Here is a 72089-nt window from a genome sequence, read left to right on the forward strand (position 1 = left end):
CTATCTGGATAGACATTGGTCACCGGAATAGTAAAATATGCGGATCCCTTTTCCAAGCAACATCACAGTTAAGTTTTAAAACACCTAGAGGGGGCAGACACCATGATGGGGGGTTCGCGTTGCGGTCTCCAGTAGCTCTCAAGGTGTTGCTATTGAGCTCCAGCAAATTAAGGTCAGTCAAAGCTCTAGTTATTCTGTAACAAGAAGCTTCAGGGTCTGGGGGTTGAGATTCAAAGATAGCTTTATTTCTTTCCTTCCAAATATGCCAACCCGTGTAAGTAGCAGCTATAATAAGATCCTCCTGAAAATTGCCATCTATAAGTTCCTGGATTAGTTTCCTCCACCAGGCCGCAAAAGAGGAGAACCCGTAGGGGTCAAGTCTGTAATTGCAGGGGTTCAAAAGCCAAGTTGCTCTGGCATGGTGACACCAAAAGAGGGCATGTTCTACTGTCTCATCGCCCTGATTACAGATTGGACAAGTGGCATAAAGAGGGACTCCTCTTTTTTTAAGGTTTTGACAAACTGGAATAGCGTTATGAATCACCTTCCAAATAAAAACTTTAACCTTTTGTAGTAGAGGTAGCTTCCATGTTGATTTCCAGATTTGAGTAGAGAGAAGGAAGGACGTTTGATTGTTTTGTGCTCGGCTTTCAATGTAATTCTTCGATAGAACCCTGTACCTTGACCGAACTTTGTACCTACCATTAGACTCAAAGTGCCATACTATGAAATCTCCAACCCCTCGTGGGGCTACAGGAATAGCTAGAATGGCCCTGGATATATCTGGACCAAAAAGGTTTGTTACCAGATTAGATTTCCAATTCCATTGGTCATGGTCTATCAGATCAGATACTAGATTCACATCTAAAGAGCAGTTTTGAGGCCTTTGTACTCTGAAATTTCTTACTAAAGGAATCCATGGATCTTCCCAAATAAGTGTATTAGTTCCATCTCCAATATTATACCGAATTCCTTCCTTTAGGACTTTTCTGCCTACTGCTAAGCTATTCCAGACCTAAGAACTCCTCCAAGATTTTTTCGCTTGCCATATGGAGGAGTATGGAAAATATAAACCCTTTATAATTTTCACCCACAAACTAGAAGGGTTGGTAATAAGCCTCCACACTTGTTTTGCTAAGCAGGCCAAGTTGAATTTCTCAAAATCTCTAAATCCCATGCCTCCAAGAAATTTAGGGCAAGAAGCTTGCTTCCACCCAATCCAACACATCTTCCTCTCCTTATCTTTCCTGCCCCACTAGAAGCTTGAAACCTTGCGGTTTAAATCCTAACAAAAACTTTTTGGATATTTTAGGATAGCCATGGAGTATGAGGGAATGGCACACAACACTCACTTGATTAGAGTTTCACGTCCAACTTGAGACAAAAGTTGTTATTTCCAAGACTGCGTCTTTGCTTCAATTCTTTCCTTAATGAATTGTAGAGTTTGAGTCATGGATCTTCACCACATAGCTAGAAGTCCAAGGTATTTGTCAGTTGGCAACATCTCAATCATCCCCAGTGTGGAGAGAATATCTCGCTTCAATTTAAGAGGGGTATATTTGCTGAATTGAATGCTGGATTTATGGAAATTAATCCTTTAACCTAGCAAAGCTGTTCGAGGGTGTGAATGAATATCACAGGACAGGCGAGAGAGCAATGTAGCGTGAGGAACCAAAGACAGGGAACTGTGAAATGTCGTCGTTTTGAGGCATAGCCAAGGGCAAGAAATTAACGGGAAGGTGGGGCAGAACGCAAGGGGAAAGTGGAAAAGGGCAGGGACTGGAGGAAAAGACCAAAAAATCCCAGAAAAGAAGAAGTCCTCAACATGTTCTTGATAAAACTGTAAATCAATTTCACCGCAATCAATTGCAGATGTACTGTTCCTAAGAGAACTCAGTTTTAATGTATAAGATGTATATAGCATATTTTGATTACCAAATCAACTAATTATAGATCAAAGAGACTGCTTCATAAGCCAATAGGATTAGCACATTTAATATGGATGGATTTTTTTTTAACAATGAGGATTGAATTCGGATAAAAATTATTCTAGAAGCAAAAAATTCTTAAAATTTTTTAAAAGAAGAAATAATAATTTTATACATTTAAATTAGCTTAAAAATATCTCTAAGTATCAATTAGAGAAAATATTTTGTACGAGTTGGAAGAGACTTTGCCATATGAGTCTAAGTCAAGTGTATGTAAGATAAATTATTAGGTTTTAGGCCTATTTGGTTTAACTATTAAATAAAATTGATAATGAATAGCTGATAGATATTGCTGATAATTAATGGCTTACAGTAACTTATTTATATTAAGTATTTCGTAAATACATGTTTAGTTATTAATATTATATATAAATAAAGTAATGGTGTAATAACATGCAAAATGGAAATAGTTGCAATCGGTGAATTTAACAGAGATAAATATCATACGTGATCACTTAACTTTATGAATATTTTTATAAAAATTATTGAATTTTAATTTCTTATAAAACTCACTAAATTTTAATTTAATTTCATAAAAGTCACTATTATAAAAAATTAAAGGTTTCAGATTCACCTACTGACATGTTAACTATTTTACAAATAAAATTATCTTATTTTATTAGTTTCATAAAAAAAAAATAAGAAAATAAGATATATAAAATACATCCAACTACTCCATCCCTTCCCTTTTTCTATTTCTTCTCCACCATTTAGTTAGGTAAACAGGTTAACTTGAAAACTTTTAATTTTCAGTCACAATAATTTTTATTTATAAAATTAAATTGAAATTCAATAAATTTTATAAAAAAAAGTTAAAATTTAATAATTGTTACGAAAATACTTATAAAGTTAAATGGTTGTGTGTTATAATTACTCAATTTAGCAGAATTCAACTTTTTTATTCTTCACTTCACTTTATTTAAATAATTATATAAATAATAAATTATGATATTGAAAAGTTTGGTTTCATATCGAGATAACATATAAAACAACCAAAACAGCGTAAAGAACCAACAAATAGAGTAAGGATATTATTGTTAAAAATTCAAAAAAATATTCAACCATTATGAAAAGCTCGTATTTTAAAGTTGATAGAAATTATAACTGATAAATTTTTTAAAGATTTATTAAATAATTTAGTTCAACAACTTAAACGCTCATCATTATCAAGTGCCTCAAACGCATGAATCAAACACTTCCTTAGTCCATAAAAAGAGAAAGGGCATAATTCAAACCCAAGAACAAAGATCATTATCTCTCTCTCTCTCTCTCTATATATATATATATATGGTAAATTTAATTATAACAAAATTGAATAATTAAAAAGAGAGGAAGAGATCAAATTGAAGATTAATTATATGCTATTGAGGTATCGCCATTATTCTCCTCTTTTACACATCAAAGAAATGTTTGGAACTTATTAGTAATTACAAAGATCCACCATTTATCTCTCAAATCAGATTTTTTTTTTTGTTGTAACTTATTTTTTGCCCTCTTTTATCTTCAATTAATTAAAAAAAAAAAAAGAGCTAATTACTCCAAAGTTTTCAAAGCTTAGCTCTCTGCAATTCCAACTTGGCAATGGTACCCAAGTGGACTTCGTCAGGACCATCTGCAATTCTCAAAGTTCTAGCTGTAGCCCAAAGATGTGACAAAACGGTGTCAGATGATAGACCAGCTGCACCATGCACTTGCATTGCCATGTCAAGCACCATGAGTGCCATGTTTGGAGCTGCTACCTATTCCACATGACCAAAACTCATTTTAATTACCTGTTACAAGGTAAAAACAAACCATATGCTGAATTCAAATTTAACAAGCCAAAAGTACCTTGGCCATTGCAATAGTCCCACGGGCCTTCTTATTCCCAAGTCGATCAAGCTGGTCCGCTGCCTCCAAAACCAACAATCTCGTTTTCTCTAACTCCACTCGACACTGCACAGAACAGCAAATTATATAAGATTTCAAATTCTTAATCATTATATAACTCCAGTGGAACAGCTACGGAGGCAAGATTAAAATATAAGAAACGCAGATTGTTGGTTAACATCAGGATGTGGACAAATTTCTAAGCTAATAAGTAACAACGCAACTCTACTCTGTAGCTCAATAATAAATCTCTGTAGCTCAATAATAAATGAACTTTCCATAAATTTAGATCGAAACTATCGTAACTGCTCTTCCAAATAAAAAATTGAAAAAAGAAGAAATCGTTGAAAGGAAATATTCCAAGAAAAAGCCAAATCAAATACCTTGGCAATGTCTGAACGAAATGAACCATGTTCAGAAATCAATTTTCCAAATGCTCTTCTACTGAGAGCCCTTTCAACCATCAATTGCATTCCACGCTCAGCAGCACCTATCAATCTCATGCAATGATGCAATCTTCCCGGGCCCAGTCTACCCTGAAAGCATGTAGAGTAAACAGAGATGTAATATTCACTTGAAAGTGGGAACTAAAACTACTAGAGACCCTAGAGGTTAGCAGTCAGCCAGTAACCCGACTCACCAGGTTATCCAGCAAAGGATACTTTGTATATTCATTACATGGTAATTGTATATTTTGTTCTCGCCAAGTGATCCAAAAGAAGCCCACCCCTGCCATACCACATTTCTAGACAAGGATTTCTGGTCTACTATGTACTAGAGCAATCCACACTATAGGTAAACTAGGTCCTAATAAGCATGTGTAGCCGCAATGTGAAACTGGTAGAAAAATTGCAAAGTAGGTAAACATTGCTTCAAATCACGGTAGTAGGAAAAAAGAATTTACAAAATCAAGGTGAAGAAAAAAAAAAAATTCGATATCAAGGTTTTCAACCCCTCGTTCGCCGGTCATAGTAGCGAACTACAGTTCGCTAGTTATAGTTCACTATAATTGGCGAACAATCTTGTTCATGAATTTTTTTTTTTTTTTTGTACCTACAAAACTTATTTAAAATATTTTTAGACATCAAAAAATTGTGAAAAAACTATTTTTTGACTCATTATAAAATTCTTAATTTTGTAACATGAAATTTTAATTTTTAATGCAGAAATAAAATGCACATTAAAAAAATATTATTTTATTATATTTTACTTCTAAAGTCATGAAAATATATATTTACACATCAGAAAATAATGAAAAAATAGTACAGTTTTTTTTTTATACAGGAATAATTTGCGCATTATTTTTTTTTTTTTACATGCAAAAAATTTTTACTTCAAGAAAGTCAATATTATAAGATGCTCAAAAATAATTTTTTCATAATTTTCTTATGCGTAAACATATTTTTTTTTGTGACTTTAGAAGTACAACACAATAAAATAATATTTTTAATGCCCGGTTTATTTTTGCATTAAAAATAAAAACTTTCACATTAGAAAGATTAAGAATATTGTAAGAGTCCAAAAATATACTTTTTTTCATAATTTTCTGATGTGTAAAAATATTTTTAATGAATTTTGCATGTAAAAAATAATAAAAAAAATAAAAAAATTGCATGAACATCATTGTTCGCCAGTCAAAATGGCGAACTATCTCTCGTACATTGTTCGCCACTATAATTGACGAACAATGAGTTGAAAACCATGATTTTGAAATTACTTTTTCCCTCACCCTATTTTTGTAACTCCTTAATTTGAAAAATTTCTCAGTAAAACTCAAGAATACTATCCATTCAAGTTCACAGAAATTCAATGAAGCACCTCAACTCAGGCATAAGTTGAATGCCTTGCAAATTGAATTAAAATTTTATTCAAAGATCAACAAAATATGGAAACCAACATCTAATTTGTTACATTACTTCAAAGGTAAGGAAACAACTTTACCTGAGCAATCTCAAATCCACGTCCTTCTCCCAGGAGGATATTTTTTGCAGGCACGCGTACATTTTCAAATGAAATTTCAGCATGACCATGAGGTGCATCATCAAAGCCAAAGACCATGAGTGGTCTCTCTATGTGTATGCCTGGAGTCTGAATATCCACCAAGATCATGGATTGCTGCTTATGCTTAGCAGTGGTGAAGTCAGTTTTTCCCTGCATATTGTTCCAATGAGCTTCTTTAAATACAAGAACAGCTAATAGAACCATCCTGTCTAACCTTACTGGAAGAACTTACCATTACTATAAGAAGTCTACACCTTGGATCCATAGCTCCACTTGTCCACCACTTGTTCCCATTGATGATATAGGAATCCCCTTGCCTATACAAGCAAAGCAAATATGGCTATAGATGATTAGAGTAGAAGTCCAAAAATAATTTGCATGCATCACATAATTATCACAAAATAATTAACACCCCAAGGAGCAAACACTAAAATATCATTTCTATATGATTAAAAACAGGCACCCCTTTAATAAGATTACCTTCTAATAGAACACTCAATATTTGTAGCATCAGATGATGCAACTTGTGGTTCTGTCATTGCAAATCCAGAACGAATCTTCCCTTCAAGAATGGGTACAAGCCATTCAAGCAGTTGTTCTTTGTTCCCATATCTTAGCAATACCTATAATATGAAGCGAAATCACCTAATTATGAATGCTTCAAGATGGTAAATGTGCAACAAAACAAAAGCAAGCCACATCATTCTACATGCAGATATCAAGAAGCTGCTTGGATGCATATTCTTTCAACTATTACCTTGAAGAAGTTCAGCAATGTAAGATTTATGTGGCTCAGGCATCCCACTATACTGCATGATAAAGTATCTCTGAATATGTTTATTCATGCAACTCAGTTTCTCTCTTTAACTTTCAATTTTATTATTTGGGGAGGTGCCATAATATGGAAACAGTGTTTACAAATTTTGACGGTCAAAGGGGAAGACCCTGTGGTAATCAAATTAATAAATTGTTTCCAAACCTTAAAGAGTATGAAAATAATTTTTACCTCCATATTTCCAGTGTCAGGTGCACCACAATTGAACACCTGTGGAGCCCAAACAGAACGACCCATGATCTCACAAAGGTATCCATATTCAAGGTTTGAGAGGCCTGCACCAAGTAATTGATCATGGGCATCATTGGAGACAGCATAACTTCTTCCATCAATGATCAGTTTTCTTGCTCTTTCAGCACTATCAAACTGCAGAAAAATGCACGTTCACGAGAAGTTTGTGATTTTTCTTACTATTAGAAATCGTAATAACAGTAGAAAGACAAACACAGCCTGGTAAGATGTGAAAAAATAAAATACAGGTATCCATAAGTTCCATAGCCCTTCTTTCTTTGCCAGTTCCTTCAGCCTCTCCTCCCCTGGGTGCACTGTCCAACGTGATGAAGACTGGGCAAGCTTGTAGAACTCATTTTCCATCGGGTAAATGTGATCTTCCATAAACTTGATTAATTTTTTCCTCAATTCAACCACCTTTTTGCTGGGAACAAACCTCCCATTAACTTCTGACAGGCCTTGAACTTCATTCTCCCCACCAAATCGTTTTATGTTATCCTGTGCTATTGGATCTACATAATAAAAAGAAGGAAGCAGCTTAGGCAATAGGTTTGAGTAATAACAAACATTAAAAAAACGAAATGAGGATGAAGTAAATTTCTCATTTGACCAACATTGAGACTAACACCTTTCTATAGCATTTCCAACAGGGAATCTCTTTGGTGCAACTAGGAAGACAGGTCCTTAAGACAATTCTAAAGCTCGTTTACAAAATTTGACTTCAGATAAAAAGTCTCTCCTCTCCCCTTACGCAAAGTACAATATGAACATTGTATGCAGATGTAGCTTCATTTTCAAAAGCCCACTCAAACATTCATTCCTCTCTCTGTCACTTAGGTTCCATGTGCTAGGCATGAATTATGTAACTTGAGACCAAAATAATGTTCTTAAAATTTATCCAGGATTGGTAGATTGATAAAATTACGCAATTTTAGAGCTACCTGATGGAGGTTGAAGAGGCAGCACAGATTTTCTCGCAATAAAATCCCATGCAGAGTCTATAAGACCATTAGCAAGATTTCCTGCATTTCGGGCACGCTCACCTCCTGTAGCATTACCCTGCAGTCGGTTACAGAATTTTACGTTAACATATTTACCTTCCATGACAAAGGCTTTTAACACAACATTAGCAATAAAAATATCAAATTTTCTCTTCAAGAGATTACCACAATCCATCGACTATGTATCCCAGCATAGATAGATGCCCCTCGGAACATAGCAAATGCAACATAGAACTTCCATACGTTGGCTGGCCATAGTGTTCCCTAGATTGCAATATTTCAACAGTAAAGAAAAAATCTTCCAAATCAGTTCAGCCAAATTGCCTGGTCATATGCACCAGTAGCTCCATTGTTATGGGAGAGTAAAGATTTGCTGAACCCAATCCTCACCAACATTTGTAAGTTTTACTTGAATTTAGAGGCCAGTTTCCCCTAGTTTTTTAAACACTACAATTACATTGAGAAAGTTGTGGAGAAATCAATAAAAAGAGAATTTAGAACATATAGTCTGCAAACCTAATTGATTGATACTTGTAGCCTATCAGTATTGCAACAACTAGATCTTACTGCATACGTCTTCTAGATACTTTGATTCGCTCAGAAGAATTGAAATTTGAAAGATATTTGCAGCCAGCACAATTAAATCAAAGCTTCAGAATGGATCTTACAGATGCACAGCAGTATTCCGCCAGATACTCTGCCTGTGAAGGAATCCCTTCCGGAACTCCAGTAAGTTCAAAGCCTTTTTCCAATTGTTGATTATCAAGGTTAACATCGACAATATAAGCCTGCCAAACAGAAAAAAGAAATGAACTTAGATATGCCACTAAATAAAAAGTAAACCTATGGAATTCATCAAAAGTGGAGCTTAAGCAGAGTATTACAGCATCTGCATCCCAGGGTAGAAAAGAAATATAGAAAGAATGAAGAAAAGAAGGCTTGATACCAAACAGCTGTATGCAACATCACTCATCTGGTTACCAAGAGTGGACAATTCCCAGTCAAGAACACCAATCACCCTATCCTGCAACATAAAGAGTTTCTCTTTTAGATAAATGACTCCAATAAATTAAGTTGTTCCAAATTATTTATAAAAGTAAGCCTTGACCACAATACAAGTAACAATAGCCTAAATGGTACTGCATACACATCTCTTTCTCCACCATAGACCTAATAGAGATACTTAAATCAAACATCTAAGCACCCATACAACTTCGTCAAAGATAAAACATATGCATTCAAATTAAAAGGAACCCTTAAAGCAACAAACCTCAGTGGGATGAAATACAACATTATCAATGCGAAAGTCTCCATGAACAAGGCCTGCTGATGCTCCTGAAGAATCTTCAGAGGGAATATGTTGCAGCAACCAATCAGAGAGCTCCAACATCTTTGGATTCCTCGGAGACTTACCCTCACCAGTTGATGCAATGTATTGTCTAGTCCATCTCTCTACCTAGAAAAGAGTAAAATAAGATAAAACAAATCATAAGCATCAACACCAAGTTGCAACACTTCAAGCCCCAGAACCTTTGGCAGTACTTGCCCTCCAAACAATTCCTTTCCTTTTGCTCCCACCATACACATTACACTAACTCAACTTATTAAAAACCTTTTTCAATGTAGCGTGCCCCTTCTTAGTACAAATGAACATACAAGCAACAGCACCAGATAAGCTAACATCTAAAGTTAGAATCCCAAATACCTGTCGTTTACAATAGTTATATCGCCGCCCATATTTCCCAAGTCCAATAGCATCCACATCAACGGAATGTAAAGCAGCCAACGCTCTGGCAGTTTCTCGATATATTGCCCCCCTCCTCTCAGGTGCCACGCCCTTATCAAACAAAACTATTGCCTCAATTCCCCTCAAACTTATTTCACAAAAATCACAAAGAAATTCAAAGTATTGCGTTCCTCATTAGAAAACAAAACTAGACATAAAGCCATACCGGTAGCTTGGGGTCTATAAAAACGCGTCCTTCCAAATATTCCATAATGTAAAATGCAGTTCCAATCACTTTTGGATCCGTACACAAACAGAATACTTTAGGAACCGGAACTTGTGTGTGTTCACCCAGCGCCCGCAGAACCTGGAGCATTGAAGAAGAAAAAAACAACAGGAGGGAAAATAACAATGAATTAAGCTTAGTTTACTTGCTTTCTTTTTTTCTCAGGAAACTGAAGCAAAAGAAAAGAAAACGTTCAGCAAACAAGGAAAAAAAATCAATTAACCGATAGTACCAGATACTCTCTGTCCACGGCATGGGCAGACTGGAGCAATTTGCCAGGAGGCTTCTTCCTCAAAACGTACCGTTTTACAGAAACTCCGGTTGCCGCTTCTAAAAGAAACGTGGGGTTCGATTGTCCATGCCCAAACTAAATTGATACCAATAGAAATTTTTTTTTAAATGGAATTTAAAAATAAAAAAGAAGTAAAAAAAATTCAGAAGAGGATTAAAATCCAGATAAAATAAATGACCTGTTTGACAATGAAAGTGGAGGGAGAGGCAGGGAAACCAGCGACATTAGCAGAGGCGTAGCGAAACAAAGCGTCACGGTCAAACTCTTGAGCTTCCTGCACTTGCCTTAACAGGTGAGATGTAGAGATCGCCATCTTCAATTCTCAGTAATTTAATAACAAAAACTCGGAGAAAATAGGGCGTTTGCAAGACAAGAACCCCCAAACAATAACCAAAGAGAACACTGTAATGGATCTTGAAAAGGATGTAGAACTTTGCAAAAATCGAGCAGCTGCGTATAAGATAAAATTATACAGTAATGACGTGGAAGCAAGTGGCTTAGTCATACGCTCGAGTAAGATGGGCATAAAAGTTACGCGCGGAGATTATTGGGAATAGTTCTGGCTCAGGACACGTGTTCAAGCAACGAGGGAAGTGAATTTTAGTTCTGGCTCAGGACACGTGTTCAAGCAACGAGGGAAGTGAATTTTATGCAGGCGTAGAGGACAAGTGAAGTGGCCAACGACAGCCATTGACGGCTGAGGTATGGGGACAGCGATGCAGATACGGATATGCTTTAGAAGGTTATTTCAATATTTTCACTTTGTCTATGTTTCCTTCAATTCAATTTCATAAAATTTTAAAAATTTTAATTAAATTTTATATATCATCTATTTAATTTAAAAAATAAAATCAATTTCAAAATTTAATTTTATAAAATTGAGTATAACTAAAACTAATCCTACACATGACAATAATTTTTTTAAAATAAAATTATAACATTCCTAATTTTTAAATAATTATTTTATATATATATATTTATTTTAATCCTAGTATTGTGGATTTCGAGTATGTACTTTCATTTCGTAAAAATTCGATCGTCGCCCGGATCTGCAATTTCGAGTCGAACAGATAAGTTGCTGGAACCATTTCAGAACCGGGTCAAGATTATAGGCTACTCCACCATTTTCAGACGTTCTGGACGAGTTTCAGTTGTCAGATTTGGCATAGGTAAACTCGAACTCTACATTATTTAATTTTTGTCTTGTACTGGGTTAGAATAAAATTTATAAAATATTCATGGATGATAAGAAAATTAGGATTCCTATTGCAATAGCCTTATAATATTGTTAAGGACTGCGGAGCAGGTTTATATAATTTTTAAAGTTAGTTTGGATAGTTTTTAAAAAATATTAGTTTTGAATTCTTATAATTGAGTTGTCTAATGTTGTGATTATTGCTTAGTTTGGAGGGCGCAGGAGGGGCCATATAATGATGATGAGATATGTATTGAGTTTAGAAGTGTTATTTGAACCATTTTGCTGGTTGGGTAGGTAATAGATATAGGGGAGACTCTGTCGGATTTTTAGCATAATTTAAGGTGTCTTTGATCTTTTCTAAACTTGTATTGAGTCAAATATATTAAATAATTACAATGAAATTGTTAGGTGAGCCGGGATAGCCTTCCTCCTCCGCCCAGCCGCTGCTGTGACCTCGGTTCAAGTTGGTGAGTAAAATATTAATTTTAATTGTAATTTCAATATTATTATATGTTCAAGGATGTCCATGCATCACTTATAAATATGTATCTATGTAGTTAAACACTAGGCACGTTTTATATTGCATTCATAATTGTTGAAGTGCCATGGATATTGTTTGTGGTAATTTGGAGCAGTGTGTGTGTGTGGCGTGCGTGTGGTATGGTATTGGATATGAACAAGACGGATAGACACGGCTTGAGAGACACTCGCTGGGACCCGGTCTTTCGGAGTAGACACGACTTGAGAGACACTCGCTGGGACCCCGCATTTGATTTATTAAGCGAAAGTCAGGCTTGAGAGACACTCGCTGACAGAGGTTGGATTAAGGGGGCTGTATAGGGGATCAACTCCCATATATGTATTGCTTGACAGTGTTGGCTGTGTGAGTACTCCAAATTGCCTTTTTGCTGTTATGATATGAAAATTATGACGATGTTGCATTTCACTCCACAGGGTGCATTAGCTTTAGATAGTTATAGAGATTATGATTAAAATTGGTATTTTACTCTCTAAGTTGAACACTCACTCCTGTTCATCTATTTTGTGAGTGCTCCAAATTGTATTTTTGGTGTTATGATATGAAAATTATGACGATGTTACATTTCACTCCACATGGTGCATTAGCTTTAGATAGTTATAGAGATTATGATTAAAATTGGTATTTTACTCTATAAGTTGAACGCTCACTCATGTTCATCTATTTTTTCAGGCTACAGGAGGATTATTTATTATGGTTAATCTGCTCTTCTTCTTCGTAGGTCCATAAATAGTATTTAATGTATTTTATACAATTGAGTTAAATTTTAGACTCCGCATGTGTTAGAAGTACTTATTTTTATTTTGGGCCTGTATTATAAAAATTATGTTGAACCTGTAAAATTATTAACTATATGCATGATGGGATTGGATGAGGGAGCTGAGCTCCCATTTGAGTTATGACATTTTGATTATGTGGAGGGTGAGCTGACCTCCCCAATTTATTATATATTGTGTTTACAGGTTGGGCGAGTCAAAAACTCACCGTTAAATGGTCCATTTTATGGCCAGACTCTGTCCGGTTGAATTCTTGAAATTGGGCCCAAATGGGTCTTAGAGTTGGGTTGAGGAATAGTTAGGCTTACTACGAGCCTCGGGGGCTTTAGGCTGGCCCAGGTCCTAGTGCCGGTCTGACCCATAGGTTGGGTCGTGACAAAAGTGGTATCATAGCTTAGGCTCTAGATTCATGGGAAGTACATGTCTAAAGCTTTAAGAAGAGTCCAATTAGGAGTTGACATGCGGAGTATAGGATTTTGTTTCGTTTTCTTATATAAATCCTTGTTTCTAGATTTTACGTTATTCCTCGATTAGTATAAGAGTGCTTCAGTTTAGCACTTCGATTTTGTGAAGTACATGGTGACGTGAAATAGATTTAGCAGATGTATTGAGGTCTACCATGAAAACATGTACTCCAATAAATACTATATTTTTGTCAGTTTGGTTTTAAGTGGTGTGCCCATTTCATGCAAGGCACGAGTACATAAAGGTGAGTCTTGAAACTACAGTTGCCCTAGATAAGGATGAGGATACCACTGCTGGCAGTCATCAGTGGATGACCCAGTCAGAATAAGTTTATGATAATAGTAGATTCGAGAGAGATAAGAAATTAGGAGACCTAGTCTGTCATAACGTACCGTAGTAACTATGCAATGTTCTCGATATTTGTGCTATAAACTGCAGATTACAGTACAGATATGGGATTATTGTGTAGAGCTACGTGCATCCCCATGGTGCTCCATAGTGAGGATATTTGCGAATGGCCTCTATTTTGGTACAGTTATGCCAGAACAGAGTTCTATATCTGTAGAAGAGTTGGGAACTCCTGGTTAGGGGTCTAGAGTTAGAATATTAAAAGGTCATAGTTAGGTAGAATATTAAAAGGTCATAGTTAGGTGATAACTAGAGTCAGTGACTCGGTTACCCTAGCATGAGCTAGAGTTACATCAAGAGTTGCCATTAGACCAGAGATTGCAGATTAGTTGCAAAGTAAGGGTTACATCTATAGAGTGAGACCATCTGGTCTTCGGTAAGGAATTTTGGATGGTTTTTGCAGTATGATAGACGTTTTGCTTAGAGCTTAGTAAGAATAGTATACCTTGTGTGTGTCAGTAAGGTGTAAAATATAACCCTACTACCTAGAGAAGGTTGAAACTATGAATTGATGATTTATAGAGCTATGAAATGATAAGAGAGTCATTAATTTGACATGGTTTTGGCAAGGTGAAAGATATAGTACCTTTTTCATAGTCAATTATGATGTAAAGTAGTCTTATTCTTTCAAGAGGGATAGGGGTTTATTACTAATAATGGTGACCAACAAAATAGTGCCTCAGATGGGACTGTAGAGTGTGGTAGAGAGTAGTTGGCTAAGGTATCCTGGAGAGGATATAAGTTCCATTATAGGAATCATATATAATCAGATCATGATGGATGTAAATCCTTTGAATTGGATGACGAGTTTGGGTGCCTGCTATCTTAAGTTTTGGCTAATTGAGTAAACATAGAAAAAAAAATAATAATAACAAATAAATAAAATTGCTGCAAAATCAGTTCCCGAAGTAGTAAGGGTATTATGTAAGCTAAAGGATAAGAATAGAGATCATACAATAAAAGTATGACTATAACTCCTGGAGTTCCTTTCTAACTTCATATTGTTCAAAACAATAGTATAATCTAATTATAATAGTATTAAGAGTAATAAATTAGTGAAGATAAATCACAGAAGGCCAATGGATAGAGAAAGTACAGAATGAAAGTTTGGACAATTGATTGCAGATGCAATATAATCTAAATGCCAGTGGAAGTACTAGCTAGAGTGGTCAAAGAACCAAATCTGAGTAGCATAGATATGTGATAATGCGGTAGAGACTCTGAAAGATATAGTTAGCAAGTACAGCTGTCATGTTAGGAAGAAGAATGGAACCAGGGATAGAATAGTCAAGTTCTATTTTGGGTAAGACAAAGGAAATAAATGAAAGGATAACCTAAAGGGCGCATAATAAAAGGAACAAAGTTAAGATATAGGGTAGGCTAAGTGTTATTCTTGGCAAAGTGAATGATAAGGATGGAGAACCCAAAATGGGATCACATTAGTGAGAATAGTAATGGAGGTATGGAATCTAGTAATGTGATACTCATAGCATGATGTAGTTGAGGTAGTGCCAGGGGCTAAAATATAGTGATTGGAGTTGCATGATTGGATCATACTCTATCTATTCGCTATTCATAAAGTGAAGTGGATAGCAATGGGGCAAGATTCTTTTAACTTGTTAACAGTATCAAGAAGATTAGGTGAGGAATACAATAATAATGAGCAAAAGCTATAAGGTGTGCGATGGTATTGCGGACTATCTAATTAGGTAGAGAAAAAAGAAGTTAGTAAGTAGTAAGTTGAATAAAAGTCAATCTAAGGGATCAAATAGGTATGATGAGGGGAAAAGAATGATAGATAATGACACATAGGCTTTAGGTTAGACTTTTGAGATAGTGAAAAGGTAGTTAGAGGTTCGTTATAAATGTCAGGCAAACATTTTTAGTGTGATCAACAGAATCACCTTACAGTGAAGCAATAACGATAGAATAACAATAGGGGTAGAATGAAAAGTGACAAGTATGGGTGGTTATAAATTACTAGAAAGTTCAAGGATCAAATTAATGACCATAGATAAGGGTGGAATTAGTGCTGGAAGAATCTATTAGTGAGAAAAATCTTTCACGATTCAACAAAAGTTAAGGGCACAATATAAACGATGATAGATATGAATCATAGGTCGAGTATAAGTAAAGTTAATAAATTATAAAATATTATGTCATGAAGGACAATGATACGGTAAAGGGTTCATGCAGATGATACCTTATAGATAGAGCAAAATTATGCTAGGAGATGATGAAATTTGAAGAGAAAGACCAAGAAACATAGGTTAAGCATTATTATATGGACAATCGGGCGTAGTTGAATATAAGAGGATATTTTTCTTTCTTTTAAAGTTTAGCTCATGCTTTTGGTTATAGAGGGTTATATAAGGAAAAGAGACTGAGTCAAGGAGACCTAGTTATTTGAGAGTTTGGTAGGCACCAATTCATACACAATTTCCTAATATGAGAATGACAGTAAGTGCATACCTAGTGTTAAGTATGAAAGGATGATCAGAGTAATGACAGGAGTTAAATTGAGTTAGCTACTAAGGCTTGCAACTGTCTTAAACTATGAGCTGGAGGAAATACTAATTATGGATAAGTTTCAATAGATGAAATTGTTGCTAAAGGGAAAAGTTGAGGCTGAAGTTTTGAAAGCTATGGGCTGTATATGTGATTATATTAAGGAGAATGAACACGTGAAGTATCTTGTTTAGAATTAAGGCATGGCACACATTTTCCACGGCCGTGTTAGTTCAGATGAAACTTATAGTTTCTGGGGCTCCTATCCATCCAGGATGAGCAATTTCCTACTAAGGCTGGTAGGGAATGATAATGTTCTGATATACAAAAAGAATTTTCTATGGTTAATTACAAGTGTTACATAAGGTAAAGAATGTGCTGGTAGGAGTAAATTGTAAGGTTAGAATTCCCGAAGTAATGGAACTAGTAATCAAGATAAGACTAAGAAACAAAATGAAAGTTAAAGTTGATGATGGGATGGACATCCTTGAAGGAAAAAAGTGTAAGGGTGAAATAGGACTAAGATTAAGGAATAAGTGCAGCAGGTTGAAAAGACATCAACAATAGTAGAAACAGGAAAAGAAAATGGATAAGATCCAAAGGACAGGAAGAAAGCTCGGTAGAGCTAGTTATAATGATGAGGATAAGAAGGAATAGGTATGCTAGAAACACACTGAGAGATGTTTGAAATAAGTTATTATAAGGTGATAGATTAAAGGAGTAGTAGAGCCTCGATCTAAGTGCCAATGTGTCAAGAGTAGGCCACATACTAAGAAACTTTAGGAAGAAGTCTAGATATTTCCATTCCAGAGAAGGAGTGGGAAATGATAAAGTTGCATTAACTGGGTTGTCAGGGAATACAAATATATTTGTCCTATAAGAGAAGAGACCCAGTTTACTTTCCAATATTGATAAGTGGTGTAGGGTATGCTTGACACTTGGATGGAGCTCTACATAACTAGTTACATAAGATGGAGTGAGAAGATTTATAGGTATTGACCATTGAGGTCATAAGATAAGTAAAGGTTTCCAACGAGATGTATATGATAGGTGCTACAGGAAAGCATTTCATAGGATACTATAAGGTAAGGAACATAAGTCATATTTTTGGGGAACAAAGATTATTGAAATAAAGGAATGAGGACTGAAGTAACCAAGAGACATGTTAGGGCGTAACAAAAGTGAGGTAAGCGCCAAAATTGATTAAAGTTATCAGATATCAAGTCGAGAGTAGTAGAGTTATAATGAGTACTAAAGATGACAAAAAAAAAAGAGGGGTAAACGAGTAGTCAAATGTGATGGTTTAGACTTAGAAGGAGGATGGTAGCTGGCATACTACGACAGGGGCAGATAGACATAAAATTTTTTAACCATCCATGCAGATCCAAGGTGAAAAAATGTAAAATTTGCAATGGGTGACCGTGTTCTTGAAGGTTTCTCCTATGAAAAGGGTTATAAGATTTGGAAAGAAAAGGCAAATTGGCACTCCGTTATATAGGACTTTTTAAGATCATAGACAGAGTGGGAGCAATTGCCTATCAGTTGGAGTTGCCACTAAACTTTTCTCATGTCCACCTAGTATTCCACATTTTCATGCTTAGAAAGTATGTTCCCGATCCTTCTCATGTGCTGCGACCAGACACAATGGAGTTAAATGAAAATTTGATCTTTGAGGAGCACTAGTAGCCATAGTAGACTATCAGAGGAGACAACTTTGGTCAAGACAAATCCCTATGGTTAGTCCTACGGAGGAGTTAATCTATGGAGGAATGCACTTGAAAGTTAGAGCGGGATATGCGCAGTAAGTACTCATAAGTTTGATATGCAACTATGTGTCATTATTCTGCCTAGTGTAAAATTCGAGAACGAATTTTCTATAAGGGGGGAAGAATGTAACATCCCTAATTTTCAAATAATTATTTTATATATATATATATATATATATATATATATATATATATATATATATATATATATTATTCTAACCCTGGTATTGTGGACTTCGCGTATGTACTTTCATTTTATAAAAATTCGATCGTCGTCCGGATCTGCAATTTCTGGCCGAGCAAATAAGCTGCTGGAACTATTTCAGAATAGGGTCAAGATTATAGGCTACCCCACCGTTTTCAGACGTTCTGGACGAGTTTTAGTTGTCAGATTTGGCATAGGTAAATCTGAACTCTACATTACTCAATTTTTGCCCTGTACCAGGTTAGAATAAAATTTATAAAATATTCGTGGATGATACGAAAATTACGATTCCTATTGCAATAGTCTTATAATATTGTTAAGGACCGCTGGGCAGGTTTATAGAATTTTTAAAGTTAGTTTGGATAGTTTTTAAAAAATATTAGTTTTGAAGTCTTATAATTGAGTTGTCTGATGTTGTGATTATTGCTTGGTTTGGAGGGCCCAGGAGGGGCCATATAATGATGATGAGATATGGGTTGAGTTTAGAAGTATTATTTGAACCATTTTGCAGGTTGGGTAAGTCTTAGGTATATGGGAGACTCTGCCGGATTTTCAGCACAACTTAGGGTGTCTTTGATTTTTTATAAACTTGTATTGAGTCAAATATATTAAATAATTACAATGAAATTGTCAAGTGTGCTAGGACAGCCTTCCTCCTTCGCCCAGTCGCCGCAATGACCTCGGTTCAAGTTGGTGAGTAAAATATTAATTTTAATTGTAATTTCTATATTATTATATGTTTAAGTATGCCCATGCATCACTTATAAATATGTATCTATGTAGTTAAATACTAGGCACATTTTATATTGCATTCATAATTGTTGAAGTGCCATGAATTTTGTTTGTAATAATTTGGAGCAGTGTGTATGCGTGGCGTGCATGTAGTATGGTATTTGATATGGACAACACAGGTAGACAAGGCTTGAGAGACACTCATTGGGACCCCGCATTTGATTTATTAAGCGAAAGTCTAACTTGAGAGACACTCGCTGGCAAAGGTTGGATTAAGAGGGCTGTACAGGGGATCAGCTCCCATATATGTATTGCTTGACAGTGTTGTGTGTGTGAGTGCTCCAAATTGCCTTTTTACTGTTATGATATGAAAATTATAACGATATTGCGTTTCACTCCACATGGTGCATTAGCTTTAGATAGTTATAGAGATTATGATTAAAATTTGTATTTTACTCTCTGAGTTTAACGCTCACCCTTGTTTATCTATTTTTCCAGGCTACAGGAGGATTATTTGTTGTGGCTAACCTACTCTTCTTCTTCGCAGGTCCATTAATAGTATTTAATGTATTTTGTACAACTGAGTTAAATTTTAGGCTCCGCATGTGTTAGAAACACTTATTTTTATTTTGTGTATGTATTATAAAAGTTTTGTTAGACCTGTAAAATTATTAATTATATGCATGATGGGATTGGATGAGGGTGCTGAGCTCCCATTTGAGTTATGACATTTTGATTATGTGAAGGGTGAGTTGAGCTCCCCAATTTATTATATATTGTGTTTAAAGGTCGGGCGAGTCAAAAACTTCCTATTAAATGGTCTATTTTATGACTGGACTCTGTTCAGTTGAATTCTAAAAATTAGACCCAAATGGGTCTTAGAGTTGAGTTGAGAAATAGTTAGGCTTACTACGAGCTTCGAAAGCTTTAGGCTGACTCAGGTCCTAGTGCCGGTTAGGCCTATAGATTGGGTCGTAACAAAAATGCACACGCACGTCAAAAAAAAATGCACACATTAATTTTGTTTTTATCAATTATTCACCTTTTATTTATTTCACCTTTTATTTATTTTTTTCAAATTAGAGAACTAAAATAATTTTGCTATAATTTCTATTATTTATCATATTAAACAAATTAGTAAATTATATTATATAATAGTTTTATCATAAAGACATCAGAAAAAAAAATTATTATTTCATAACTAAATAAATAAATAAATAAAATATTGAAAATTAGATAAAGATTGGAGAAAGGTTAGGATTTTCAATATTCCAACTTTTTGCAAACTGAAGTTCACGAGATGTTGGTTGCCGGAGGAAGGAGCAGACACAACACATTGCTTTGCAAATGAAATGGCATCAAGTCGGCAGCTTCTTCATCCCATAAAGTTTACTACTGCTCTATACAGTTTCTCTTCTCTCTCAAGTTTCTCGCTGTTTCTCTAAACTCTTGGTTACCAGGTTAAGTCTGGGGGAGAGATCCGGCCTATTTGCCGTCGATCCTTCCCACTATCGTCTTCATTTTATGCATATAGGGTAGTTTCCGGATTTTTTTTACCAGGGGTGTAATAAAAAATAATATATATAAAAAAAAATGTAAGTTTGAATTTAATTATTAAAATAGATGAATTATGTTGAGGTAAAAAAATGAGAACGAGATATTAATGATAATAATATTTTAAAATCTAAATATTATTATAAATAATGTATAAATTTTAAATAAAATAAAATAATTAAAAAATTGAAAAAAAGACTTGACGCTACTCAATTTTCGTTTTAATATTTTTAATATATTATTTTATATTTTAAATAAAATATAAATATTATTTTAATAAATAATATTATAATAATTAATATTATATATTATAATATTTTTATTATAAAAAATTATTTTTAATTTAAAATTAAATTAAATTTTAATTAAATAAAAAACTGAATGCTATTATAAATAGTGTCTAATTTTTTATTTAATTTTTTAATTTTTAATTTTATATTTTAAATAAAATATAATTATTATTTTAATAATTAATATTATAATAATTAATATTATATATTATAATATTTTTATTATAAAAATTTATTTTTTAAATTAAAATTAAATTATATTTTAATTAAATAAAAAAATAAAATATAACATTTAATATTATAATAACATTTTAAATAACATTTAATAACATTTTAAAATTTTATATTTTAATTTTATATTTAATTAAAATTTAATTTAATTTTAAATTAAAAAATAATTGTTTATAATAAAAATATTATAATATGTAATATTAATTATTATAATATTAATTATTAAAATAATATTTATATTTTATTTAAAATATAAAATAAATAATTAAAAAATTAAAAAAAATTAAACGCTACTTCTTTTCATTTAATTTTTTAATTATTTTATTATAACAATATTTTATATTTTATATTTTTATTTAATTAAAATTTAATTTTAAATTAAAAAATAATTTTTTTATAATAAAAATATTATAATATATAATATTAATTATTATAATAATATTTATATTTTATTTAAAATATTAAAATAAAAATCGAATACTACTATAAATAACATCTAACCACCTCAAAATTTATTATAATTAGCATTCTATCCTCATCCTTAGGGGTGGCCACGGTCCGGTTTCGAACCGGAACCGAATCGGAATATGTTCGATCAAAATCAGACCGAAACCGATCAAAATCGGAATCAATTTCGAACCAAATCGAAATTGTTTTTCTACTGTTTGGTTCAGGTTCACATTTTTTAGAAACCGTGAATCGACGGTTCTGAATCAGATTGAACTGATGGTTCTAAACCGAACCAAATTAGCGATTTAAATACAAAAAAATTCAATAAATACCTCACTCCACTCCTAATTCATATATATATATATATATATATATATATATATATATATATATATATATATATATATATCATTAATTCTTTACACAATTATTCTCTACACTCTCTTTAATTCTCAATACTCTTTCAATTTCTCTCAAATTTTCTAAATAATTATTTTCTACACTCCTTTTAATTCTCAGTACTTTCATAATTCTCCTACTTTATTATTTTATATGCTCACTAAAATTTTTAATGCTATATCAATTACTCTGTTATTATTTTATATATTCAATCAAATTTTCAATACCCTCTTTTTGATTTTTTTTCTCTTATATTTTTTTAATTGTCAATTATCATATAATTTTTTAAAAAAGGGCAAGTAATACTCAACTTAACTCAATTCAATTAAGCTTTTATCCAAAAAATTTATTGGAGTCGGCTATATGGATTCTTTTTCTCTACTCTAAACGATTTTGGATTAAATTCTCGGAAATGTGTAATACTTTTAGTTCATGTTGTACTATTCTTCTTCAAGTCAGTTTAGGTCTACCTATTCTTTTATTTCTATTCTCTAACGCAATGTGCTCTACTTGTCTAACAGGTGCTTTCCTATGTCTACGCTTCACATGACCAAACTACCTCAATCTCCCTTATCAACTTATAACTGAAAATTTTGATTCCTCTAAATCCTAAAGGGATATATAGGCAAAATTAAGTTCATGCACATTTTTTTATTTTTTTTTAAATTAATTTCATCTCTAATTTTTAATAAGTTCAAGTCTTTGCTTATTAAATTTTTCTTAAAAATAAGTTAATTTTATTCTTTTTTTATTTTGATTAAAAGATTTCTAAGAAAAATTAAAATATTTTTACAAATATAACTTAAATTATAAATCAATAAAATTTTTCTCTAATTTTTTTCCTTTAAGTCGCTTTTAAACCGCTCCAAAATCACTTCCAAAACGTTTTTCAAACCGTTTTGAACTGTTATTTTTTGAACCGTCTTTTAAATCGGGGCTCAAACCAGAACCGACGGTTCAGAAACCGTCTTCCAAACCGTCCCATGACGGTTTGATTCAGATTCATGATTTTATTAATCTGAACCAGCGGTTCAAGAATCGTAACCAGCGATTCCTGAACCGTGGCCACCCCTACTCATACTTTCCGTGTTAATACAATCCACCCAATTTTAGTAATTGAATTTAAAACCGCCCTTTTTTAATATATATATATATATATATATATATATATTTTTTTTTTTTTGGTTACATCCCTTTGGTAAAAAAGCCCGTAGTTTCCTTTAGCTGGTTCTTTTCCTTTTGTTATTTTGTTAGTCTCCCGTTATAGAGTTTCAGTACCTCTTTGTGGATGTATGGGGTTTGATTTGGGTCTCTTTGTGGCTGCTCCACGTCGAGGTAGACCTGCTCAGCTTTTAGTCTTTGTTTATGGAGTTTTCTTCCTTTCGGCTGGCTTTACAACAGTGTTGGTAACTTTGGGTTGCCGACTCCACCTCTGTCTCTTTGCCATGCTTGTTTTCCGGTTCGTTCGGCACCTCCTTCGTCGGCTAAAACAATTACTACCAGGAGAGCATGGTTCTGGTTACTATGGTTGGGGGCTTGGTTCTTTAAGGTTAGGGTGGTTTGCATGCCACTGTGTTTGGTGAAGCTCCCCCTGAATCTGTGCTTTCTGGGTGCTTTATGTTTTCATCCCAGTGCGGATGGTAATCGAAGTTCCCTCAAATAGTGGCAACGGCTTTTCTGGTGCTGGAAACCAAGTTGGGGACTCTGATCTCTACCCGTCCATGTTGTCCTAAGTTTGGTTCTTGTCTTGTAAGGCCTTAGGCCTATTATGGGCAGGGTTTGGCATGGCAATTGCTTTGGATAGTGAGCTTTGGGCCTAGAGTTTGTACTTAGTTTATCTTCAATGATATATCTATTCCACTTAAAAAAAAAATTTACTACTACTCATCAGCAGCTACAAATTGATGAAAATATTAAAATTAAAAGAATTGAAGATATTAGATAGATACATATGCAAGAGAGACGTACTATATATATATATTGAGGCAATCGTGAAATGGGGGAGGTGCAAATGGAGCCAAAAGGCGAAAGAGAGATAAATGGATATTACGGCGGCATTTTGATTACAGATCGTCCTAAGAATGATTTGGTGTATGGGGCTTAATTAATAGGCTACCTCCATGCCTCTAGCTTCTATAGCCTCGAGGAGTTTATTATACATGTTGTGTGGTGTGTCATCTCATCCCTATGCCTAAATAACCTTAATTTTCTTCTACTTTTATAAGTCAGAGTTTGTAGTATTATGTATTTATGCACTAGTCCTGAACAGAAGCACTGATATCAGTAAAAATAACATAAAATTATCATATGGTTATGGCTTTTAATATTCAAAATTTATAGTTTTCTAGCTCTCCAATGTATAATTTTTATTTGGTACAATCCTTGTACATATATAAATTTTATTATATAATTTTTTTTCCAACGTAACCCTAATCAGGCTCTACATAAGTTCATAGAATAATTAATAAACAAACAAGTCCTGTGCAAGATATAACTGACTTCTAGTGATGAAATCCATGATTGGTAGCAAATCCGTTGTTAAAGCATTTTAACGACAATAATTTTCATCACTATAATTTTAGTTACACAAACTCAAAGTAAGCTAGTTCTCTCCGAAATGCATTAAGGTACAGTAGATGGCTGGATTTATAGGTGTAAAGCATTATTTTAGTGTGGATTGCAAAAATAATATCAAATTGAGGCAAACTCTAAATACTAATATAATCTTAAAATAATAAGGGTCAAGACTAGATAGAGAGACGATGGAAAATAAGCTTCATTGAATCACTAATTTAGGCCTTTAAATGACCGTTTAAGTTGACTTTAATAATGGACTTAATGCGTCGCTAAAAATTTTAGTGATGGTTTACTAACATACTATGATGGATCCATCACCAATCAATATCCTATCAATAAAATTTATAATTTTTCATTAAGTTTTTTTATTATTAAAAGTATTAGCGATGAATAAACGACATATCAACGACAAATCCTTCACCTATCAATATTTGATGTAGTTGTGAATCTCTGAAAATTAGTCCAAATATCAAGTAAACCTTAAAATAGAGAAAATGATGAGGTTGGTGGCTTATTAACCAACCAGTTAAATAATTCTCACATTATATATATATATATTATGCATATTATTAATTTGAAACCAAAAATTCAAATATAATAGTTTATAAAATTAAAATAAAAAACATAAAGAAAATAAAAAAATAGCACTGCGCCCAATTTAGATAGAAAATAAAATACCTCAAAATACTCAAAAAGCATTTTCATTTTTCATACAAATTTTTGCATTTTTTTTTAATTTTATGTCATATAAAACAGAGAAATTAAACTTTTAATTTTTCTTTCTTTTATTTTCTTTCATACGAAATAAGGAAATTAACTTCTTTTTTTTTTTCGCTTATGCTTTTCTCCTCTTTAGTCCCATGTCCTCGCTGCAAAACAGGCCTTGGTCAAGGAATTGAGTACTTTGCTTGAAAGCTGAGCAGGCAGACTAGAACCGATTACGAGCCATGAGTGGCCCAAAAAACTTATGGACCGGATTGAATTTGACTGAACAAAAGACAGTCTAGTGCTTTTTTCATTTGAGATTACAAGAAAATTATTTTATTAAAAATATTATTTAAAAATATATTTGATATTTTTATTGATAAGAATTATAAAATAGTTTTTAAAATTTATTTTTAATAATATTTAAAATGATCTTAATCTCAATCCTGAAAGGACCAACGTGATTTCGGCTATGTCATGATATTACTCGGGTTAAGTAGAATCTGAAGAGCAAGAGATATTAAGTTGGGAGGAATGCACCAACTGATCATGATTGACAAGAAATTAAAGGGGGAAAAGACAAATCAATTAATTAGGAATCAGATTCACCAAGGAGAGTCCATCAATACCCTGCAAGTGCAAGTGCAAGATGCACGAAATGAGCTGAGATTGAAATTGTTGGAATCAATGGTTAAATAATTCAATGCCACTTTTTCATCAAGATTTGGGACTATAAAAAATAATATATTTCTCTCAGATAGTTACGTAAGCCTAATGACAGATATTTTTCAACTTTTAGACCAGGCCCAGCCCACATGAAGGGTATTTATGCTTAATCTTCTGTTCAGAAAGTGATGCAGATTCGCTCCTTTTTCATGGGAGCGGCCATACAAAGTTTAAATAAGTTTAATAATTATTAAATTCAATATTTATATCTATATTTATATATTAATTATATAAATTTTAATTAATTTTATATAAATCTCAATATTGAATTTAATGATTATTAAATTTATTTTCATATAAGTTCAAACTTATATTATATGCACATCTCTTCCTTAAATACTATTAATACATATTAATATATATTATATGCCTAAAACTTTATAGAGTACATACATATATTGTTTTTGAATTTTCTCTTTTTCTTTACATTACTATTATGCATTTTCAGATTATTCGTATTTTTTAGAATAATATTAATAGTATTAATAAAGATAATATTTAATTTTTAATATAATAAAAGGACATAAAAATTGAATATCTTAAAAATATTATAAATTTTACCGATTTCAAATTATTTCATATTTTTAATTGATATTTTTATTTTATTGTTATATTTTATTTTTATAATATTATAAAATTGCCACAAAATAATTGCAAGATAAAAAGTTTAACTACATAGAAAGTAATGAAATAAAATATAGTAATTAAAAATAATTTAAAATATTATTTTATTTTATATATTAAAAATTAAATATATAAAATAAAGTTATTAATAGCAATTTCATAGTTTATGGATGGTGCACGTCTACAAATACAAGAAAATTTATCTCTGTAAACAAATATAAAAAAACAACCAACAACATGTTACACTGAATAATATATTCGACTCAGATATGCTGCGCCCTTCTGTAAAGGTAGGAGACTGGAGACTGGAGACTGAACTTTCTAGCTAGCTTCTTCGATGTTTATATAAAGGGGGGCATAGTTTCCAACATATTAACTAAACCAAGCACAAGCAACTCAAATACACATATAGCTCTCGTTATTGTGAAGTAAATTTGGCATGGCAAGTCAGGAGGATGATCGTCTTCTTAACGCTGGGTTGGAAGGCTTTTCAACCTTGGACGAGCGGCCGAAAAGGAAGGCAGTAGCTGGGGGTGAGAGGGCACGTCGTCCTAATGATAAGAATAATAATAATCAGGGAAATGAATTAGCTCCTGCAATCAATAGCAAAGAGGCAGCTCGACTCTACGGTGGCGTATTGATAGAGCCAGTCATCACTAGCGACAAGGCGGCCATGCGCTATGGTGGCGTGGTCATAGGGACTCCTATCACTAGCGATCAGGCTGCTCAGCGTTACGGCGGCATTTTGATTCCAGGTCGTCGTAAGAATGGTTTAGTTTCTGGGGCTTAATTAATAGGCTACCTCCATGCCTCTAGCTTCTATAGCCTCAAGGAGTATATTATACATGTTATGTTGGTGTGTCATCTCATCCCTATGCCAAAATAACCTTAATTTTCTTCTACTTTTATGCTAAGTCACGAGTTTGTAGTATTATGTATTTATGCACTAGTCCTGAACAGAAGCACTGATATCAGTAAAAGGAACACAAAATTATCATATGGTTTTGGCTTTTAATATTTAGAATTTATGGTTTTTTAGCTCTTCAACTTAGAATTTTTATCTGGTGCAAGTATTGTACATGCATTGATTTTATTGTATAATTTTTTCTTCAGCATAACCCAATTAGGCTCTGCATAGGTTCATGGAATAATTAATAAACAAACAAGTCCTGTGCACGACGATATAACTTACTTCTACTGATGAAATCTATGATTGGCAGCAAATTTGTCGTTAAAACATTTTAACGACAATAATTTTCATCACCATAATTTTAGCTACACAAACTCAAAGTCAACTAGTTCTCCTCGAAATGCATTTAGGTGCAGCAATTGACTGGATATATAAGTGCAAAGCATTATTTCAGTGCGGGCTATGAGAACAGTATCAAATCAAGGTAAACTCTAAATGCTAATATAACCTCAAAATAACAAGGGTCAAGATTAGTTAGAGAGACGATGGAGAATAAGCGTCATCGAATCACCGATTAAGGCCTTTTAAATGACTGTTTAAGTTGACTTTAATGATGGACTTAATGCATCGCTAAAAATTTTAGTGATGGTTTATTAACATATTAAGATGAATCCATCACCAGTCAATAAATATCCCATCACTAAAATTTATATTTTTCAATAAGTTTTTTTTTTTATCGCTAAAAGTATTAGCAATGAATTAACGACATATCAACGATAAATCCTTTCCCTATCAATATTTGATGTGGCCGTGAGTCGCTGAAAACTTGTCCAAGTGCCAAGTAAGCCTGAAAATAGAGAAAATGGTGAGGTCGGTGACTTATTGGCCAACCACTTTAACGCTTAAGCTTGAGATTTTGTGAGAGTAGATAATTAAATAATAAAAGTTTTAATAAATAATTTGGCAAAATAAGCCTACTGATTAATGTCTGTTGTTTATATTTATGGACTAAAGGCCAAATAACCGTTATTGTCACGACCCAACCTATGGGTCGGACCGGCACTAGGACCTAGGCCAGCCTAAAGCCCCCGAGGCCCGTAGTAAGCCTAACTGTTCATTAACCCAACTCTAAGGCCCACTTGGGCCCAATATCAAGAAAACAAACGGACAGAGTCCGGCCATAAAATGGACTTTCCAACGGGGAGTTTTCGACTCACCCGACCTGTAAACATAATAAATACTCAATTGGGGAGCTCAGCTCACCCTCCACATACTCATATCCTCATAAAAATAAATGGGAGCTCAGCTCCCTCATCCAATCCATCAAACATGCATATCATTATACGTTTACAGGTCTAACATGATAATAATATTACAGACCATAATCAAATAAATACTTCTAACACATGCGGAAATTCTATGAGTAAATAAAATTACACAAATATTGATAAACAACCTGCGAAGGAGAAAAGCAGGTTAACCAAAATAAAATCCTCCTGAGTTTGAAAAAATATTGAGCAGAGTGAGCGTTCGACTCAGAGAGTAAAATATCAATTTTAACCATAATCTCTATAACTATCTAAAACTAATGCACCCTGTAGAGTGAAATGCAACATCAACATCATTTTCACATCATAACATCAAAAAGGTAATTTGGAGCACTCACGCACCCTGTAGCATCAATCATAACATATGGGGTGATCCCTATCTGACTCTCTTAAATCCAACCTGGTGCCCGCGAAGAACTCAAGTCGAACTTTCGCTTAATAAACCAAATCGAGGGTCCCAGCGAAGAACTCAAGCCGTGACTACCCCTCGAAGGATCGGGTCCCAGCGAAGAACTCAAGCCGTGACTACCCGTCCTATCCATAGTCCACACCACATCACACGCACGCCAACGCACGCACACTGCTCCAAATTACCACAACAACATCATGGCACTTTAACATTTATCAATGCATCATAAATCGTGCCTAGAGTTTAACTACATAAATATATGCATATAAGTGATGCATGGGCATGTTGAACATATAATAATATCGAAATTACAATTAAAATTAATATTTTACTCACAGACTTGACGACAATCACTGTGGCGGCTGGGCGGAGGAAGAAGGCTGTCCTGGCTCACCTGACAATTATATTATAATTATTTAATACAATCTGACTCAATACAAACAAAGAAAAAGACCAATACGTCCTAAGTCGTGCCGAAAATCCGGCAGAGTCTCCCCTATACCTAGGACCTACCCAACCTGCAAAAGGGTTCAAAACACACTTCTATACTCACAATCCATATATCCACAGTTCAATCATATCACACAGCCCCTCCTGGGCCCATCAAATTAGTCATCCATCACAATACGCAAAATTTCAATTTAGTCTTATTATTGATCATTTTTGCAAAAACTGCCCAAACAAGCTCTAAAAATTCTAAAACTTTGCCCCGCGGTCCTTAGCAATATTACTAAGCTATTGCAAAAAGAATCATAATTTTCTAAGCTACCACGAATATTTTATGGATTTTTAATCCTATTTAAGCACTAGAAAATTACGAAAAAGCAAGGTTCGGGTTTACCTTTGCCAATTCCGACTTCAGGAACGCGCTCGGGACGTCTGACAATGGGGGGCTAGCCAAAACCTCGGTCCAATTCGGAGACTTTTCGTGCAGTGCATGTCGGCGAAATTTGCGAACCGGTCAGCTGTCGAATTTCCGCGAATCGAGGATACCTACGAAGCCCATAACACGGGGTTAGTACATAAATTTTCAGAATTTTCTAAGCTCATTAAATGCTCGGAAAAACAACTGCGAAGTTCGTGGGACCCACCAAAAAGCGGTGTCGGAAAAATTTGAAATTTATGTCTCATGAAACTCTCGACGAGTGGAGCGTCTGGTAACCGGTTTTCTCGTGGGATTCACGGTTTTCGAGAAATCTAGCCCAAAAGTCGAAATGGGCTAAAATCTTCCCGAGCAAAAATCGGACAAATCGCTCGATGGATTTTGGCGTTCTTGGTGTCTATGGAAAGCTCTCGCCGAGTAGATGATTTTAGACACAAGACCCGGTCCAATTGGTGGCCGGATCGGCCGGATTTCGGCTAGAGAAGCCGAAACGACGCGCGCGCGAGGGAGGGAGATTGCGCGCGTTTTGGCTGCTCGCGGCATACCGGGCCGAGAGGTCGGGTGGCGCACGGCCTACTGGGTGGTGGGAGGTGGTCGTGGCGTGGGGAGGGAGGAGAGAGAAAAGAGAGAGAGAAGGGGAGAGGGAACGACGTGCGCGGGGAAGAAAAAAGGAAAGGGAGCTGGTCCGATTCGACCGGTCCGATCCGGTCAGGTTCGATTCGGTCGGTTCGATTCGAAGTACAAAATTTTAAATTTTTACTCTGCCTCGGGACCGAAAAAGAGGTCCAAAAATTCTGAAAAAATTCCAGAAAACTCAGAAAAATACGTAGACTCCAAATATATTTTTAGTTTTGCCATGTGGTCTTTAAATTAATTTTTAAAAATCATCAAAGTTTATATTTTCGGAAAATCGAACCCGATTTTTAAAATCCGAAAAATCTCAAAAAAATTCCTAAAATTTAAATAAAATTAAAATACCAAAAATGCTCATAAATTTAAAATTTTGGGGTGTTACATTCTTCCCCCCTTACAGAAAATTCGTCCTCGAATTTTACACAAGGCAGAATAAAGCACATGATTATACATTGAACAGATAAGGGTACTTGCTACGCATGTCTCGTTCTGACTCCCAAGTGCACTCTTCCACTGACTGACTCCTCCACAAAACCTTAACCATAGGGATCTATTTTGATCTCAGCTGTCTCACTTGGTAGTCCACTATGGCTACAGGCTGCTCCTCAAATGTCAAGTTCTCTTTTAGCTCTATCACATCCTTTGCAAAGACATGAGAAGGATCGGGAATGTATTTCCTGAGCATGGAGATGTGGAACACGGGATGAACGTGAGAGAGGTTAGGTGGTAGCTCCAACCGGTAGGCAACTGCTCCAACTCTATCAGTAACCTCAAAAGGTCCGATCCAACTTGCCCTTCTTTCCAAATCTCATGACTCCCTTCATTGGAGAAACCTTCAGGAATACATAGTCGCCCACTGCAAACTCCACATCCCTCCGTCTAGGGTCTGCATAACTCTTACATCTCTGAAAATTTGTTTTGATCGTTCACGATTAAAGGAACTACCTCTGAAGTGTACTGCACTAGGTCTACATCATGCACCTTCGCTTCCCCCATTTCTGTCCAACACAGAGGAGACCTACACTTTCTTCCATATAGTGCCTCATAGGGTGCCATCCTTATGCTGGAGTGGTAACTGTTGTTGTAGGCAAACTCCACCAAAGCTAGCTGCTCATCCCATTGACCTCCAAAATCCAAGACACTCATGCGAAGTATGTCTTCCGATGTTTGGATTGTCCTTTCGCATTGTCAATGCATGCGAGGGTGGAAAGCCGTACTGAAGTTCAACTGTGTGCCAAGTGCCTCCTGCAACTTTCTCCAAAATCGAGAAGTAAACTGGGGCCCTCTGTCAGATATTATGGAAGTCGGAACTCCATGCAATCTGACTATTTCTCGAATGTAGAGTCGGGCGTACTGTGCCACAGAATATGTAGTCTTCACAGGTAAGAAGTGAGCTGATTTGGTCAAGCGGTCTACAATTACCCATATCGAATCATATCCTCGCGTGGTACGAGGCAACCCAGTCACAAAATCCATAGTGATCATTTCCCACTTCCATTCTGGGATAGGGAGCTCTTGCAGCTTCCCTGACGGTCTCTGGTGTTCAAACTTCACCTTCTGACAAGTCAAGCACTTAGACACAAAGTCTGCTATGTCTCTCTTCATGCCATTCCACCAGTAGCTATCTTTCACATCATGGTACATTTTGGTGGAACCTGGGTGGACACTATACAGTGTGTAGTGTGCCTCTCGCATGATTTCATTCCTGAGGTTGTCCACATCAGGCACACATATCCTAGAACCTTGCACTAGGGCGCCATCATTGGCAAATCCAAACTCACCACCTTCACCTTGCTGTACTCTTTCTATGATCTTCATCAATTGTTGGTCTCTGTGCTGGGAAACTCTAACTCTGTCTCTCAAGTCTGGCCTCACTGAAAAATGAGCCAACAATACCCCCTCATCTGAAAGATCTAGGATTAAATCTTGATCCATCAACTCATGTACCTCCTGAATCAATGGTCTCTTCTCTACTGAAATGTGCGCCAAACTGCCAGAAGATTTTCTGCTCAAGGCATCTGCCACAACATTGGCCTTTCCAGGGTGGTACTGGATGGTGCAATCATAGTCTTTTAGAAGCTCCATCCATCTCCTCTGTCTCAAGTTTAAATCCCTCTGTTGGAAGATGTACTTCAAGCTCTTGTGGTCGGTGTATATCTCGCACACTTCACCATACAGATAGTGTCTCCAGATCTTTAGTGCAAAGATTACAGCCGCCATTTCCAAATCATGGGTGGGGTAGTTCTGCTCATGCCTCTTGGTGCCTTGAAGCATAAGCCACTACCTTTCCATTCTGCATCAAAACACACCCTAGGCCAACTCTGGAGGCGTCACAATACACGGTGTATCCTTCACCACTCACAGGTAGTGTCAACACAGGGGCAGTGGTTAGACACTCCTTAAGCTTCTGGAAACTCACCTCACAGTCATCTGTCCAAATGAATGGAACATTCTTCCTGGCCAACTTAGTTAGGGGAGCCGCTATTCTGGAGAAATCTTATACAAAACGCCTATAGTAGCCAGCTAAACCCAGAAAACTTCGCACCTCAGTGACTATTGTAGGCCTAAGCCAATCAGTTACAGCTTCAATTTTCTTGGGATCCACTTGAATGCCGTCACTAGAAACCACGTGTCCCAAGAATGAGATGCTTTCTAGCCAAAATTCACATTTTGAAAATTTGGCATATAGCTGGTGCTCCCTCAACGTCTGCAACACCATCCTCAAGTACCACACGTGTTCTTCCTCGGTCCGAGAGTACACCAAAATGTCATCTATGAATACGATGACAAAACGGTCCAAAAATGGCTTGAACACCCTGTTCATCAAGTCCATGAAGGCCGCTGGTGCATTAGTGAGTCCAAAAGACATCACCAAGAACTCATAATGACCATATCTTGTCCTGAAAGCCGTTTTGGACACATCCTCATTCCTGATTCTCAATTGATGGTAGCCTGATCGCAGGTCTATTGTGGAAAAGAATCTAGCTCCTTGGAGCTGATCAAACAAATCATCGATCCGAGGAAGTGGATACTTGTTCTTCACAGTCACCTTGTTCAGCTGTCTGTTGTCGATACACAACCTCAATGACCCATCCTTCTTTCTCACAAATAAAACAGGAGCGCCCCAAGGTGAAGTGCTCGGACGTATAAAACCCTTGTCCAAAAGCTCCTGTAGTTGCTCCTTCAGCTCTTTCAATTCTGCTGGTGCCATCCTGTAAGGTGGCATCGATATGGGGTTTGTACCCAGCACAACATCAATGCAAAACTCTATTTCCCTTCCTGGTGGCAACCCTGGAAGCTCCTCTGGGAAGACATCCATAAATTCTCTGACAACAGGAACATTTTCCATGCTGACACCTTCTACAGATGTATCTATCACCAATGCCAAATACCCTTGGCATCCACGCCTCAACATTTTTCTAGCACTAATTGCTGACACCAAATTATATGGAGCTACGCTCCTGTCACCATCAAAGCTAAACTCTTCCACACCAGGTATGTGGAAATACACCTTTTTGTTCCTGCAGTCTAAAGTTGCATAGTGAGTTGACAACCAATCCATCCCCAGGATTACATCAAAATCCATTACTGGTAGAGGAACCAAGTCTGCTGGGAGGATCTTTCCATCCACTACTACTGGGCTACCAGGAAAAATCATATCTACATCTATGTTGTCGCTAAGTGGGGTAGCTACTGACAAAGGGCACTCTAAAGTTGTAGGGTTTCTACCCACCCTCATGGCAAACACAGGGGAGACAAATGAGTGTGTAGCACCCGGATCTATCAAAACACGAGCCTCATAAGAACAGACCAGAAGAATACCTGCCACAACTGCATTGGAAGCCTGAGCATCCTGGTGGGTCAGGGTGAAAACCCGAGCTTGACCCCTACCCTGAGTGGCAGAACCCTGATACTGACTTCTACCTCATGATCTGCCTCCAAATCCACGTCCTCCTTGTCCTCGGCCCTGTTGGCCACTGAACTGACTGCCTGCCATGTTGGAAGTACCCGGATACAACTGGCGAGGAACATTTGCAACAGAACCCTGTGACCCCATCTGTGGCTCATTGAAAACGGGGCATTCTCTAGCAAAGTGACCTGGTTGGCCACACCTGAAGCATACTCCTGATCCCATCAAACAAGGTCCTGAATGTCCTCTTCCACACTGTGCACACGGTGCCAAAGATGATCCTGAACTGCACCTAACCGCTGCACTCAATTGTGACCACCGCCTGGATCCGCACTCGACCGAATCCTCATGGTTTGTGTCTAAAACCACTCTTCTTGTTCCTATTTTTTCCTCTGTAATTACTCTGGCCACCACTGTCCGGAGTACCCATGGAAGGGACACCTGAGGAACCCTCTGCTCTGTTTTTCTTTGCTCTCTCGCTGTCATCCGCAGCATAGCTAATCTCTATCTGTCTAGCTCGATCAACTACCACGTCAAAAGACTGATCAGACATCATGGCTAGGTTCGCATACCTCCTGTCAAGCCCCCTTAGGAATCTCTTCACCTTCATAGTTTCTGTAGCTACTGCTGCAGGGGCATATTCGTCTACAGACCTGCCATTCTGTCTTAAGGCCTCAAAGGCCCACTGCTTCTGATCTCTGAAGCTTTCTGGCACAAACCGATTGATAAAAAGTTCCACAAACTGAGCCCATGTCAAACCCTCCATCCGGGGTAACACGTAGTCATTCATCCATTGTCTAGGCATAGGCCCCATGACATGCTGCATACACTCTATCAATCTTCTATCACCAATCGTAATGCTTCGCTCGTCATGCGAGAATCCAAAAACCGATATGCATCGTCTGACACATCATAAGTACCAGGCACCAACTTCTTGAAATTTATGATCTGTTTGTAAGATTCCTCTCTTGGTGCGGTGGACTGCTGCTGCTGTGGAGGGTGGACCATATACTGCGCCATCATATCAATGGTCCTCTGCAACCCAGCTAGAGTAGCTGCCATGGGGTCCATGGGACCCTGTGCCATAAAGGATCGATCTCAGATCGGGGTGGTCGCTCCTCTACTTGAGCAGCTCTAGGCCTCCTACCCCGCCTCCTCGGGGCAGGCGCCTCATCCTGTGCCGACACCTCGTCAGGCACATCCGTTCTCGATGCAAGGCGACTCTCCCGCTTCTACGCATTTTCTGAAATTCAGCAAAGATTAGCCCACAAAAATTCAAAATCGCTCATTACATGACTCTATAGACTCATATTTATACATAACATATGGAGCAGAAACTAGAAGCAAAGATGACAATGCAAGACGAATGTGGACCCTATATTTCCGCATGTGACTCCTAGTAGACTCTTCCCAACACTTTAGACAACATTCCCTAAGAATCTGGAGCCTAAGCTCTGATACCACATTTGTCACGACCCAACCTATGGGCCGAACCGGCACTAGGACCTGGGCTAGCCTAAAGCCCCCGAGGCCCGTAGTAAGCCTAACTGTTCATTAACCCAACTCTAAGGCCCACTTGGGCCCAATATCAAGAAAACAAACGGACAGAGTCCGGCCATAAAATGGACTTTCCAACGGGGAGTTTTCGACTCACCCGACCTGTAAACATAATAAATACTCAATTGGGGAGCTCAGCTCACCCTCCACATACTCATATCCTCATAAAAATAAATGGGAGCTCAGCTCCCTCATCCAATCCATCAAACATGCATATCATTATACGTTTACACGTCCAACATGATAATAATATTACAGACCATAATCAAATAAATACTTCTAACACATGCGGAAATTCTAGGAGTAAATAAAATTACACAAATATTGATAAACAACTTGCGAAGGAGAAAAGCAGGTTAACCAAAACAAAATCCTCCTGTAGCCTGAAAAAATATTGAACAGGAGTGAGCGTTCGACTCAGAGAGTAAAATATCAATTTTAACCATAATCTCTATAACTATCTAAAACTAATGCACCCTGTAGAGTGAAATGCAACATCAACATCATTTTCATATCATAACATCAAAAAGGTAATTTGGAGCACTCACGCACCCTGTAGCATCAATCATAACATATGGGAGCTGATCCCCTATACAGCTCTCTTAAATCCAACCTGGTGCCAGCAAAGAACTCAAGCCGGACTTTCGCTTAATAAACCAAATCGAGGGTCCCAGCGAAGAACTCAAGCCGTGACTACCCCTCGAAGGATCGGGTCCCAGCGAAGAACTCAAGCCGTGACTACCCGTCCTATCCATAGTCCACACCACATCACACGCACGCCAACGCACGCACATTGCTCCAAATTACCACAACAACATCATGGCACTTTAACATTTATCAATGCATCATAAATCGTGCCTAGAGTTTAACTACATAAATATATGCATATAAGTGATGCATGGGCATGCTGAACATATAATAATATCGAAATTACAATTAAAATTAATATTTTACTCACAGACTTGACGACAATCACTGTGGCGGCTGGGCGGAGGAAGAAGGTCATCGCCACTCCGACAATTATATTACAATTATTTAATACAATCTGACTCAATACAAACAAAGAAAAAGACCAATACGTCTTAAGTCGTGCCGAAAATTCGGCAGAGTCTCCCCTATACCTAGGACCTACCCAATCTGCAAAAGGGTTCAAAACACACTTCTATACTCACAATCCATATATCCACAGTTCAATCATATCACACAGCCCCTCCTGGGCCCATCAAATCAGTCATCCATCACAATACGCAAAATTTCAATTTAGTCCTTATTATTGATCATTTTTGCAAAAACTGCCCAAACAAGCTCTAAAAATTCTAAAACTTTGCCTCATGATCCTTAGCAATATTACTAAGCTATTGCAAAAAGAATCATAATTTTCTAAGCTACCACGAATATTTTATGGATTTTTAATCCTATTTAAGCACTAGAAAATTACGAAAAAGCAAGGTTCGGGTTTACCTTTGCCAATTCCGACTTGAACGCGCCGACGCGTCGACAATGGGGCTAGCCAAAACCTCGGTCCAATTCGAGACTTTTCCAGAACGGGTTTGTCCGCCCAAATTTGCGCATCTTGGCCAATCGTCGAATTTCCGCGAATCGAGGATACCTACACGAAGCCCATAACACGGGGGTTAGTACATAAATTTTTCAGAATTTTCTAAGCTCATTAAATGCTCGGAAAAACACTGCGAAGTTTCGTGGGACCCACCGAAAAACGGTGTCGGAAAAATTTGAAATTTATGTCGCCGCGAAGCTCTTGACGAGTGGAGCGCTCTGGTAGCCTCGGTTTTCTCATGGGATTCACGGTTTTCGAGAAATCTAGCCCAAAAGTCGAAATGAGCTAAAATCTTCCCGAGCAAAAATCGGACAAACCGCTTGATGGATTTCGGCGTTCTTGGTGTCTATGGAAAGCTCTCGCCGAGTAGATGATTTTAGACACAAGACCCGGTCCAATTGGTGGCCGGATCGGCCGGATTTTGGCCGGAGAAGCCAAAACGACGCGCGCGCGAGGGAGGGAGATCGCGCGCGTTTTCCGGCTGCCCGGCCGCGGCCGGGTGGCTACTGGCCTACTGGGTGGCAGGGGAGGTGGTCGGGTGGCAGGGGAGGGAGGAGAGAGAAAAGAGAGAGAGAAGGGGAGAGGGAACGACGCGCGCGGGGAAGAAAAAAGGAAAGGGAGCCGGTCCGATTCGACCGGTCCGATCCGGTCCGGTTCGATTCGGCCGGTTCGATTCGAAGTACAAAATTTTGAATTTTTACTCTGCCTCGGGACAGAAAACGAGGTCCAAAAATTTCGAAAAAATTCCAGAAAACTCAGAAAAATACGTAAACTCCAAATATATTTTTAGTTTTGCCACGTGGTCTTTAAATTAATTTTTAAAAATCATCAAAGTTTATATTTTCGAAAAATCGAACCCGATTTTTAAAATCCGAAAAATCTCAAAAAAATTCCTAAAATTTAAATAAAATTAAAACACCAAAAATGCTCATAAATTTAAAATTTTGGGGTGTTACAGTTATAGTTACCTGCAAGAATTTTGGATATTCGGCTAATATCCCGAGATTCTCTCTTAAAGATCTTATCTTATCATTGACTAGTATTGTTAATGCTTGGTATGGCTGATGCTCGGCCTATCGGGCGAGTGTTTGGACTTACTTTATCATTATTGTTTGTGTTCATTCAGTCTAACCAGCCTGAGTACCCTTTTGCTCACTCTAAGATACCCAAGCCTTATTTGGTTTGATCTGGGTTGTTTGGATCTTACTTGCTCGGTGCAGTTAACTCGAGGCACATGAAGGCCAATCTAACTCTTTAGCGATTTTCTTCTTTGCTTTGACTAAAATTCATATTTTTTTTTTCCTTTATTTTCTTCTTTTTGTTATTGGATGGTTCGAAGTTGCATTTTCCTTTTCATGAAATTGCCCTATTATCAGAAAGGAGTCCATGACGATCAGCTCGTTTCAGATGGAGACAATATATTATATAGTTTTATGCCCCAAATGATTAATTATGATTGAAAAATAAAAAGTTAATGAAGAATATCATATCTCTACGCGAAATAAAGTAGGGATTCCGAACAAGATCATGAGTAGGATCAAAAAAGGCACCTTTAATTTCACCAAGTCTTTGAATTCTAGAAAGATTAATTTAATTAATCAATTGTTTAATACTCTAGTAAATAGTAATTAAAATGCAGGGTAAAAAGTTGGTGTCTGTAGTAGAAACACATTAGGATTTGTGATGGATAAATTAATAGTTACTGTTACATAAGAACGAGGCCAAATCAATACTAACATTAGAGCTGCTGTTCAATCTTACCTATTAAAGAAAACTACTATCAATGAATTAAAAAAAGAGAATATATACATATATGAGAGGAAATTATTTTAGTTTAAAATTAATGCGAAGTCTCTGTGATTTAGTACTAAAAAACTTAATAGATTATTATTTTATATGATGATTATAAATGAGTACAATCTTACGCGTCAATATATATATATATATATATATATATATATATATATATATATATATATATATATTCAGAGTGGGACTACTTTATTGTCTTTCTAATATTTAGAGAGAGATTTTTCTTCTCTCTCAGTTCTACTTCTTTGGGCTTGTCAAAACCCTCCCTCCATAAGCTTACTTTGCTCGTTCCAGGTACGGAAGCCCTTCCTTAATTTGAAGAGTGGGTTTCTCCCTCTCCACCTCTAGATTGAGGTGTAAATGCCTCCTCTTGACTGGATAGACCTGTCTAGATTTATTCGGTTCATGGTGTTTAAGCAACTACAAGATAAAAAATTGGAGCTACGCCTTTGCTAACAGCTAACCTTTTGGCACGGTGGTACCTCCTTTTGGTTTAATTTGGAGTTAGGGTTTATGATTTGTGATATGCGTTTGAGTGTTTAGTTATGAGTTTGTGCAAGTCTGGCTCTGTTAGTAACAACTAAATAATGGTATTCAAGGGTCTTAGTGCTGCCATTAGATGGTGGTTGATGATCCCCTTATGACTACCAAAGATTGAGAAGCCATGAGCTACGCCATGCTTTTCCTCCAAAGTCATCAAAGTTAGATCCCTATTTCGACCATCCGAAGGCTTTGGGACGATAACTAAGTAGTGGGGGCTTGATTTTGCGAAGCGGTGTAGGCAGCATTGTCTTGCGCAGATGCCTTCGCTATAGAGTACCATAATTGTTGCATTTTTAGTTGTGTGAGCTCTAGATTTTGTCTTTTTTCGAGCTTTAAATGGCTTGTTTGTTGGTAGAATCTATCTCTTATATTTGGGCCTTGGACCTTATACTAATTTTAATATCTAATGAATATATTCTTTTGAAAAAATTAAAAAAGGAGGGATACTTTTTTTTTTAATTTATTTATACTGATATTTTTAAGAGTGCGTACATATCCTTTACTTGTGCACTGAGATTCAGAGAAAGAGAGCATGCGTGTAGGAATGGCTCGATTTTTAAACCAAAGGCACATGGGGAGGCATTTATGCATAGCTACCTTATGTTATCTTTATTTGCGTATTAAAATAAAATCTTTAATTAAGTGAGTATTTTTACATATTAATTAATATGTATATTTAAAACGAATAACCCTGAAATGCTCTTCAAAGAAATTAAATTCTAATTGTAAAAAAATAAGACTCTCGTCCTTTATTTATTAATTTATTTTTAATGAGTTGTTTGTTTATTTACTGAGAGAAACGCGCAAATTAAATCATTAAATTATAATAGAGAAAAATGCTTGGATGAAACTATAATATATTGAGTGAAACTAAATAATTTCTCTCATATATATGCTATAATGAAGCCTTTGTGGCAAAGAGGAAGAGAGATTACGTCATATTGATTATATCATGCATAGAGTTGATAGAAATACAGAAAAAGAATATATATGATGAACTTGGGATAGGAATAAATCAGTTAAAAAAAAAGAAATAGCCGATTATAATATTGCAAATTAAAGTGAAGTTAGTGAGGCATCGGATTCACTAAGAAGCATCCACATCAATTAACTTTTCTTTCTTTCCCATGCATATCTTAATTTTATTTTCTTATGGTTAATTTTAACAAAATTGTTTTTTAATTTTTATTTCAATCCATTAAATTTTTTAATTTTACCCCTACCCTTTAGTTTTCATTAATTTGAAATGGATTTCTTATTAATAAAAAGGTAAACTATTGTTTATCTTTTTTTTTTTTTTATCATATTTCAATCCTTTCAGTTTTCCCTGTCAAGACTAAATATATAATGTTGACTATTATTAATTTTAATTTCACGCACAATAATTAATTTAATTACTAAATTTTTATTTATTACTTAAAATTATTAAATCTTCGTACTTATAATAATAATAATGAAAAAAATTATTTAAACCGATGATCAACAAAAAGTGAAAAAATTGGAGATGCTAATATGTTCTATCTTCTAAAAAGTAAAGGAAAGATGCAAATAGAAAGCAATAATTATTAGAGAATCGGACATAATCAACCCAAAAAAGAACTAGAATAATGTATTGTGTGTTAATATCTTCATTAATTATTACCTTTCAAAACTGTTTCGGTTATATAGAACATATTCTTATTTTGCACATACATGCATAGAATTTTTCTTGCTTATATTTAGTTTATTACAAATTTAATATACACGATATATAATGAAATTCATCTATTAAATATATAAATATCATATATTTATATTTTGGGTTGATAATGGACCGAGTTTATGTGAGAAAAAATTTATATATAGAGTTAAGCAAAAGTATAATAATTTGGAGCACTCAATTTTTTTTTTAAATTTAATGAAAAAGTAATGGGCTAGATAATAATTAATAAATTATACGATGAAAGTATTCATCTGAATTTTTGTCACAATAATTTAAAAAAAAGTAATGGAGAAATTTAAATTCTAGACCTATCCATTTCCTACGCTTTAAAAGTGATTCTAAATATTTTATCGCTTTGCATAAGAAAGAGTAATTAAAACAATAATCTTGCTAAATTTGAAAGGTTGAGAAACATATTTTTTGAATTAAATCATTGTGTTTCTTTTTCTAAATATTCAAAAATTAACTTATATAGCATATAAACTTAAATTTGATCATTATATATATGTATATATGATTACCTTTATTTTAACTCACTTTGTTTTAATTTATATATCTCATAATTAGATTATACTTTAATAATAATTTATCAAATAGTAATTATTGATAAATAAATTTTATTTTATGAAAAATAAAACTATTAGTGAAACTCACTTTTAAATTTTTTTTTTGGATTATACTACATGCCAATAAAAAGGATTTTGACTTTTTAAAGATAATTTATTTACTTTGAACAAAAAAAAATAGTTGAGTGCCTTCTTACCTTATTTTTTATTAATTTTATTTACATTTTGTTAATTTTACTATTAAATAAAACTGTTATTTAATTATTTAATAATAATTACCTGCAAAGTAAATTCTACTTTTTATTAAAAATAAAATAGCCATAGAATTCCTTTACGTTATGCATTCTTTTGTTTTTAGATGAATACATCTAGAATTTCACAGGAGTGTCTCATTCGCTATGCTTTGTCTTGTTATATTTTCAGCTACTATAGTTTGTCGCAAATAAAAATAATAACGACGCAAATAACTATTAGCAATCTATCATTCATTGAAGAGAGATTGTTAATTATTTTCAGAACACATGTCTCAATAGCTTTTAAAGATTTTTACATAAAAATTAAGAAAATAATTAAATATTATCAATTTTATAAAAAAATTAATAATTAATTAAAGTATCCTTATAATATCATTAAAATATAATCTCATTAAAATATTTCCAATCATTTTTTTATTAGTCCACGAAGGCCAGCAGGGGAAATTTGTATTGCTTGGAAAGACTCTTTCGAAATTAATATTATCAACTATGATCTTTTCTATGTTCATACTCGTTTGATTCATTTACAGTTTGATTATGAGTGGCATTTGCTAGTGGTTCATTTGAACTCGGATGACAATGTGAGACAAGAACAATTTGATCACATTGTTAACTATCACAGTAATTTAAAGGGTAAATTGGTGTTTATTTGGGATTTTAATGCGTTCTTAGATTCTCAAGATAAGAGGGGAGGTGATACAAACTTTCAACAGAAAATGCAGTCTTTTCGGGCTTTTGTGGATAGTATGAGGATTCTAGATTTGAGATATTTTAGACCTCGTTTTACATGGAATGACAGGAGAGGAGATGCTCACAATATTCAAGAGAGAATTGATAGGCGATTCTCTTCTCCTCTGTGGCGTCATCAGTATTGTAATTCAGTTATCTATCACTTGGATGATGTGGGATTCGATCATAAGCCACTTCTGGTTGCTAGATATTTGTTGACAAAATGTAAAATACGTTGCTAAAACCGGTTCGCATTTTTGTCGTACTATATGTTGGTTCACATTGGCAACACTAAAAGTGCAGCTAGAAATTATTAGCGTCGCCAGAGCGTTTTTTTTAGAAAAGATTTTTTTTTTTTAAACTTTTGAAAGAACATTTATATTTAATAAAATTGTTTACTTATACATTTTGGTTTAATTAGTTTGATTAAAAAATTAATTTTTTGGAATTGATTTCTCATTTTAACTTAATTTTTAAATTTAAAATTTTTTTACCCATCTTAAGTTTGAGTATTATGGTTTAAAACTCAATTATATTCCTGTATTTATTGGAGAAATTTAATTTAATACATTTTTTACTTTTTATCTAATTTAACCTAAACGTTTCAATTCAAACCATTACAAGAAATGTTAAAAATAACTATGAAAATTACCGATCATATAATTTCATTGGTAATTTACCCACGATTTACCGATGCTTTACCGACAAAAAAGAGAAATAAAATTTAAACTAATTTTTATCGACAAAATTACTTATTAATTACTGACGAACACGTTACCAACGATTTAATTTCGTAGGTAAAAGTAATGCCTATTATTGATGGAAAAATTAGCGACCAAATAAAAAAAATAACGATCAAATATTTCATCGGTAATTACCAACGAAACGCTTTTTGTAGGTAATATTAAGGAGAAAATATAAAATAAATTTTTTTTAAAAAATACCTACGAATTTTTTTCATCAGTAATTATCAACGAAATACTTTTCGTAGGTAATATTAAGGAGAAAATAGAGAAGAAAAATTCTAAAAAGCTCAAAAAATTTTAGCTAAGAATTTTTTTCATTGGTAATTACTAACCAAACACTTTTTGTAGGTAATATTACAGAGAAAATAGAAAATAAAATTTTAAAAAAAGTTAACTTAATTTAATCTAAAAATAAAAAAATTAAACTTATTGATTTTTGAGTTTAAATCAAGAAATTTTATTGCAAAATTAACAAATTGAACTTTTTGATTTTTTATTTAAATCGATAAATCAAGAAATTTAACCCATAAATTTTAATTTTTGAATTAAATTAAACTTAAATTGAAATTTAAGTTAATTTGGATAAAAAATTAAAAATTAGCTAAATTAAACTTTTCTAATAAGTACAGGAGCTAAATTGAACATTTTACCATTAACAAATAAAACTAAAATTGAATTAATTAATTTCAAATCTCAAATTTTTTCTTATAATTGGCTCCACCGAAACTCCAAATAAAAACCTCGTTAAAAATAAATAAAATATCTATATTAACTTCGTTTATGAAAATTCTTGTCTAAATTTAGTTTACCATGAATTTAAAACATAATCATGCGGGATTCATGTATTTAATAGATAAGTCGTACCATATATCTTGTATCTTGAGTCTATGATAGATCGAGTTTAGGTAAAAAAAATTCTTTGATTCAATTCTATCATCACAACTTGGATATATATCACCGTCAATATTAAGATAGATATATACTGTCCAAGTAAGATATATATATTCCCTTTCTTCTGTGGTGGGTGCTGGTAAAATTGTGGAAGGAATCGATGGAAGATAATTGTGATAAGACCAAAAAGTGGGAAGCTAAGGCAGTGATGACATCTATATATAAGGTCCTGCAACCTCAACCCCTTTGAAGCAAAGCAAACAAGACATACAACACTAGCTACAAGGACAAGAAACCAATGGCACCTTCTCAGTTAGATCGCCTGGCCAGGATCGGACGTGAAGGTTTTGCTCTAATAGACGAGTGCTATGGTCGGACCAACGCGAGCGATAGGTCTGGCATCAGCAGAATTCAAAACAATCATCACAGCCACAGCCAGTACCAACAACCTTTAGTTTATCATGGGCCTCAAATTTCAACGGTGAGGGTGCCAGTCGTCACCAGCAACTACGAGATAGCTCAACACTACTATACTGGCATGGCAGCGGGAGAGCCTGTCATCACTAGCGACGAGGCAGCGGAAAATTATGATGCCTTTTCGATCGTTGAACATGGTAGGAGATATCCTTTTCGCAGGGCTAATAATTATTAGAGTTGAAGCTACCATAGATCTTAGTGTTTCTTGATAGTTTTTTTAAAAAGAGGCATGGCGTGGTTGGTATATGATCGAGTTACGTACTGGCTTACTGCTGAATGAGAGAATGTAAGCCTCTTGTATTGAAAGTTCGAGTGCAGTGAGTATTAGTCTATAGATATAGCTAGCTAAGTTTGCATGGACCCAAAATCATCCTGTGGTATGAAAAAAAAATGCAGCAAGAGGGTTGTATTTTGTATCTCTCTTGTTGTTAATTAATTATGTATGTGTACTTTAATTTATGATGAATCTTAACATATATATATATATATATAAATTTATCGATTTATTATGAACTTAAAACACAAAACATATAAATCTCATTAATTTTATATGTAAATTATATCATATCAATTCATATAAATTGAATTTAAACAAGAATTTTCTAAATGGATTATGCTCGATATTTATGAGCTTTATTTTGTGGGTTTCAATCCAAATGCAAATGCTTTCCTTATGCCAAAAACCAGGAGAGTATTTAATCTTGCTATATCTTGCCTATTGCTATCACTACTGGAGCACATTTTTCTTCTGTTCATGCTATCTGTTGCTATAGCTATAAGCACTCCCACAATATAAGGTAGCATTTGGTGTGTGGCTAATTTTCTTTGCTTTTAGTTTTTTTTTTTTTTAAGTAAAAGAAAATAAAAATCACCGTTTGTTTGCAAATTTAAAAGTAATTTTGTTGAAAACAAGAAAAGTTAAAAAAAAAAGAGGCTTTAAATTAGATGATATATATATCCTTATTTTAAATTTAATAGAAAAAATTCAACAAAAGTGGTGCTTTTGTCCGAGGAAACGTGTTGATTTATGTAATAAAATTTGTGAAATAGTTAAATATGTGTATCTCATATTAATTTATATTTTAATTTAATGAACTGAGTTTAGATAATAATTTATCTAAAATTATATTGAAATACTTAACCCTTTCTAACATGGTAGTAAAAAATTAGAATCATTATCATGAGCTACGCATATATGATTTTCCCTTTTAATTCGTTAATGCTTATTGAAAAATTAAAGAATTGAGTAAAATATTAGATGATTTTTATATTTGATAGAGAATTAAATTAAACAAAATGGTTTTGTAAAAATCTCTTATATATATCATTGCCATTCTTGTGCAATTTTAACTTATCCAATAATTAGATTAATTTGTTGAAGCATAACGCAAGCCTGCCTTGATATCAGAATTTCTCAAAAAGGCTTAGAGATTGAATCATTATAGTCATTCTTTATTTATTAATTAAATATTTTAGTATAAAATAAAGTGGGTATATCTTTTTTAATTTTTTTTATAAGCGTAGGTATATGGTTATTCACGATTAAACCTAATTTTAAAGATGTAATTATTAGATTAAGTAATTTTTTAACATAATAATTATCTGACCTATGTGTGGTGTAACAAAGCTAATAGCCCATCATGTATGCCTTTGTAGCAGAACCGCAACTTATAAACTTTATCTGATTGTGATCTCCATTTTAGAGAATCTAACACAACAGGAACAGATTTGATCACTTGTCATTCTCATTTAGCCGCAACTTCACTTTCCGTGTCTAGTATGGTTTTCGGATCGATGCTGTGATCTTCACGATGAATGGGGCAACTTGCAGGCAGTTAATGGCTCCACTGTGTATATATATCCACAATCCAACGGCAATGGGGACAAGACAATCAACAATTGTTTGACTGAATGCCATCTTTTGTACAGTTACTATCTTCGCGTTCTTGTCTAAGCTGAATCAACAGTTATATATGGATAAGGTTCTTGATGAGATAGGATAGACCCAACATGCATGTCATTTGATGCTTCCATGGAAAAAGAAGAACTTCTTTAAATTCAGCTTCTTTGATCTCTCCTGGTCATAAACTTTTTTACCCATTTCTTTGGGGTTTCTTGGAATGAATATGCTTTCGTTTGAATATCTTATCCTGCCACACCGACCTCACAGACCTTGTATACCCTTTGATTTATTACCAGAACAATTTGTGTTTATGAAACCAAAAAGACCACATACACCTTGTCCTTTTTTTCAAAAAATGTGTAAAACAGAACAGAGGAGTGGAATTTAATTTGAAGCATCTTGTTCGATTTAATCCAAGATTTCACTCTTCTTTAAATAATTATAATACATGTGAACGGAACAATAAAGTATAGGGGAAAAAAAGAGGAATGGGATCAAAGGAAGTTGATAGGAGGCTAAACCCAGTTCTTTAATTTTTTCCAACTTCCAAGCGTTTCCATTATTAGGCTAGCTAGAAACATAAGTTGAAACCAACAGAAAAAGCCTCTTTTCTATATAGGGGGGTTTGGCCTTCCCCTGGTACATATCAAAGAAACATAAAACAAAGCTAGCCGGTGAGCTACTTGTTTAATAATTCGGATGGTCTAGTATTATTATTTTGCAGATGGCACGTTAATCAGAGAAATTATTTAGTACACTCGGTGCATATACACTATCTCTCACAATCATGTGAGACTTACTTTCTATATCATAGGAAGGACCCGCTTTTCTATGAGAGAAAGAATATTATTTTTTAGTACTCCCAGTATATCTAATAATTAGTCCATCAAGGAAATCATTTCTTTTTTCCCGAAAGGAATTCTTTTGATATTTTAAATTAATATATACCCATATGTTTTCCTATATTATTTTACATAAATTTATTAAGTTTGGCGCGTTCCTTTGTTTTTAATAATAATAATAATAAGTATATTTGCTATTTTATGCTTTCCTCGTCCATCTTTGTAATATAATAATAGTTTCCATTATATATTATGTACTTCAAACTTGATGCTTTAAAATGTAAGCCGCCTTTTTATTATTTTTCAAATAATGTTAAATTCTTTTAATTTAAATAATAATATTTTAATTACATAATTATTTTATAATTAATGATATGGGTGGTATCTTAGATGTTGGACACATGTATGGGATATCGGGGTAGCGTTTGGGTTGTTGTAAGTTATATATGGAAACTTACGGTGCTTCTACGAAGCCTTTCGGATACTTGCATGCGCCGGAGGTTAACCTACAACATCTCCTTCTATAAGGGCTCGTTTGTTTTTACCCATTCATACTTCAATTAACTCACATAGTTTTTAGGCCCCAAATTAACAACGGCAAAAAATTCACACAAGTCACCGTGACTGTTAAAGATTAAGATAATACAAACCTTTAATTTCTTCCTATCCCATCGATGTGGGACAATTACCCCACCACTCGGAGGGATGCAACACTATATCCGTTTTATAGTTCTTAAATAGTTTAACCTTTATAGGGACATTAATCACTCATGTGAGAAGCCAACTAAATTATATTGTATTATTATGTGAAAATCATAAATTAAAAAATATTTTATTTTAATAATTAGTTCTCACATAACTAATCAGTGATTTCATTGTAATTTTATTGCTTTATTTGGATAAAATTATTAAAAATTAAAAGATAGATAAAATTATAAAACATTAAAAATTTGAATAGAGTTGTTTCGTTCTTTCATTAATTATTCTCATATTCTCAAAATTCTAGCGTAAAAAGTTATGAATAGAAATTGAACCCTTAACCCATATCTGTATTTGAGGTAAGAGATAGGTAGAAATAGAAATATTTTCATAATTATATTATAAAATTTTTTAATGATAAAATTTTTAATTAATTATAATTATATTTTTAATATTAATAAATAAACAATAATAATAGATTATTTTTTGAATTAGTTAACATATATTAATAAAATTATAAATAAAGTAGAAAAAAAATACATATGACACGATTTTAAAATACCATAATTAAAATGTATAGACTTTAAATATAATAACTGTTTTATAAATAAATTTTTAAATTTTATCAATAATTTTTTATTGAGTAATTATTTAATATATATATATATATAGTATTTAAAACAATATTTAACCTTTTTTAGTATAACAAAAAATTTAATTAAAAAATAATTCTTAAAAATATATAATTTGATGAGCAAAATTTTATAATATATGAAATTATAAAAAATTTAAAATTCTTAATTGATCCTTTTGTACTGTATATTCTCTAGTTTTTTCACTTGACATATTTTATTCTAAGTAGGTCGTAGGTCATATTAGGGAGGTCTAGTTACTGGGGCTTAACTTACATGCTAAATCTTTCCTGAATTTTATAAATAAATTAAAAAGTGCTTATAAAAAAATTTTAAATTTTTAAAGAAAATATAGTAGAAAAAGTTTTAGATTTTTTTATGTGATAAGATTTTAGTCATTGAAATTTAAAAATATTTAAATAAAAAGTTATATTTAATATAATAAATTAATTTTTATATAAAAAAAATTCCTACATAGTAATTTTTTAAATACCCTTATTAAATTAGGTGGCATGCTCTTATAAAGCTATTTTTGAAGACTTATCTTTAATATAGAGATTAAGAAACAAAATTTGAGGAGTTGATTAAGGGGACAAAAACCCTAGAGCAATTTGGTCATTCTATTGCCACCACGGCACCACTGCCCATTAATTTGTTCTGGCATTGTTCAAAGAAATTTCCAATACAATAAAAAGAAACCTAGAAGAGAGAGAGCTATAGAGAATATCCATTATACTTGTACTGATTCCCTTCAGATCAAGGCAGGACTCGTTTATATTCAAATTGTCTAAAGTTGGGATTCTCCGAAACTCACTTATTTTGGTAGAGAGTTTCTAGAAATGGTGAGATTATTATTATTATTATTATTATTATTATTATTATTATTATTATTATTATTATTATTATTATTATTATTTTGTAAAATTAAGATATATATGATCAGAATGGAAGGTGATAAAGGAATCTAAAAGAAAGAAAGCAAAATAGGAATGGGCCATCAAATCAAAATGAGGTAAGGTAGAATTAATTTGGTGCATCTTGTTGGATTTAGTCCAAGATTTCACTAATAGATGTGAATGGAACAATAAATCAGGCTGTTCAGCGTTACGGCGGCATTTTGATTACAGATTGCCGTAAGAATGGTTTAGTTTCTAGGGCTTAATTAATAGGCTACCTCCATGCCTCTAGCTTCTATAGCCTCAAGGAGTATATTATACATGTTGTGTTGGCGTCCTAAATAACCTTAATTTTCTTGTACTTTTATGTTAAGTCACAAGTTTGTAGTATCATGTAATTATGCACTAGTCCTGAACAGAAGCACTGATATCAGTAAATAAACATAAAATTATCATATGGTTATGGCTTTTAATATTCAAAATTTATGGCTTTTTAGCTCTCCAATGCAAAATTTTTATGTAATGCAACTGTTGTACATATATTGATTTCATTATATAATTTTTTCTCTAACGGAACCCCAATCAGGCTCTACATAAGATCATGGAATAATTAATAAACAAACAAGTCGTGTGCAAGACGATATAACTGACTTCTACTGATGGAATCTATGATTAGTAGTAAATCCATCGTTAAAGATTTAACTACAACAATTTTCATCACTATAATTTTAGCTACACAAACTCAAAGTCAGCTAGTTCTCCCTGAAATACATTTAGGTGCAGTAGTTGACTGGATACATAGGTGTAAAGCATTATTTCAGTGCGAGCTGCGAGAACGGTATCAAATTGAGGCAAACTCTAAACACTAATACAACTTTAAAATAACAAGGGTCAAGATTGGTTAGAAAGACGATGGAGAATAAGCTTCATTGAATCACCAATTAAGGCCTTTTAAATAACTATTTAAGTTTACTTTAATGATTGATACGGTGTGTCCGCAAGTGCACGGGTCACAGTAGTATAGTTTTAAAAATTGATATCGATCCCACAGGGAATTGTGCTTAAATTGGAAATAAAAGTATAAGCAAATTAGAATGACAAAAATTAAAAGATATTAAAAATAAAATCTAAAAATTAAAATTAAGACAAAAATTAAAGATGTAAAATGAAATTTGGAATTAAAATTGGTATTTGAAGAATTAAAACTAGATCAATCAATTAACTAAAATTAATTAAACTAGATTACCAAAAATTAATTTGAAATTTCTATTTATGAAATTAAGAAGAATTAAATCTAAAAAAAAATAAAGTAAGTCTAGATATTGGATTTAAATTGAAATTGCTATTTATGAGATTTGGAGGATTTAAATCTAAATTCAATGAAAATTAAATTGATTCTAGAGATTGGATTTTCAATATTGTTTGCATGTGATTTTTCCCTAATTTAGCCAAACACATAAAAATTGCAATTTTGAGGGAAATCAATTCTTAAATTTTTGAAACCTTTTTCAAGCATCTCAAAATTGGTTTTCATTAAATCAAACCCTGTTTTCACGGTATTTCAAATCTAACAAAAACCCAATTAATGCTCTAATTAATTTTTGGAAAGTTCCCCTTAATCTTCTTAGCTTATTTCTAACACCAAGAAAATAAAGTTTATTGCAAGATTATCCATCCCCAATATTCACTTTTCAGTCCATCTATTAAGGATTAAAACTTAACTTAATGAGGGCCTATTCATCAAGCAAGGAAATAAGCACACAAGCAATAAATCAAAATATAACAATCTTCATTTAAATGGCTAAATCAGTTCAAAACCACAAAAACAAATCAATATTTACAAACCCATCTCTAGAATCTCAATAAACTACTCACAAATCATTGTTTAAAGACAAACCCAAATGAAGAAATGAAGAAATAATGGAAATGTAAGCTAAAGGGGTAGAAAAACCTCAAATCTGCAGGATCTCTGCAGAAAAGTGCGTAAACTTGATCCTTCCGCTGCTGGAAGAAGATGCAGAAGATGCTCCTCCTTTCCCTCTTTCTATCTTGCCAAAAATGCCTCCTTGCTCTCTATATGGAAAGAAAGTGATAAAATGGGTCTTTATATAGGCTAAGGGACTGTTTCTAGAATGGGTAAAAGGGGAAGGATCCGTAAAAGGTGAGGTAAAAGTCGAGTAACGGAAATGCCACGTCAACAATTTTCCAAAGAAAACGACATAAGCCGAGTCGGTTGTGTCGCGGGTTGTGTCGTTTCGGTGTGAATATCGACGATCGACACAACCTTCGACATAAGCTAATTTGGTTGTGCCGCAGTTGTGTCGCTCTACCATTTTTAACTCAACTTCAAAATTTTTGCATTTCGACTTTAATCTCCTCCAAATGGCTATTCTGATCAAAATTCATCAAATTTCTCCAGATTTAACCTACAAAGCAAATAAATTCAAAAATTAAACTAAGAAACGTGAAAATTGTAAAATTGACTAAATATATACTAATGTCTATAATAATGGCTATGAACAAGGGTAAATTATGTGCAAAAATTACTCCTAAATGATGATCTAAAATGCATGCATCAAATTCCCCCATACTCAAACTCTTGCTTGTCCTCAAGCAAAATTTCATTAAAACTCATTTGGAAGGGAATAGAATCAGTCTTTGAAAACTCAAAAATTCACTAATCCAAACTACCAACTTACCTCTAGCTACCAACATTCCAAATTCCCACCAGCAAAAGCACAAAGAATGAAGCAAGCACTCTCAACTATTACAGAATAGCTAAGAATTAACCAATCAACCCAAGCAACAAATACCAACCAACTACAAGAGTCAATTGTGCCAAAACAAACCTAAATGAAATAGATAGCCAATGCGTCTCAAATAGATGGTGAGTAATGTATGAAAGATTATATTGCCAAACCCATATGCAAGCATAAAAGATCTAACTCTACTAATGTAACAAGCATCTTTCAAAGAATCATTAGGTCTTTTTAAGGGTTGTAATGGGGTCAAATAGGGTAAAATTGTGGTTAACAAAGAAAGGGAATAAGGTAAACAAAATATGAGAATAATATTAATCATGAAACTCAAAGTGCATCCATTTTTTTTCTTCTTTTTTTTTTTTTTTTTTTTTTATAATAGTAATTTTTTTTTTCAAGAGGAAAGAAATTCACAATGAATTTTAAGTGCTATCACAATGATTATACAAAGGGACTACTTTTTATGCTTATTTATTTTATTTTATTTTGATTTTGTATGTGTCCCTATTTCATGTCACACCCAAAATTACCTTTGGGATATTTTGGTGACCTTTTCAACTTTTCACAATTACTCTAGCACTTTTCAAGATGTTTCAATCCTCCGAGATTTTTTTTTTTTTTTTATGCACTTAATTGCTAAAATATTATTCTCATAGATAGGTGGTAGTGTTTAGGTTTAATGGCTCGATAAATGATTTGGGTTCCAAAGAAATTAGGGAATTAAGGTTCAAGGGGGTTTGCAAGGGTTAAAATGAGATTAAGGTAGGTTAAGGCTAAATGTGAGGTTTAAAATATGAAGGAATGCCTAAATCATATTCTTATCAAATGCAAGTTAAAAATTTCGCTTTGAAAGATCTAAGATGCTTGTTCTAGGAATGGTGAGACGACAATGACCATTTTCTTCCTTAAAGGCTTATCCAGACACTCAAAACTCAAAATAACTAATCAGAATCTGCATACCTAGATGAATGTATTAATTTTCAGCTATTAAGTAAGAGAAAGAATAATGCTTAAGACTTTGTACCCAGCTGGAACTTTCATTCCACTAATCATCTAAAGGCAAGTTGGTTTGCTTGAATAAGTGGCTTATGGAATTCAAAGACTGGTTTAAAAATCCAAAAATTTTAAATGAAATGCATGAGTGTAAATGTATAGTCAACCTATATGTAACTAAGTATGCTTAACTAAGTATATATGAAGCTATATGCAGTGTATATATGTGAATATGTACAAGTATGAAGTAATGAATGAGTATGTCACTATATGCAAATGAAAAGGAAAAATAATTTTTGCAAAAAAAAATAATTTTTGCAAAAAATTTACCCTCTCCCCCATACTCAGAATGAACATTGTCCTCAATGTTAAAAGATTGCAAGGAATGGGATAATTTGGCTATATGTGCATAAAGAATTATTACCCTGTTGCATAAGCGATAGCACAACTTGTGTTGAAAATGACACAAGCTGAGATAAGAAGTGTTACCTCATTGAAGTGCAGCCAATTTAATTAAATAAAATTTGGACAGCTGCTGCACTCATTGCAAAAGAAACAGTGCAATGGAAGCCATTAAATCAATTAAACTCAAAAAGTTGAAATAGAGAGTTAAGCTCAAAAATATAGCCATCTAGTGTAAATTCGAAATAGCAAATCAAAGCAAGTGAGCAATTGTACTAAAGATATAAAAGAAAAATGTACGTTATGAGGAACTAAAAAAAACTGAATAAGTAAACAGTTCAAGAAAAACAACACAAACAAAATATTAACTAAATAAGTTCAAAATACTAATTAATTAAGCAACGAAATTAAAGACATGAAATGTTTTTTTTTTTTTATTTTTTTTTTATGCTCATTTACTTGCAATGAATTGCATCCCATCTGCACAAGGAAATTAGAACAATGTTAAACTCTGAATAAGGAGTATAGAAAAACTTAAAACAAATATATATATGAAAGAAATAAAGAATCAATGAAAAATTATGAGTTATGCCCAAAAATGCTAAGTTTAGGTCTTTAGCTTGACCATACTCACTCAAAATGTTATGGAGAATGAGAAAGATAGCAAGTTGCTATCTTCTCAATTGGCTCACCAACTGAATAGTGCCTCAACCTTTGTCCATTTACCTTGAAATTACCCGATTTTTCACCAAAAATTTCAACAGCACCATGAGGTAAAACTTTCACAATTTTGAATGGACCGGACCACCTTGATTTTAATTTTCCTGGAAAAAATTTTAACCTTGAATTGAATAAGAGAACCAAATCTCCTTCTTTAAAGTCCTTTTTCTTGATATGCTTATCATGCCATTTTTTAGTTCTTTCTTTGTAGATCCTAGCATTTTCATAAGCATCAAGTCTCAATTCTTCTAATTCATCAAGTTGCAAAAGTCTTCTGTGTCCAGCAGCTTGTAAATCAAAATTGATTGCTCTAATGGCCCAATAAGCTTTGTGTTCTAACTCTACGGGCAAATGGCATGATTTCCCAAAAACTAACCTATAAGGTGTAGTTCCTATGGGGGTTTTAAATGCTGTTCTATATGCCCAAAGAGTGTCATCTAATTTAAGGGACCAATCTTTTCTGGACTTATTAACAGTTTTCTCCAAGATTTGCTTGATTTCTCTATTTGTGATTTCTACTTGGCCATTTGTTTGAGGGTGATATGGTGTGGCAATCCTATGCTTTACCCCATATTTTCTCATCAATTTTTCAAATTGGTGGTTGCAAAAATGGCTACCACCATCACTGATTATGGCACGTGGGGCACCAAACCTGGTCAAAACAAATTTTTTCAGAAATTTCACCACAACTTTTGCATCATTGGTAGGTGTAGCAATAGCTTCTACCCATTTAGATACATAGTCTACCCCTACCAAGATATATTTATTCCCATAAGAAGATGGAAATGGCCCCATGAAATCAATTCCCCACACATCAAATAATTCAACTTCTAATATGGATTGTTGGGGCATCTCATCTCTTTTGGAAATGTTGCCTACCCTTTGGCACCTATCACACTTGCTTACAAAATTTCTCACATGTTTAAACATATTAGGCCAATAGAAACCTGATGTCAAGACTTTTTCAACAGTTTTTGAGACACTAAAATGACCACCATATTCAGAGGAATGACAATGGTAAATAACATCATGAATTTCTTCCTCTGGTATACATCTCCTAATTATTCCATCATTACATCTTCTAAACAAAAGAGGTTCTTCCCAAGAATAAAATTTAACATCATGCAAGAATCTTTTCTTTTGCTGCCAAGACAAATCAGGTGGCAAGACACCACAAGACAAGAAATTCACAATATCAGCAAACCATGGAAGTGCAGAATTCAACATATACAACTGCTCATTCATGAAAAACTCATCAATTGGCACAATTTCATCATCTTTATTTTCAGTTTTTATCCTAGAAAGGTGATCAGCCACCACATTCTCAACACCCTTTTTATCTCTTATTTCCAAATCAAATTCTTGAAGTAATAAAATCCATCTAATCAACCTAGATTTAGCTTCTTTCTTGCTCATTAAATACTTTATTGCTGCATGATCAGTGAAAACAATTACCTTTGAGTTGACCAAATAAGAACGAAATTTATTGAGTGCAAATACTACCGCAAGGAACTCCTTTTCAGTTGTGGCATAATTAACTTGGGCTTCATCAAGGGTTCGGCTTGCATAGTAAATGGCATAAGGTTTTCTATCTTTTCGCTGGCCAAGGACAGCTCCAACAGCAAACTCGCTTGCATCACACATGATTTCGAATGGCAAAGTCCAATCCGGGGGTTGCATGATAGGAGCTGTTGTTAAGGCCGTCTTCAACCTGCAAAAAGCAACCATACAATCTTGATTAAAATCAAATTTAACATCATGATTCAAAAGATTTGTTAAGGGTTTAGCAAGTTTAGAAAAATCTTGAATAAATCGCCGGTAAAACCCGGCATGTCCAAGAAAACTCCGCACTCCTTTGACAGTGGTTGGAGGGGGCATTTTTTCAATAATTTCTATTTTAGCTCTATCCACTTCAATTCCCCTATTTGAGATTAAATGCCCTAAAACGATCCCCTCTTGGACCATAAAGTGGCATTTCTCCCAATTCAACACCAAATCATTATCAGCACACCTCTGCAAAATTTTAGACAAATTAGTCAAGCATGAATCAAAATTAGTGCCATATACTGAAAAGTCATCCATGAAGACCTCCATAATTTCTTCAATAAAATCAGAAAAAATGGCCATCATGCACCTTTGAAATGTGCCAGGCGCATTACACAATCCGAATGGCATCCTTCGATAGGCAAAGGTGCCATAGGGACAGGTAAAGGTAGTTTTTTCTTGGTCATCAGGATGTATTGGAATTTGAAAGAAACCAGAATATCCATCTAAGTAACAAAAGAATGAATGCTTGGCTAATCTCTCTAACATTTGATCCATAAAAGGAAGGGGAAAATGGTCTTTTCTTGTGGCATTGTTCAACTTCCTATAGTCTATGCACATTCTCCAACCTGTAACATTCTAGTGGGTATCAATTCATTATTCTCATTTTTAACAAATGTCACCCCACCTTTCTTTGGTACAACATGCACAGACTAACCCACTCACCGCGTAAATAGGGTAAATAATTCAATCAGTTAGTAATTTTAGGATTTCCTTTTTCACAACATCCTTCATTGTAGGATTCAATCTTCTTTGGTGTTCAATGGAAGGTTTACTATTTGGCTCTAGGAAAATCCTATGCATACAAACTGTTGGACTAATTCCCTTTATATCATCAATTGCATAACCCAAAACTCTTCTATATTCTCTCAAAACTCTCAACAATTTGTCAATCTCAATATTAGTCAATGATGCATTAATTATAACAGGATATGTTTCATTGGGTCCAAGAAAAGCATACCTGAGGTTGGAAGGAAGAGGTTTAAGATCTACCTTTGGGGCATCCTCTACCTTTAATGATGGTGGTTTGATCTCCAAATTTTGTACTCCTTCAAGTTGAAAAATTGTGGCCTCAGGATGTGGTGGAGAACTCTCCAAGTGTTGCGCAAAAATAGCCATGTTGTGATTATCATCATCAATGCTCCCACCATGGACTAAGCAATTTTCAAGTGGGTCTTGTGGATAGCTTTGTCTGAAATGCTCTTGAACAATCTCATCAATAATGTCTACCCGCAAACAAGACTCAACTTCTTCATGTTTCCTTTTCATGGCAGGATTGATGTTGAATATCATTTGATCATCTCCCACTCTAAGTGTCAATTGCTCACCCTTTACATCAATTAATGCACCAGCTGTTGCCAAGAAGGGTCTTCCCAATAAGATAGGAACTTTTGTGTCTTCTTCCATATCTAAAATGATAAAATCCACCGGAATGTAGAATTTCCCAACCTTGATAGGCACATTTTCAAGAATGCCTTCCGGATACTTAATTGAACGGTCAGCTAATGAAAGATACATGTTTGTGGGCTTCAATTCTCCCATATTCAACTTCTCATATATTGAAAGAGGCATTAGGCTGACGCTAGCTCCAAGGTCACATAAGGCATTTGCCACACAATTATCACCAATATGACAAGGAATGGAAAACACACCCGGATCTTTGAGTTTGGGAGGTAACTTTTTCTGAATTATAGCACTGCATTGCTCTCCCAAGTTAATGGTGTCATAATCTTCTAGTCTTCTCTTGTTGGAAAGAATCTCCTTCAAAAACTTGGCATAACTTGGCATTTGGGATAGTGCCTCAGTGAATGGCACATTGATATACAACTTCTTTAGCACTTCAAGGAATTTGCCAAATTGTTTGTCTAGCTTATGCTTGATGAATCTTTGAGGGTAGGGAAGGGTGGGCTTGTAAGGTTCAGGTGGGATGTATGGTTTCTCTCCCTCATCTTGCTCACTTTTGCTTTCTTCTTCTTTTTCATTTTTCTTGCTCTCGACTGAATTTTCTTCTTTTGTGCTCTCTTTTTCTTCTCTCTTGTTTTCACTCTCTTGACCAACTTTTTTACCACTTCTCAAGGTTACAGCCTTACATTGTTCATGAGGGTTTTGTGGTTGGCTAGGTAGTTTCCCATAGGAATTGCTTCCTGATGAGCTTGCTTGTTGCGCCAATTGAGTCTCCAACATGCGGTTGTGGACTTGTAATTGATCCATGGTTTGTCTCATGTGTTGCATTTCTTCCTCCAATTTGTTATTCATCTTGCTTTGTTCAGCAAAAAATTTCTCCATCATGCTCTCCAAGGTTGGCTTCGGTTCATGAGGTGGAAGGGATTGTTGTGCTCTTGCTTGATATCCAGGTGGTGGTTGTCTTGTGGGCTGAAATTGAGGCTGAAATTGAGGCTTGTTCTGCTGCATAAACTGCTGGTTATGAGCATAATTTGAGCTTTGGCCTTGTTGAGCAAAAGTTGCTTGTGGTCTCCATGTTGAGTTGTTCACATTAGAGTAAGCATTTCCCATAGGTTTTTGTTGATAACCTCCTGCATAAGCAGCTTGTTCTTGCAAATAATCATCACCATAAGAAGAGTAATCAACTCCACAACTTTGAGTTCCATCTGTGAAGGCAACTTGTTGCATAGTTGTAGGAGTTGAGGTTGTTGCCTTTGTGCAAAAATCACTAAGAAGCTGAGTCAACTGATCAAATCTTGCATTCATGTAGTTAACTGAGTCAAGTTCATAGATCCCAGCTTTCTTTGGCTCAAGTGCTCTAGGATTTCCCCATAAATGGGTATTATGAGCAATCTTCTCTAATAGATCATAGCATTCTTCACTTGTCATTCTCATGAAATCTCCTCCTGCTTGTGAATCAATTGTGTTTCTTATGGCTGGAGTAACTCTGGTGTAGAAATTTTGAACAATCATCCATTTCGGTATTTCATGATGAGGACATTGCCTTTCAAGCTCCTTAAATCTCATCCAGGATTCATACAAAGTTTCATCATCTCTTGGTTTAAAAGCTACCATCAAATTCCTCAAATGAGTAGTTTTCCTGTGGGAAAAAGTGAGATAGAAAATCTTGTGAATGCTGCTCCCCAGTTTCTATATTAGCTTGTGGGAGTGATTCATACCACTCCAATGTGAATCCAAGAGAGAATGGAAATAAGGTGAGCGAATAACTTCATCGAAACTCCAGGTTGTCTTTGTGTACCACATATCATCAAAAATTTCTTCAAATGAGAATGAGGATTTTCAAGTGGGCTACCTCCAAATTGTGAATTCAACCATTTGAATAAGACCGCTTTTTAATTCAAATTGATTAGCTCCAATAATAGGTCTGTTATCTCTCACATCAGTACATCTAGGAAAAGCATAGTCTAACATGGATCTTCTTTGAGGATCATTTTGATTAACCACAGCATTTTGCCCGTTTTGCTCATTTCCTCCATTATCTCCACCAATAGCTCTATTTTGATTCTCCATATTTTCTATTGTCTCCTCTTGCTCAAATATTTGTTGTTCTTCTTTTTCTGCTTCTTTTCTTTTTTTGTATTCCTTTTTGTTGGCTCGACAGAATTTTTCAATTTCAGGATTGAACAACAATTCAGTATCACTTGTGCTTTTCGATCGTCTCATAAACAAGAAAAGTACCTGAAAAACACAAGGAACAATAGTGAAAATAAAAGAAAATAAAAATTCTAATTAGCTTAAAACAATTAAAATCCAACTTAAAAACAAACAATTCCCCGGCAACGGCGCCAAAAACTTGATACGGTGTGTCCGCAAGTGCACGGGTCACAGTAGTATAGTTTTAAAAATTGATATCGATCCCACAGGGAATTGTGCTTAAATTGGAAATAAAAGTATAAGCAAATTAGAATGACAAAAATTAAAAGATATTAAAAATAAAATCTAAAAATTAAAATTAAGACAAAAATTAAAGATGTAAAATGAAATTTGGAATTAAAATTGGTATTTGAGGAATTAAAACTAGATCAATCAATTAACTAAAATTAATTAAACTAGATTACCAAAAATTAATTTGAAATTTCTATTTATGAAATTAAGAAGAATTAAATCTAAAAAAAAATAAAGTAATTCTAGATATTGGATTTAAATTGAAATTGCTATTTATGAGATTTGGAGGATTTAAATCTAAATTCAATGAAAATTAAATTGATTCTAGAGATTGGATTTTCAATATTGTTTGCATGTGATTTTTCCCTAATTTAGCCAAACACATAAAAATTGCAATTTTGAGGGAAATCAATTCTTAAATTTTTGAAACCTTTTTCAAGCATCTCAAAATTGGTTTTCATTAAATCAAACCCTGTTTTCACGGTATTTCAAATCTAACAAAAACCCAATTAATGCTCTAATTAATTTTTGGAAAGTTCCCCTTAATCTTCTTAGCTTATTTCTAACACCAAGAAAATAAAGTTTATTGCAAGATTATCCATCCCCAATATTCACTTTTCAGTCCATCTATTAAGGATTAAAACTTAACTTAATGAGGGCCCATTCATCAAGCAAGGAAATAAGCACACAAGCAATAAATCAAAATATAACAATCTTCATTTAAATGGCTAAATCAGTTCAAAACCACAAAAACAAATCAATATTTACAAACCCATCTCTAGAATCTCAATAAACTACTCACAAATCATTGTTTAAAGACAAACCCAAATGAAGAAATGAAGAAATAATGGAAATGTAAGCTAAAAGGGGTAGAAAAACCCAGCAAATCTGCAGCAGGATCTCTGCAGAAAAGTGCAGAAACTTGATCCTTGCTGCTGCTGGAAGAAGATGCAGAAGATGCTCCTCCCTTTCCCTCTTTCTATCTTGCCAAAAATGCCTCCCTTGCTCTCTATATGGAAAGAAAGTGATAAAATGGGTCTTTATATAGGCTAAGGGACTGTTCTAGAATGGGTAAAAGGGGGAAGGATCCAGAAAAGGTGAGGTAAAAAGCTGGAGTAACGGAAATGCCACGTCAACAATTTTCCAGTAAAAACGACATAAGCCGAGTCGGTTGTGTCGCGGGTTGTGTCGTTCTCGGTGTGAATATCTGACGATCGACACAACCTTCGACATAAGCTAATTTGGTTGTGCTGCAGGTTGTGTCGCTCTCGGCCATTTTTAACTCAACTTCAAAATTTTTGCATTTCGACTTTAATCTCCTCCAAATGGCTATTCTGATCAAAATTCATCAAATTTCTCCAGATTTAACCTACAAAGCAAATAAATTCAAAAATTAAACTAAGAAACGTGAAAATTGTAAAATTGACTAAATATATACTAATATCTATAATAATGGCTATGAACAAGGGTAAATTATGTGCAAAAATTACTCCTAAATGATGATCTAAAATGCATGCATCAATGATGGACTTAATGCGTCGCTAAAAATTTTAATAATGGTTTATTGACATATTAAGATGGATCTATTACCAATTAATATCCCATCACTAAAATTTATATTTTTCATTAAGTTTTTTTATCGCTAAAAGTATTAGCGATGAATTAACGACATATCAATGATAATCCTTCACCTATCAATATTTGATGTGGCCATGGGTCTCTGAAAAACCAATCCAAGTGCCAAGTAAGCCTGAAAATAGAGAAAATGGTCAGGGCGGTGGCTTATTGACCAATCACTTCGACACTTAAGTTAGAGATTTTGCGAGAGTAGATAATTAAATTATGAAAATTTTAGTAAATAATTTGGCAAAATAAGCCTATTGATTAATGTCTGTTGTTTATATTTATAGACTACAGACTAAATAGCCGTTGTAGTTATTTGCAAAAATCTTGGATATTCGGCTAATATCCCAAGATTCCCTCCTAAAGATCTATTTTTATTATTGACTAATATTGCTAATACTTGGTATGGTTGATGCTCCGCCTAACGGGCAAGCGTTTGGACTTACTTTGTCATCATTGTTTGTGTTTGTTCGGCCTAACTTGCTCGGTGTAGTTAACTTGAGGCACATGATGGCCAATCTAACTCCTTGGCGATTTTCTTCTTTGCTCTGACTAAAATTCATATTTTTTTTTCCTTTATTTTCTTCTTTTTGTTATTGGATGGATTCGAAGTTGCATTTTCCTTTTCATGGAATTTCCCTATTATCAGAAAGGAATCCATGAGGATCAGCTGGTTTCAGATGGAGATAATATATTAGTTTTATGCCCCAAATGATTAATTATGATTGAAAAATAAAAAATTAATGAAGAATATCATATCTCTACTCGAAATAAAGTAGGGATTCGGAACAACATCTTGAGTAGGATCAATAAAGGCACCTTAAACTTCACCAAGTCTTTGAATTCTAGAAGGATTAATTTAACTAATCAATTGTTTAATACTCTAGTAAATAGTAACTAAATGAGGGTAAAAAGTTGGTGTCTGTAGTAGAAACACATTAGGATTTGTGATGGATAGATTAATAGGTACTGTTACTTAAGAACGAAGCCAAATCAATACTAACATTAGAGCTGCTGTTCAATCTTACCCATTAAAGAAAACTACTAACAGGGAATTAAAAAAAAGAGAATATATATATATATAAGAGAGGAAATTATTTTAGTTCAAAATTAATGCGAAGTAAGTCTCTGTGATTTCAATACTGAAAAACTTAATAAATTATTATTTTATTTGATGATCTATGTGAATATAATCTTACGTGTCAATTTATATATATAGATACATATGTTCAAAGTGCGACTACTTTATTCTCTTTCTAATATTTAGAGAGAGATTTTTCATTTCTCTCTGTTCTACTTCTTCGGGTTTGTCTCCATAGACTTACTTTGCTCCTTCCAGGTAGGGGAAACTCTTCCTTAAATTGAAGAGTGGGTTTCTCCCTTTCCACCCCTAGATTGAGGTGTAAATGCCTCCTATTAGCTAGATGGACCTATCCAGATCTATTCGGCTCATAGCGTTTAACCAATTACACAGTAAGAAATTGGAGCTATGCCTTTGCTAACAACTAACCTTTTGGCAAGGTGGTACCTCCTTTTGATTTTGTTTGGAGTTTGGGGTTATGATTTGTGATATGCGTTTGAGTGTTTAGTTATGAGTTTGTGCAAGTTTGGCACTGTTAGTAACAACTAAATAATGGTATTCAAGGGTCTTAGTGCTGCCATTAGATGGTGGTTGATGATCCCCTTATGACTACCAAAGATTGAGAAGCCATGAACTATGCCATGCTTTTCCTCCAAAGTCATCAAAGATAGATCAATATTTCGACCATCCGAAGGCTTTGGGACGATAACTAAGTAGTGGAGGCTTGATTTTGCGTAGCGGTGTAGGCAGCATCGTGTTGCGCAGATGCCTTCGCTATAGAGCACCATAACTCTTGCACTTTTAGTTGTGTGAGCTCTAGATTTTGTCTTTTTTCGAGCTTTAGATGGCTGGTTTGTAGATAGAATCTATCTCTTATATTTGGGCCTTGGACCTTATACTAATTTTAATATCTAATGAATATATACTTTTAAAAAAAGAAAAAAGGAGTGATACTATTTTTTTTTTCAAATTTATTTATGCTGATATTTTAAGAGTGCGTACATATCCTTTACTTGTGTACTGAGATTCGGAGAAAGAGAGCATGCGAGTAGGAATGGCTCGATTTTCAGACGAAACGCACATGGGGAGGTATTTATGCATAGCTACCTTATGTTATCTTTATTCGCATATTAAAATAAAATCTTTAATTAAGTGATTATTTTTACATATTAATTAATACGTATATTTAAAATGAATAACCCTGAAATGCTCTTCAAAGAAATTAAATTCTAATTGTAAAAAAATAAGACTCTCATCCTTTATTTATTAATTTATTTTAATGAGTTGTTTGTTTATTTATTGAGAGAAACGTGCAAATTAGATCATTAAATTATAATAGAGAAAAATGCTTGGATGAAACTATAATATATTGAGTGAAACTAAATAATTTCTCTCATATATATGCTATAATGATGCCTTTGTGGCAAAGAGGAAGAGAGATTACGTCATATTGATTATATCATGCATAGAGTTGTTAGAAATACAGAGAAAAAAGAATATATATGATGAACTTGGGATAGGAATAAATCAGTTAAAAAAAAAAAGAAATAGCTGATTATAATATTGCAAATTAAAGTGAAGTTAGTGAGGCATCGGATTCACTGAGAAGCATCCACATCAATTAACTTTTCTTTCTTTCCCATGCATATCTTAATTTTATTTTCCTATGGGTAACTTTAACAAAATTGTTTTTTAATTTTTATTTCAATCCATTAAATTTTTTAATTTTACCCCTACCCTTTAGTTTTCATTAATTTGAAATGGATTTCTTATTAATAAAAAGGTAAACTATTGTTTATCTTTTTTTTTTTATTATATTTCAATCCTTTCAGTTTTCCCTGTCAAGACTAAATATATAATGTTGACTATTATTAAATTTAATTTCACGCACAATAATTAAGTTAATTACTAAATTTTTATTTATTACTTAAAATTATTAAATCTTCGTACTTATAATAATAATAATGAAAAAAATTATTTAAACCGATGATCAACAAAAAGTGAAAAAAGTGGAGATGCTAATATGTTCTATCTTCTAAAAAGTAAAGGAAAGATGCAAATAGAAAGCAATAATTATTAGAGAATCGGACATAATCAACCCAAAAAAGAACTCGAATAATGTATTGTGTGTTAATATCTTCATTAATTATTACCTTTCAAAACTGTTTCGGTTACATAGAACTTATTCTTATTTTGCACATACATTCATAGAATTTTTTTTGCTTATATTAGTTCATTACAAATTTAATATATATGATATACAATGAAAGTCACCTATTAAATATATAAATCTCATACATCTATGTTTTGGATTGATAATGGACTGAGTTTAGGTAAGAAAAAATTTCTACGTAGAGTTAAGCAGAAGTATAATAATTTGGAGCACACAAATTTTTTTTTTTAATTTAATGATAAAGTAATGGGCTAGATAATAATTAATAGATTATACGATGAAAGTAGTCATTTGAATTTTTTGTCACAATAATTTAAAAAAAATAATGGAGAAATTTAAATTCGAGACCTATCCATTTTCTACGCTTTAAAAGTGATTCTAAATATTTTATCGCTTTGCATAAGAAAGAGCAATTAAAACAATAATCTTGCTAAATTTGAAAGGTTGAGAAACATATTTTTTGAATTAAATCATTGTGTTTCTTTTTCTAAATATTCAAAAATTAACTTATATCGCATATAAACTTAAATTTGATAATTATATATATGTATATATGATTACCTTTATTTTAACTCACTTTGTTTTAATTTATATATCTCATAATTAGATTATACTTTAATAATAATTTATCAAATAGTAATTATTGATAAATAAATTTTACTTTATGAAAAATAAAATTATTAATGAAACTCACTTTTTAAAATTTTTTTTTGGGATTATTCTACATGCCAATAAAAAGGATTTTGACTTTTTAAAGATAATTTATTTACTTTGAACAAAAAAAAATAGTTGAGTGCCTTCTTACCTTATTTTTTATTAATTTTATTTACATTTTGTTAATTTTACTATTAAATAAAACTGTTATTTAATTGTTTAATAATAATTACCTGCAAAGTAAATTCTACATTTTATTAAAAATAAAATAGCCATAGAATTCCTTTACGTTATGCATTCTTTTGTTTTTAGATGAATACATCTAGAATTTCACAGGAGTGTCTCATTCGCTATGCTTTGTCTTGTTGTATTTTCAGCTACTATAGTTTGTCGCAAATAAAAATAATAACGACGCAAATAACTATTAGCAATCTATCATTCACTGAAGAGCGATTGTTAAGTATTTTCAGAACACACGTCTCAATAGCTTTTAAAGATTTTTACATAAAAATTAAGAAAATAATTAAATATTATCAATTTTACAAAAAAATTAATAATTAATTAAAGTATCCTTATAATATCATTAAAATATAATCTCATTAAAATATTTCCAATCATTTTTTTATTAGTCCAAGAAGGCCAGCAGGGGAAATTTGTATTGCTTGGAAAGACTCTATTGAAATTAATATTATCAACTATGATCTTTTCTATGTTCATACTCGTTTGATTCATTTACAGTTTGATTATGAGTGGCATTTGCTAGTGGTTCATTTGAACTCGGATGACAATGTGAGACAAGAACAATTTGATCACATTGTTAACTATCACAGTAATTTAAAGGCTAAATTGGTGTTTATTTGGGATTTTAATGCGTTCTTAGATTCTCAAGATAAGAGGGGAGGTGATACAAACTTTCAACAGAAAATGCAGTCTTTTCGGGCTTTTGTGGATAGTATGAGGATTCTAGATTTGAGATATTTTAGACCTCATTTTACATGGAATGACAGGAGAGGAGGTGCTCACAATATTCAAGAGAGAATTGATAGGCGATTCTCTTCTCCTCTGTGGCGTCATCAGTATTGTAATTCAGTTATCTATCACTTGGATGATGTGGGATTCGATCATAAGCCACTTCTGGTTGCTAGATATTTGTTGGCAAAATGTAAAATACGTTGCTAAAACCGGTTCGCATTTTTGTCGTACTATATGTTGGTTCACATTGGTAACACTAAAAGTGCAGCTAAAAATTATTAGCGTCCAGAGCGTTTTTTTTAGAAAAGATTTTTTTTTTTTTTTTTTTACTTTTGAAAGAACATTTATATTTAATAAAATTGTTTACTTATACATTTTGGTTTAATTAGTTTGATTAAAAAATTAATTTTTTGGAATTGATTTCTCATTTTAACTTAATTTTTAAATTTAAAATTTTTTTACCCATCTTAAGTTTGAGTATTATGGTTTAAAACTCAATTATATCCCTGTATTTATTGGAGAAATTTAATTTAATACATTTTTTACTTTTTATCTAATTTAACCTAAACGTTTCAATTCAAACCACTACAAGAAATGTTAAAAATAACTATGAAAATTACCGATCATATAATTTCATTGGTAATTTACCCACGATTTACCGATGCTTTACCGACAAAAAAGAGAAATAAAATTTAAACTAATTTTTATCGACAAAATTACTGATTAATTACTGACGAACACGTTACCAACGATTTAATTTCGTAGGTAAAAGTAGTGCCTATTATTGATGGAAAAATTAGCGACCAAATTAAAAAAAATAACGATCAAATATTTCATCGATAATTACCAATAAAACGCTTTTCGTAGGTAATATTAAGGAGAAAATATAAAATAAATTTTTTTAAAAAAATACCTACGAATTTTTTTCGCTAGTAATTATCAACGAAATACTTTTTGTAGGTAATATTAAGGAGAAAATAGAGAAGAAAAATTCTAAAAAGCTCAAAAAATTTTAGCTAAGAATTTTTTTCATTGGTAATTACTAACAAAACACTTTTTGTAGGTAATATTATAGAGAAAATAGAAAATAAAATTTTAAAAAAAGTTAACTTAATTTAATCTAAAAATAAAAAAATTAAACTTATTGATTTTTGAGTTTAAATCAAGAAATTTTATTGCAAAATTAACAAATTAAACTTTTTGATTTTTTATTTAAATCGATAAATCAAGAAATTTAACCCATAAATTTTAATTTTTGAATTAAATTAAACTTAAATTGAAATTTTTAAGTTAATTTGGATAAAAAATTAAAAATTAGCTAAATTAAACTTTTCCAATAAATACAGGAGCTAAATTGAACATTTTACCATTAACAAATAAAACTAAAATTGAATTAATTAATTTCAAATCTCAAATTTTTTCTTATAATTGGCTCCACCGAAACTCCAAATAAAAACCTCGTTAAAAATAAAAAAAATATCTATATTAACTTCGTTTATGAAAATTCTTGTCTAAATTTAGTTTACCATGAATTTAAAATATAATCATGCGGGATTCACGTATTTAATAGATAAGTCGTACCATATATCTTTTATCTTGAGTCTATGATAGATCGAGTTTTGGTAAAAAAAAATTCTTTGATTCAATTCTATCATCACAACTTGGATATATATCACCGTCAATATTAAGATAGATATATACTGTCCAAGTAAGATATATATATTCCCTTTCTTCTGTGGTGGGTGCTGGTAAAATTGTGGAAGGAATCGATGGAAGATAATTGTGATAAGACCAAAAAGTGGGATGCTAAGGCAGTGATGACATCTATATATAAGGTCCTGCAACCTCAACCCCTTTGAAGCAAAGCAAACAAGACATACAACACTAGCTACAAGGACAAGAAACCAATGGCACCTTCTCAGTTAGATCGCCTGGCCAGGATCGGACGTGAAGGTTTTGCTCTAATAGACGAGTGCTATGGTCGGACCAACGCGAGCGATAGGTCTGGCATCAGCAGAATTCAAAACAATCATCACAGCCACAGCCAGTACCAACAGCCTTTAGTTTATCATGGGCCTCAAATTTCAACGGTGAGGGTGCCAGTCGTCACCAGCAACTACGAGATAGCTCAACACTACTATACTGGCATGGCAGCGGGAGAGCCTGTCATCACTAGCGACGAGGCAGCGGAAAATTATGATGGCTTTTCGATCGTTGAACATGGTAGGAGATATCCTTTTCGCAGGGCTAATAATTATTAGAGTTGAAGCTACCATAGATCTTAGTGTTTCTTGATAGTTTTTTTAAAAAGAGGCATGGCGTGGTTGGTATATGATCGAGTTACGTACTGGCTTACTGCTGAATGAGAGAATGTAAGCCTCTTGTATTGAAAGTTCGAGTGCAGTGAGTATTAGTCTATAGATATAGCTAGCTAAGTTTGCATGGACCCAAAATCATCCTGTGGTATGAAAAAAAAATGCAGCAAGAGGGTTGTATTTTGTATCTCTCTTCTTGTTAATTAATTATGTATGTGTACTTTAATTTATGATGAATCTTAACATATATATATATAAACTTATCGATTTATTATGAACTTAAAACACAAAACATATAAATCTCATTAATTTTATATGTAAATTATATCATATCAGTTCATATAAATTGAATTTAAACAAGAATTTTCTAAATGGATTATGCTCCATATTTATGAGCTTTATTTTGTGGGTTTCAATCCAAATGCAAATGCTTTCCTTATGCCAAAACCAGGAGAGTATTTAATCTTGCTATGTCTTGCCTATTGCTATCACTACTGGAGCACATTTTTCTTCTGTTCATGCTATCTGTTGCTATAGCTATAAGCACTCCCACTGTCACGACCCAACCTATGGGCCGGACCGGCACTAGGACCTGGGCCAGCCTAAAGCCCCCGAGGCCCGTAGTAAGCCTAACTGTTCATTAACCCAACTCTAAGGCCCATTTGGGCCCAATTTCAAGAAACCAAACGGACAGAGTCCGGCCATAAAATGGACTTTCCAACGGGGAGTTTTCGACTCACCCGACCTGTAAACATAATAAATACTCAATTGGGGAGCTCAGCTCACCCTCCACATACTCATATCCTCATAAAAATAAATGGGAGCTCAGCTCCCTCATCCAATCCATCAAACATACATATCATTATATGTTTACAGGTCCAACATGATAATAATATTACAGACCATAATCAAATAAATACTTCTAACACATGCGAAAATTCTAGGAGTAAATAAAATTACACAAATATTGATAAACAACCTGCGAAGGAGAAAAGCAGGTTAACCAAAAATAAAATCCTCCTGTAGCCTGAAAAAAATATTGAACAGGAGTGAGCGTTCGACTCAGAGAGTAAAATATCAATTTTAACCATAATCTCTATAACTATCTAAAACTAATGCACCCTGTAGAGTGAAATGCAACATCAACATCATTTTCACATCATAACATCAAAAAGGTAATTTGGAGCACTCACGCACCCTGTAGCATCAATCATAACATATGGGAGCTGATCCCCTATACAGCTCTCTTAAATCCAACTTGGTGCCAGCGAAGAACTCAAGCCGGACTTTCGCTTAATAAACCAAATCGAGGGTCCCAGCGAAGAACTCAAGCCGTGACTACCCCTCGAAGGATCGGGTCCCAGCGAATAACTCAAGCCGTGACTACCCGTCCTATCCATAGTCCACACCACATCACACGCACGCCAACGCACGCACACTGCTCCAAATTACCACAACAACATCATGGCACTTTAATAGTTATCAATGCATCATAAATCGTGCCTAGAGTTTAACTACATAAATATATGCATATAAGTGATGCATGGGCATGCTGAACATATAATAATATCGAAATTACAATTAAAATTAATATTTTACTCACAGACTTGACGGTGGTCACTGAGGCGGCTGGGCGGAGGAAGAAGGCTGTCCCGGCTCACCTGACAATTTTATTACAATCATTTAATACAAATGACTCAATACAAATCAAGAAAAGACCCAATACGTCCTAAGTCATGCCGAAAATCCGGCAGAGTCTCCCCTATACCTAGGACCTACCCAACCTGTAAAAGGGCTCAAAACACACTTCTATATCCACAACTCAATCACATCACACAGCCCCTCCTGGGCCCATCAAATCAATCATCCATCACAATATGTAAAATTTCAATTTAGTCCTTATAATTGATCATTTTTGCAAAAACTGCTCAAATAAGCTCTAAAAATTATAAAACTCTGCCCCGCGGTCCTTAGAAATATTACTAAACTATTGCAAAAAGAATCATAATGTTCTAAGCTACCACGAATATTTTCTGGATTTTTAATCCTATTTAAGCACTAGAAAATTACGAAAAAGCAAGGTTCGGGTTTACCTTTGCCGATTCCGACTTCGGGAACGTGCTCGGGATGCCTAACAATGGTGGGGTAGCCAAAATCTCGCTCCAATTCGAAGACTTTTCCGGTAGCTGGTCTGTCTGGCCGGAAATTCACAGATCCGGACAACTGTCGAATTTCCACGAATTGAGGATACCTACACGAAGCCCAATAATAATATATAAAAATCGTGGTGTTACATTCTTCCCCTTACAGAAAATTCGTCCTCGAATTTTACACAAGGCAGAATAAAGTATATGATTACACATTGAACAGATAAGGGTACTTGCTACGCATGTCCCGTTCTGACTCCCAGGTGCACTCTTCCACTGACTGGCTCTTCCACAAAACCTTAACCATAGGGATCTG

The 72089-nt window shown here is 33.8% G+C and overlaps 1 protein-coding gene, 1 long non-coding RNA gene and 1 other non-coding gene across 4 annotated transcripts; 1 reads left to right on the forward strand and 2 right to left on the reverse strand.

Annotated features, from left to right (window-relative positions):
• Positions 1-3323: 3323 nt before the first annotated feature.
• LOC110631437 (probable acyl-CoA dehydrogenase IBR3) lies at positions 3324-10675 on the reverse strand. 2 transcript variants are annotated; one of them, XM_021779266.2, is made up of 17 exons: positions 10408-10675; positions 10170-10304; positions 9878-10018; positions 9631-9762; positions 9196-9381; positions 8872-8949; positions 8594-8713; positions 8091-8189; positions 7866-7983; positions 7171-7436; positions 6865-7059; positions 6339-6481; positions 6091-6175; positions 5799-6008; positions 4241-4393; positions 3819-3923; positions 3324-3727 (listed from the first exon to the last, which is right to left on the reverse strand). In XM_021779266.2, the coding sequence occupies exons 1-17, from the start codon at positions 10540-10542 to the stop codon at positions 3536-3538; spliced, it is 2493 nt and encodes an 830-aa protein (XP_021634958.2). In that variant the 5' UTR covers positions 10543-10675; the 3' UTR covers positions 3324-3535. The 2 variants fall into 2 exon arrangements, with proteins under 2 accessions (XP_021634958.2, XP_057992182.1); XM_058136199.1 differs by lacking the exon at positions 8091-8189.
• A 49210-nt stretch (positions 10676-59885) lies between these two features.
• On the forward strand, positions 59886-59992 carry LOC131174270 (small nucleolar RNA R71). Its single transcript, XR_009144518.1, has one exon. It is a non-coding gene; the product is annotated as a small nucleolar RNA R71 (small nucleolar RNA).
• Positions 59993-70387: 10395 nt separating this feature from the next.
• On the reverse strand, positions 70388-71590 carry LOC131173894 (uncharacterized). Its single transcript, XR_009144204.1, has 2 exons — positions 71230-71590; positions 70388-70653 (listed from the first exon to the last, which is right to left on the reverse strand). It is a non-coding gene; the product is annotated as an uncharacterized LOC131173894 (long non-coding RNA).
• Between the last annotated feature and the right edge of the window lie 499 nt (positions 71591-72089).

Source organism: Hevea brasiliensis, chromosome 15, assembly GCF_030052815.1.
Source record: "Hevea brasiliensis isolate MT/VB/25A 57/8 chromosome 15, ASM3005281v1, whole genome shotgun sequence".
NCBI lineage: Eukaryota > Viridiplantae > Streptophyta > Magnoliopsida > Malpighiales > Euphorbiaceae > Hevea > Hevea brasiliensis.

Coding starts and splice junctions, on each gene's coding strand:
- LOC110631437 (XM_021779266.2), bottom strand. CDS start 10,542: ATGGCGATCTCTACATCTCACCTGTTAAGGCAAGTGCAGGAAGCTCAA. Junction 10,019..10,169: donor CCGTGGACAGAGAGTATCTG/GTACTATCGGTT, acceptor TCAATGCTCCAG/GTTCTGCGGGCGCTGGGTGA. Junction 4,394..5,798: donor GTGGATTTGAGATTGCTCAG/GTAAAGTTGTTT, acceptor ACATGCTTTCAG/GGTAGACTGGGCCCGGGAAG.